Genomic DNA, 72,089 nt, shown 5'->3' with positions numbered 1-72,089 from the left:
TGCATATAAAAATTCCTATATTTAAATTTTAAAATAAAATTCAAGACCCTTATATTTATAGCCATGCAGCTAAATATAAAAATGATAAGGAGTAAAGTGTTAAGATGGTAGGACTGTAGGTAAATTCTTGATGTTTTATTTGTATATTATTCTACAATAATATTATTTATAAAAGAAAGAAAATTGGCAGTACACCTCCATAAAGAGAGTTTGAATATCTTTTCTCTTATGGGAAAGCATTAAGTATAAATATTCTTTTTTCTATAGAAAAGTGAAACAATAAGTAATTTGTTACATATTTGAACAGAAAAATCAAAACAGTATTTAGCTCGGATAAAAACAAAGCAATAAACTAAAGCTAAACCATGAGCTATCAGTGTAGAAAATCACAGATAGAAAATGAAGGGTATTATTTATGATTTTCTGTTTTAGCATTTCTAATTTGTGATTTGTTTTTAATATCATTATTAATGCTTTACTGATGAATTTTTTCTTCTAGATGTAAGATTTTATGAGGTTAGTAATTTTCTTTTGTATATGTTCATATCTAATGCTGCAAAAAGTATTTTCTGTTGGAATGTATCTCCAATTTTATAATGGACGTCAACAGAAAAATATGATTTGATATATATAGTCTTTGAAATAAGTAATTTTTAGAGAATATTAATACGTGCTTTGAGTATTTATTCATTCACTAAATGCTCATTTATTTTTTTACTAAGAAATTTGTGATAACTGATACTTAAATCAGATCTTAACAAAATGTTTTATGTTTCTGAAATGTTATTTAATATTTCTCAATTTGTCAAACTGTAAAAATTATGAAAGAGCTCTCATTCCCTTTGTGATATCAACTATTCTATGAGGATAAATGAGATCGTATGAAACCACCACATACAAAGCAACTTTTAAATGAAGAATTTATTGTGAAGCAAACTGCTGGATAAAAAGATAGAGGAAAGGAGGGGAGAAAACGGTGGGGAGGGTGTGCTGTGGGGAGAGAGAGAGAGAGAAAGCAGAGTTGTGGACCACTTGGAAGTGAAGCCACAGAAAACAGAAGAGGAAGGGATTGCTCCCATCAGGCCCTGCTATACTTAGACAGCCTTTCCCATCATTTGCTCATGCTCTGGCTTGGATTGAGTTTCCGACTTTCTGATTGATTAGCTGTGGGTTCTGGAACACGTTATTTCACTTCTCTCTATGGCTCCGTGTCTATACATGAAAAATGGAGATTTAAAAACCTCTATCTCAAAAAGTAAATTATTATAAATGGAATAATACATTTAAAGCACATACATAGTGTCCAGTGCATTATGTGGAAACAAAATGAAAGTTCCTGCGCCACCTCCTCAAATCAACATGAATTTCTTTCTAACTTGTTTCCTGTACTTGAAAAACCATAGGCACTTTAAGGGAATGGTAGAAAATACTAATTCTTATTCTCTACAAAATCAAACACAGTTTTTAACATGTGATAGGTATTTGATATGTATTTATTGATTAACACAGGCACTCAATAAACACTTTTTGATCGATCAACATTTCAGCAGAGAATATATGGTTTTAAAATGCTTTCCTGATTTATTGTGAGAAGTCTGAGGAACCAGGTGAAGAGAAGCTATGGAGTCAGCTTCTACACTAATATTTAAGAATAGGGAAAGGTTTTTTCATGAAGTTGTTGTAATAATTACAATTATTTATGCTGATGCACTTCAATATGCCTTACAAAGCATTATCACCTGTAATATGACCCTCAAAACTATTATGTAAGAAAGGTAAAAAGGCAGAAATTATTATTTTCATTTTAAGATGAAGCTCAGATTGAGTGATGTGACTTTCCCAGAGGGCAAATACATATAGCAATTGTATTCAGCCATGGAAGCTGAATCCAGGAGTGCCACACTAGGTTCTCTTCACGATGTTGCTTCAGTGTAGTCCTGTTCTGTCACAAGCCTGCACGTAGTCTTGCAGTTTTGACTTTGTTATTTGCTTATATCCATGTAATCCAGAGATAGTCAGTATCTTTATTACTAGACTTCGAAATGTTAACTCTGAGCCTGTACCTAATATTGCATTAAGGTTTAATTAGACAAGTTGACTTCCCCTCAAGAAAGACACAAAAAGACAATTTTATTTAAATTACCATGATCATTTTTTCAAGTAGGTTATGCCACTAATGCTTTTCATACTCCATTTATATTAAATAATCAACACTTTTTAAAGCTAGTTACCTTTGAAGACCCTCAACTCAGAGCTGAGGCTTTGAAAAAGAGCCTCGGTGTATAAAACGATTGGGTGAAATTGCCTTGTCTGAAAGCTAATTAAATGAAGTTGGCATCTCAAGAGGGAGGAGACTGCCAGCATCTTTCACAGGAATGTTGATAGCAGCTGCCTGACACGAGCATGAACACCATATGATTTGGTTCCATCAAGCCAGCCCTGCTAATACAATGAGCCAATATCTTGTCACCTAAGAAGTTCTTATGCATTTGGCAACATTAACTCATGTGACTGTCTTTCTCAATCCATTGGCATGTCTTACTTTAAGAACATGGGACAAAATGGATTCTCTGAAACTGACTTGACAACACTATGCAGGGATACAGAAACCACACACTATAAATCCATATACCCGTAAAAACATGTGTATACATAATTAATATATAAAACATAATGTGTCTTGCATCCTTTGCCATGCCTGCAGCCAAGCAATCCTCACTTACCGGGCACCTACTATGTATAAAGTGCTGTGGAAAGCATTATGAAGAAGAACGTTCTGAATCAGACCCACTGCCTGCGATCAATTTTTGAAATCTCATAGGAGGTAAGAGCTCACAAACAAATATCACAGAAGGAAGAAGGCATGAGAGCTATTGACAGAGTGCAAAGAAGTTTAGAGAAGTTTTAAAAAACATCACTCTATTGGTTCAATCTGGCAAATTGTCTTCTCCATCTCTACTCCTTGGTTCTAAACAATTCTGTTAAAAACTAACATACCACACTGTTCTTTTGTATCCTATGTTGGTTCTTTTAAAAAAAAATAAAGGTCTCTTTTTGACTCTTCCATCCATCTTCTTTGCTTTAGGGAGAAGGAGCCTAGTCCTGCTTATTAAGTTACTTTAAGTAATGCTATTTTAAGTTATGTTTTATTTTTTCCTTATGGAAGTCTTGCATGAGTACAGCTAAATTTGCAAAGGGGATTTTAAAAAGAAGTAATTGTCCAATTGTCTGGATATAAGCTCATGACTTCTGACTTGGGACCATTTCTTACAAAGGACATTGGAGGAGAGACAACATCTGACAGAAAAACGTGCAGCCCATTTCTGAGACTTTTAAAGGTCAGACTGCAAGTGACCTGCTTTTATATGTGAATTTCACAATGACTAAAGAGCAAATGTTCTGAAGAGATTAGCTGGATAAATTGACTATTACAAACTCACCGTTTATGTATGTCAGGACAAATGGAGCACTGTAATAGCATTTTTTTCTGAATTTCTTTGAGGTATGACAGAGAAAATTAATCTGAGACTAGAGAATAGGAAGGGAGAGTTATAAATTTGGAATTTGACAAATAAGGCATGCTCATACAATGTGCCAAGTCTGAAATAAAAAATGAACGTGTTAGAAAATCTCAAGTCTTTGTGAGAAAGTCTCTTCTTTTAAAAATTTTGCCAGTAAAGCCTTTATTTATTTTTTGTTGTTGTTGTTCCTTCTGTTTCTATTGTGTTTCCAAAATCTTGAGCCATGTTTAGATTATTGCCACTATCATCATCATGAGAAATATATATATATATATAAAGCATGTATAATTTTTTTGAGTTATGTACAAGCAGACTATAAACACTTTAAACCTCACAGTCGCAGGGGATAAAATTTAAGGAAACTACTAAAATTACACAATAGCATTTATATGCATGTATTTACATATACATGATATGCATATAGGAGAACTATAAATTTATGGTGCTGATTTTTCATATGCATACACACACAGCAGTCAGTACTCTTACTATATACAAACACACATGTACAACACTTTATAAAGCACTTTGTCCATCTGTTTAAGAAGTTGTCATTATATTCCCTTCAATTAGAGTTAAATCTGAGTGTATGTTTCCCATTTAGGATACAAATGAATCTATCTTTTTACTTCTGCCCAGCACATAGGATTTAGTGCCCCAAACACACTAGGAAGTTAATAAATATTGTTTGAGTTAAATTGGATTGAATGAAGAACACTACGAATAATTAATTAAATCAACACAATGTTGATAGGATGTGTAACAAGCACAAAATGAAACTTGATTTAAAATCTACAAGCAGAATTGTTCAAGACCTGGAGTTTTCAAATACTGTAGAGTAGTAAAGACAACCTATCCAGGCGTGGGAGTCATAGAGCCTATGAGAAAACTTCTGGCCTGTCACTAAATAGCTGTGTGACAGGGGCCAGGGTGGGGGATGGCAGGGGGCAGGGATTTGTTTCACATCTCAAAACTCATCTAGTTTTAAAACCTTAAGCTAATAACATGTAAGTGCAGCTTGTACATTGCAAGTACTTGATATGCGTTGTTTTTTTCCCCTGTTCTGATTAAATGTTAGCTGTTTATTATTTTGAAATAATAGCTTTGTCTTTTATAGATTTTAAATATACAGTTCCTCTTCCACTTAAAAGAATATGAAATGCTTTAAAATTATTCAACCTTTGAATTAGTTATGTTACAGTATCCATTCTTTTATTCAACAAACATATTTTTCCACATGAAAGTTAACTGTGAAGTGTCCATTTGTATGCAAATGTGTTAATGTTAATGCAGCCTTGTTGGTGGATGGCAGTGAGACTGACATCTAAACTTAGTCCTGTGTGACCATGAACAGATAATGTGTCTACTCCTTGGGCCACAATCTCTCCATCTTTAAAATGAAGGAATTAAACCATACTTAAGGAATATTTTAAGAGTTTTGTCATTCTGCATTCAGAAGGAGATTGCTGTTTACTAGAATTTATGGAAAACAACAGAAATAAGTGGGGGAGAAAAGGTAGTTATTTAGCATTAGTTGAAGAATGAATTCATTTTTGAGAATTTTTTCTGTCTCTTAAGTGTTCAAAATTGAAGCACACTCTTTTTCAGGCAATTGTTGTATAGTTAAAAAGCTTAGATCTATCCCAGCACTTTGGGAGGCCGAGGCAGGCAGATCACGAGGTCAGGAGATCAAGACCATCCTGGCTAACATGGTGAAACCCTATCTCTACTAAAAATACAAAAAATCAGCTGGGCGTTGTGGCGGACGCCTGTAGTCCCAGCTACTCGGGAGGCTGAGGCAGGAGAATGGCGTGAACCAGGGAGGTGGAGCTTGCAGTGAGCCGAGATAGCACCACTGCACTTCAGCCTGGGTGACAGAGGGAGACCCCGTCTCAAAAAAAAAAAAAAAAAAAAAACTTAGATCTTTGAGTATGCTTGCAGTGGAATTTGAATTATTATTGCCTCAATGATAGTTAATATTATTCTCATATTTGCTCTTTGTGCACCTCGTCATTTTAGCCACTTGCTGAGAGCTTCCTGTGTGTCAGTTCCCTTGGTGCTTTGGACACTAAACAAAATAAGACATTATTCTTTTCAAGCTATTCAAAGCCTAATGAGAGACAGCAAGAGGCAGACAACTAAGGATTAAAAGAAAAAATACATACTGAATTAGGGAATGAGAAAGTGGGAAGTATTGAGTGGAGGGTGATTGATTCTGACTAAACAGGCAAAGCTTATCATTTTAAAATAAACAAATTATGAGTTTTCATACACTTTTCTCAGGATGATTGCTTCCCAAATAGTCACATTTGAGAGGGAAGCAAATTCAGGTCCTGCCATAGTGCCCATGAAAGGTTTTATCCTAAAGTACTGGATCCCACTTGCCATGATGAGCGGAAACTCAGATATGGGGAGGGACTTTTGACACTAACTGCCCTATCCATTACCCTTGCTTCCAATTTATTAATTTATCCATTCAACAAATATTTATGGAATAACCCTGTTATGCCAGGTAATGTTCTAGGTGCTGGAGAGAAAGAAATAATTTCATTGACAAAGATTCACTGCTACCTTAGAAAAATGGCTGATTTTAGGACTGGGGCCGGAAATACAATGAGCCTGGAACATTTTGCAACACCAGAAAGTTAGAAAATACTAAAAAAAAAAAAGAACGAAAGAAAAGAAAAATTATTGGAGATATATTAAATGGGTATAAGGGCAACTGAAAGGGCTCCTAATGGTCACAGTTGGAACCATTGGAGCCACAAAATATACTAGTATTGGATTATTACCAAAGTAAATACCCATGAGTTTATACTGATAAAAAATTGAATAAATTGACAAATAGGTGAGAAGAGACAAATCTCCATGGAGGAGAATTTCCAATAACTTACATAGATACTGTTCCTTCAAGGAATTAGAGCTTCTTAAGTGGGAGCTGTGCATAGTGACTTCCTCTTCCTAAGAACACAGTAAGAAAAAGAGAGGGGAGAGGAACACTGCGGTGGAGAAATCTGACAAACACTATCTCAGCCAGGTGATTATAGTCAGCATCATCAGTCATAATTTATCCTGATAGTGAGACTCTTGATATAACAAAAATGGCACTTTCCCTCTGTGAACTTCCTCTCCCAAACCTATAATCTCAGTCTAATCGCAAGAAAAACATCAGAAAATGTCCAATAGAGCAGCATCCTACAATACCTCTGACAAGTGCTCCTCCAGGTTGTCAAGGTCATTAAAAACAGAAAAAGTCAGAGAAATTGTCACAGCCAAGAGAAGCCTAAAGGAGACATGACAACTTAATTGAATGAATATTCTGGATGGAATCCTGGAAAAGAAAAGGGACATTAGACAAAAACTAAATAAATCTGAATAAACAATGGATTTTGGCGTGTAATAATGTATCAATATGGGTTCCTTGATTATGACAAACGTATCATACTAAAGTAAAACATTAATAATAAGCGAAACTGGGTGTCAGGTGTGGAGGAATGCTCTGTGCCATCTCCTCCATTTTTCTGAAAATATCAAGCTGTTCTAAAAATTAAAGTGCATTTAAATAATTTCACCATTCAGGGGAGCTTACTAAAACTTTGTTTTCCACATTTATGTAAAATAAATTATAGAATATTTAGTATGTCAGATGCAATAAGTTTTATTGAGAAGAATAAGGCAGGAAAAAAAAGAGAGAGAGGAGTGCTGGGGATAGTGCAATTTCATATATGTGATCAGACAAGGACTACTTCAGACGGTGACATTTGAACAAAGACTTAAATTAGGCAAGACAGTAAATCATGCAGTTAACTGAAGAAAGAGATTCCAGAAAGATAAAACAGCAACTGCGAGTGTCCTGAGGTAGGAGCAAACTCATCGTGTTTGAGGAACAGCAAAGACGCCAGTGTGGCTGAAACCGAGTGGACAACGGGAGGAGGAGGAGTCGGTGAAGTGAGAGATACAGCAGTTGGCCAGAGATACAAAAGGCTGGCCTTTCAGTTATGGTAAAGGTGTTTCTTCTCATGCCTAAAGTGGGGTAGAAAAGTGCTGGAGGAATTTGGGCAGGGGATTACCATGATCTGATCTATTTTTAGTGGGTCTCTTTGAGTGTTTGGGGAATCATTGGCTGCAGGCGGAAAGGCAAAGCAGGGGACCAGTCACGAAGCCATTGCAACAATCTGGGTGAGAAATGACAGTGGCTTGGGCTAAGGATTTAGAAGTAAAGTTTGCGAGAAGCTGTTGACACTGCATGTATTTTAATTGTAGAGGCAATGGACTGCCCACCTATTACTTCTCACAGCTCCTATACTCACCCCAGTCTCACCCAAACATTTTCAGGAACTGATGCTTCTGCCTGACTCCTTCCAGGTCTTTGCATGTAGGTCTCAGAAACTCTTCCTCTTTGTAACCTACTTAAAACAAACTCCCTTTCTCTTTGCTATTCTTTCTTAGCAACATGTTTATTTCTTATCATGATTCGTCATTTTGGTGCTTCTGTTTTTTTGTCTGTCTTTCCATCTACTCTACAGGCACTGTGAAATCAGGGACCAAATCTGTTTAGTCCAATCATGCATTCCAATTGCCTAATGCAGTACCTTAAGCAGAGTAGGTGCTCAACCAATACTTGATGTCTGTATTTTTGAGTTTTTCCAATCATTATATCAATATCTACCTTGGCCAGGTCCCTTGGTCATAAGTTTCACTCCTGCCTTGCTATGGATTCCATAGAGAAACACTGATAAATTTTTAACCTGCAGTAACTGTTTCATCACTAGTCTCAATGACAGAAGCTCATTGAGTGGGTCTCTATTCTGCTCAAGTGGAGTAAAAATAGGCACTGCTTAGCAACCAGCATTTTGTACTGAGCTTTCTCCTGTGAGAAAGGCAGAGCAATGCTAGGAAATTCAGAGCAATGCTAGGACTCAAACAGCGAGGGGATTTAGGAACTGGTAAGTATATTAAGCAACTGGATAAAAGTGCTTTTGAGAAAAAGTCTCCAAATGGTTGCTCTAGAAAGAGTAAGAACATAACATGCTAATGATTCCCTCAGATCCCCTCTGACAGAAAACCTTTGCATTTCCCAAATTAGATAGTGCACTCAGGTCATAGCACGGATAGCACGGAAGGTTCTTAACATAAACCGAGACGGACTAATTGCACACAAATGATTGAGCTTGATTCATTGTTCTTATAACTATACTCACCAGTTGTGGAAAAAAGTTAAAACAAAACTAGAGAGTGGTTTTGTGTGTGAGTCTGTGGCTTTGGTTTTGATTTTTAATCCGAACCTCCCAGCCATTGTATCCAAACCTCAATTATGTTTCTGCCACTACACCTTTGTACAAATGTGGGAAAATTCCTTTGCTCAAGACTCACTTTTCTCAACTGTCAAGGAAGGTGATTCAGTGACCTCCAAAGCCACTTACAGATCTAAAAATAACTACCTGTCCAGACTGTCTGGATAAGCCCAAGTGGCCAGTAGCCTGGAGAGCCATGTACCCAGCATGGCTTCATCTGGAAGCTTGTTCCCATCCTCTGTTAGTACCAGCACTCTGAATACACGGTCTCAACACAGGCTGCCAATCACCTACAGCTCACCTGCTCCCTAGAGACTTGCCTATTGTTTTCCCTATAACTGCAGACCAGCTCTGGCCATCCCTGCTAACCTGTGGCAGAGGTCTGAATGCCTTCCAATTTTATCCCTTCTTGGGTACTCCCGCCACTCTAGAGTACCATACTTTCCTTATATCTGATAGTTACTCTTTTGTCATCATTAGTAATTCTTTATATTCAGCTTCCTCTGTTTAACCAACTAAGTGTTTCCTATCTGTCTTCTGATTAAACCTAGACTACTGGACCATTTGAATTAAGTTTGTAATACATTTCAGCAGAGTTATTTATTAGAGAAAGGGTGAATCTCTCAATCATGGGGAAAAAGGGGAAAAAAATCATGGGGATACTTTGGAGAAGATAATTTTTAATAAACATTGATCTCAGACTCCTCCTAATTGACTTAAAAAAGCAAGAAAGGCAAACTGGCAAAGGCATAGCAACTAACTTTAAGGAGGAATTAAGGAGCAACTTGGGTCGCTGAAAAGTGTGTATTCAAGTTTGGTTTGAAATTCTGTCCATTCTCCCCCTATTTTGAATATTATGAATCCATTTGGAATTAAAAGAGAAGAGTAGGAAATGTCAATACAATAGAGAGTAAAACTGTCCTCTTATGATCCTTAGGAAGTGATTGTCTGGATAGGTCTATCCCTTATGAGCTTGCATATTATGCATCTCAACTCAGAGGGAAGTCTCTGACGGGTGAGACAGGAATTTGTTTTATGCATAATTTGATTCAATGTTTTTGCTACTGGGTAAAAACAAATGAGATGATTTATAGCTACACAGTAAAGAACCACAAGATCTGTATAGGGTTGAAGCTAAAGGTTGTGGTTTAACAGAACCAAATGAAAGTTGGATCTTCAATAGATTTATATTTCAAGACAAGTTCCTAAAATGTTACAGCTCTCCCCAAAGGAGAGAAGGTTTACTATTTTCTCAACAAAAGTTATGTGTATTGCTTGTCTCTGCTGATTTCTCTTGGTGAAAGTAGAATCCTTAATGAATTTTCAGCAAGATTAATAAATACAGAGGATTTGTTTTCTTAATCTTGCTTTTTCCTAACAGTGCCTAAGGATCTGCCATGAGCTGTGCCTACAAAAAGCCATAAATCTGGTGAATTCATCTTGAAAAGAAAAGCAAGTCAAGTGAGTGAGAAATAAATTAAAAAGGATATTAGCTATAAAACGGCTCCTTACATGATTCAATGTATCAGTTTGCAAATGTCAATAAGTGTCTTATACAGTATTATAAATAACCAGAAAATATGACATGAGTTTACAAAAGCTATAAGCATATATTATTATCAACACATAATCAAAAATAAGCTACCATGTTAATATATATACACATATAGACATATGTGTCTTAAATTTACTTTAAAAGATTTATGATAAACAATTATAGTATAATAGTAAAAGTATCTAATAATTACTGAGAGCATTCTACTTGCCATGTACTGTTGTGAATATTTTACTTGTATTAGAGATTAAGTAACTTGCTTCAAGTCATACAGTTAAGAAAATTGGAATTGTTAGTTTTGAATCCTGCTGTGTCTGACTCCAGAACCATTTTTATGCACAACCAAGGTTGAAAGGAGACTGGAGATCATTTAGTGTACACCCTGTGTTGTCGGGTAAAAATGACTGAGAACAGAAATGACTTGTAAAAAATGGACTCACACAATCAAAACTCAAACCTATACTTCCTGGCTCCTTGTCAGTTGTTTTCCATTGTGTGAAGCTCATAGGAATATTAAATTCTACCTGGTGCTGTGAGTATGTTTCTGACTCTGACTGTGTGAAAGGAGGTGGAAGGGGCAGTAGTTTAATTAGTTTAAGGCTGAGGGTATGGGATTTGCAACATTCCAGTGTAGACAATCAGTTCAATACATATTTATTGATGCTTGCTGTGTAAGAGTTACTATACCAGGTTACGGGAGAACAATGAATCAATCACACATAATTCTTTCCTTCAAAAACTTATAGTATAGTTGGTGAAATGTATAAGTTTGAAAAGTAGTTTAATACATAGCAGCCCTGTTTAGATCCACATAAGATTTTTTTTAAAGGCTTGGGTAATTACTGTGTCTTCACCAGATTATAATTTCCAAGGTAAATTGGTTAAGAGCTCAGTCTTTGAATTTACACTCCCTCTTGAGTCTGAATCTGAGATACATTGTTAGTTAATTGGATGACATTAGGCAGGTTTCTAATTTGCCTGAGCTTCATTCAACCTGTATTTAAATGGGCATGGGACCATAAAAGTAGTCACCTGCTAGGATAAGATCAAATTAGATCAGAGGGAAGGAAGGAAGAAAAGAAGGAAAGAAGGAAGGAAGGAAGGAAGAGAGGAAGGAAGGAAGGGAGGAAGGGAGGGAGGGGGGAGGGAAGGAAGGAAGGGAGGAAGGAAGGGAGAGAGGGAACGCTGTCAGATATAGAGGAGATATCAATTAATTTCATTAAGTGAAGTAGTTTTTGGCTCCATGAAAGTCACAGAAGGTATCTGAGCTAAGCTTTGAAGACTTTGTGGAGTTTCAGTATGGAATAGGATAATTTATCCAACTTCAAATTTTGTCTTATTTTCAGAGTTGTAAGAATTTATAAAAATGAAAACCTATTTTAAAACATTCCTCTTTACCTCCCTTTTCACCATTCTTGGTGGATAAGCAAGACTTTGTATCCTAAAGTCTAAGAAAGAGGTAGCGAACTTGCAGACTGTGAGCCAAATTTAGCCATAGACATGTTTTGACTCATCCATGAATGTTTTCTTAGACATTTAATATTGTTTACCAACCTTTAAGAAAATTGTATAAAAGTGGCATTTCCTTTATTTTTAGGACTGGTAGGAGCAGCCATGAAGAAGTAAGATTGAGAAACTATTTTCCAAGGTTTCTGGACTCTGCAAGCCCTCCAGTTTCCTGCAGGACTCAGAAGGAGCGGGGAGACCCCTTTTCCTCTTCATGATGACTGAGATCAGGCAAATCTACATATATTTGATTCGGGGTAACAACAAATGTGAGTTTTTTGCATATAAACAAAATGTGTCATTTTCACAAATATAGTTAAATGGGGGAAAAATGGCATTCCAGGTTGAGAGAAAAGGCAAAAAACAAAGTGTGCTCAGGGAAGGTAGAATGTGAAGAAATAGTTGTGTGGGGTGGAGTGAGGTGGTAATGAAGAGAGGAATAAAGTAGGAAATGTAAAAAGAGAGATGTAGTCAGATCATAGAAAGTCTTGAATGCCAAACTAGGGAGTACCTTGTAAGCTCTTTCCCCATTCCTATTCCCCTTTGAAAAGGTTTCAAAACTATTAAACACATATACCAACCTCAGTAAAAATTAAAATGAAAGAAAAAATAGTCAACCATAATTCCATTCAATGGCAATAGCTTTTTTCCCCATATTCTTCTTGAGTTCTTGTTAATTATTTATTACATTCCTTAAATATTTTCTAAAACATATTTGTAAGAGGGATGCAATGTGAAAAAAATTATTTGGTCCCATACCACCTCTCAGTCCAATAGCGCCTTAACGCTTGGCTTTACCATGTGCTTCCATACATATTATTATGCAAATCCCACAACAACTCTTAAAGTGGCTGAAATGATATTGAATTATGTTGAACAACCCTAGATGTGGTCACTTCAGTAGCAGATGGTCTGAATATCAAGTCACAACACCAACAGGTGAAGCTAAAACAGCAAGCTCGGGCACATTAGCTGCCAGGGCCCACAGAGTTGCCTTAGATGAAGATCCATTCTTAAAACACTAAGTTCCAGCTAGCAGATGGGGATCACCAACCTCTACTATTTAGAATAGGAGACTGAGAGAGCATAGCTTGACCTACCTCCCCAGGCACTGTTTGATGATGCTTGTGATGAAGAAGACTCCCAATTCAGCAAGCCAGAACTCCTCAGAGATCCACAAGCATGCAGAACCATTCTGAAGTAATAATTTCATAGACCTCTACTTTCCAATCAGGCTCTCAAATCTTTGCAGAAAATTTGAAGTCCATCGTTTTAGACCCTGCCTGGGTCAGTGGGAAATAATAACTACTAGATTTTTATTGTTTAAAAACTGGCAGTAAATTTGGAAGCAGAGCTCAGCTTCTGTAGCCTGCCCAAGAGAGCTGAAAATAGGACTTGCTGGCAGAGAATGTCATCTGCTGTGTTAGAGATTAAAACAAAAGCCAGATGGGCTCCAAAGACAGAAGAAGAGATGGGGCAGATGGGAAATGCCCACCATGGGCTATATAAAGTACAGAATGAAAAACTGCTTTGCTTTTTACCCTTTTGAACCAAAAAGATGTTAGGGAAGAATTCACCTGGAGATGAAGCTGCAAGTTGTCTAAGAAGCATGATATTGAGGCTGCCGAGAAGTTCCTGAATGGCTCCACTTCTGAGAAATTCTGGAGCTTAAAACATATGCTTACAGAGTTAGCTCTTTGATATGATGCAATCATAGCATGAAGGGTATTATTTAAAAGAAAAACACATAATCAGCTTTTATCGTAAGAGTGGAGTAAACCCCTAAAAGAGTAATCCTGAAAGGACTTAAAGAGTTAATCCAGACAGCCTCATCACCACCATTCCCATCTCAGGCCCATTTCATGAATGTGAGAAAGCAATTAAAGAAAGATAAGGTAAGTGTCTTTCCCAAGCGAGACATGCTAAAAGTTAAGGAAAGGGTAAGATATGTTTCAGTCAAAAAAACAAACAGAAAACAGTTGCTAAAGCAATGTGGGATTTGAATTTACAAATGCTGGGATTCTCCTATCCTAAACAGAGTGGCTTCAAAAGTCTCCCACACCCACATCCATGCGTATTCTCATGCAGCATCCATATAGGCTCAGGTGTAGTGGGAGGCAGTGAGTCCCCAATGCCATCTGTGCTGCTAGGATGCCCTGTTATTTACACCCTCCACCCCCCACATCTTATCTCTACCCCTATGTTTGTTTGTTTGTTTCCTTTAGAAAAATCTGTAATAGATGATGAGAACTGTTTGATCTCATACTTCTCCCTCTTTCCACTGCCCCCACCTCCGCCCCCTCCACACATAAATACACATTTCTCCCTTGAGTCAGTTTGTCAAACCTTTTGTTATTTACCCTTTAGCATTACAAATAAGTCTGGTCTTGCCAACATTAACCACATTGCAGTGTTATTTATATACCAGCAATTGCTTCCTGCATCTGTGATTATAACCTAGGGAAAGAACTAGAGCACTGGCTGGTCTCTCAAGTGTTTCCTTTCTGCTGAAGTCATTAACGTTCCAACATTTGGTGCAGGTTTTCTGCCACGGCTTTTAGCCACTAAACTAATGTTACATTAAAGTGATAAATGATGCTATAAAAATGAGGAACCCCAGCTGAGGGATTAATGTGAGGTGCCCTTTAAAAAGGATTTAGATTGTGTGTTTTGAATGTATTTGTTATGGGATTCCTCGAGCATTGTAGTAATACACCAGCATTAAACCCCTGCATTCTGATGTTGCCTGTTTAAACAATGTCAGATCATCTCGCTCTACATGGGCAGCAAAGATAAATCTTCTCATTAAATGAAGCTTCTTTGGTCCTATCCAGATAGAAGCTCGTGGTAGACAAGCGATTCAGCAGCTCCTCTGAACGCATTACCATTCATTTGGTCCACTACCTTCTTCCTCCTGATCCCTTCCTTTCTTTGCACCTTCACAAGAATCACTCTGCTTTTTCACACCAAATGGGTGAAGACCTGCTCTGACATCCTACCATACAAAGGCTGTTTGGCAGTGGATAAGATCTTCATTACTAAAAACTGTGCTACTGAGTCTTCTCCCTAAAACAAGGATGGTTTTATGTTATCATTCGGTTGTTCCAGGCCACTTAGGAATACATTAAGGAAAAGCTCAAACATTTTCCCAGTTGTATAAATGTAGATTTAGTTTATTTTAATTTTTACTTTTGTGGGAAGCTTTACAACTGAAACTCTTTCTCAACCATTCTTGCAAGTACCAGCTTTTAAAAGTCATTGCCTCATAAGACATATGTGCTAATATTTGCTACGAAGATAATTACATTTCAATTGACTAGAATACTGACAGTAAAGTATTCCTTAATGTTACCTTTAGTGACTAGGTATTTTTTTCCATCATGTCTTTAATCTCATGTCCCTATTCTATCTCCTTTACTAACAGAAAAACACTTTTGATAAAGGACAGTGTAAGTTTAAGAGGTGTCATAGGCAAAGAGAAGAAGCTATAATTATTATGCGTGCTATCAAGATAGCAGCTTGGCTTTGCCGGCAGTTATGTTCTTTTTTCTTTTTCTTTTCTTTCTTTCTTCTTACTTTTTTTTTTAAGAGTGTACTTCCTTTTCAAGTTAAAGCAATTAGAAGTCTGGGCAGATTGGCCATTACGTGGTGCCTTCAAAAGCACATCTGAGCACAGTTATTCAGCTTCTTATTTGCAACAGAAATAATACAGATTGGAGTAAAGAAAAGTGGGAAACTAAGGGAATTATATTGCTAATTCAAACCAAAATGCTTTGGGGGATTCCTCTGTGCCTTTTATCATTAAATTCCTGACTAAATAACTGGAAGTCTTCTTAAACTTATCAAGTGTTCTTATTTTTGTCGTTCTCTTTCTTCACTTTTCGAGAATTAATTCACAACTTGATAGATTATGTATCTTTGGGCACATTCAGAGACACAGAGAAATGGTTTCTGGTTCTTAAAATCAAAACCCCAAAGTAAATCATAGTGATAATTCAAATATCACTTTCTGTTGATGGCTAATAAGTAAAATCAGTTTCCTGTTTTAAAAGCCCCAAACCGAAAACACATTTAAAAAGTAAGAATGCAGTAGAAATACTGGCGTCTGGGCTTTACTTCACCCAGGCCACCATTTTTAACTCCCCGTCACTCATAAGTTGCCAAAATCGTGTGTTAGTTTCTTGCTATTTAAAATAAAAAAGATTTCTATTATAGGTAAATCTTCATTATAAAATTACTTGTGCCTGGTTTGTACATTTCTTATTGCATCTTTTTTTAGGGTTCATTTATGAGAAACTTGTAGGGTGCCTTTATGAATATCTATGTGGCACATCCAATATAGATGATACGATGGGTGAAAATTTTGTGTATTGCTCACTATTTTTATAACTCCAAGGGTATTTGTTCTAATAGGGGTATTATCAATATTTTGAATGTTTGCACAGATGCAAATATTTAACAAATACATCTTTGTTTATTATATACAAGTTTAAAATATATGTATTACCACCTCCATTTTACCCTCCTTGTCTAATTTCTACCACGTAACAGTTTTAAGTCACACTTAATGATATAAATGATTTCTTAGCTTAAGATACATCCTTCTATATTATCGTATCTTCTTCATTCTGGCTAAACCTATATAGTCTTTCAGGAGTTTCTTAGCAATCTCCTGAACTAATTTTGGTCAAATGAACTAATTCTGAGATCCATCATGAGAAATATGCTCAATTACATTGGAATAGACAAGCCACAGATAGAAAATAATGGAGAAAGGTAAGCAAATATAGATGAGAAACTAAGACGGTATACATAGTTTTAATCGTAATAGAGAAATATTATTAAAGTTTATTTGTTTTATCAACAGATAGTTTTTTCCCCACAATTACTTATCTCCCATCTACAATATTTTAATAAGTTACTTCTTGGTCTCTCTCCTTCTTTACATCATTGCCCTGATTCTATCTTACAGTTTTTCTCCATATATTCTCTTCTAGTTTTATCTTCCACTGAAACATTGTACATCGAAGTTTAAACAATCAAGAGTGTGATTAACATTTTTTGCCAAGCCAAAATACAGGTTTTAGGCCAGACTGTGAAGTAGCTGACTTCTAATCCAATGAAGGGCACATGGTCATAATCATGTCTATCTAAGAGAAGGCCGTGAGTGAGGGCTGGATGCGTGAGTGGTCTCAAAGAAGAGACTGTATACAGGGAAAGCACTGCAATCAGTAAGCCAACTGCACCTCCACCTTCCCCCTCACACTAAATATACACAGCCGGCATAATTGTCTTTCCTAAAAACCATGCTAGACTTTCCCATTTCTCTGCCTTTGTGTGTATATTTCAATCTGCAATGGCCTACTTTCCTCATCTATGTTTGAAGTCTTATGATTCCTTCAAGATCCTTTTTCAGTTTCATGAGATTTTCTGAGCTACCTAAATAGAATTAAATTCTTTCGATCTATTTTCTCAATGCCTCTTTTAAAAGGTCTTCATTTATATGTATGTATGTTTTTTCCTGTAAAGTCTATAATGTTTGCCTATACCCAATGTCCCTTTGACAGTGGAATCACCAGAGGTTGGAAATCTTGTTAAATTCATTTTATTGGTCCTCTAGAGGGGTAGGCACAGTACCTATAAGAATTAAGCATCAAAACAGTGTTTTTGAATTTTATTTAATGATGTGACTAATCTAAAATTATAAATTTCAAATCGTTATTTTTGGATGTAATTTGGGGTAGTATTCAATCATATTTAGTATGATTGAATCTTATATAATGTTGAAATTTAGATGTTAGTGGAAAGGAAAGAGTACATAAAACTATACTGTATTAGGCTATTCTCATGCAGCTATGAAGAACTACCAGAGACTGGGTAATTTATAAAGAAAAGAGGTTTATTGACTCACAGTTTCACATGGCTGGGGAGGCCTTAGGAAACTTCCAATCATGACAGCCATGAAAGCACCTCTTCACAGGATGGCAGGAGAGAGAATGAGTGCAAGCAGGGGAAAAGCCAGACGCTTATAAAACCATCATATCTGGTGAGAACTCACTCACTATGACAAGAACAGCATAGCGGAAACCAGCACCGTGATCCAATCACTTCCCACCAAGTCCCTCCCATGACACGTGGGGATTATAGAAACTGCAATTCAAGATGAGATTCGGGTGGGGACACAGCCCAACCCTATCAATACCTATGTGTTCCTTCGTAAAACATGGAGATTCCAAGATGTATTATATGTCTTATGGTTTATCTGATGATAAATAAATTAACATTAAAAATATCAAGGCTTATTACACTAGCTTCTCTGGGCCTTACTTTCTCATGATAAAATAAAAGAGTTGGTCTAAATGGTCTGGATGCTCTATAAAATAACTTTCACTTCTAACATCCTGTAATTTTAGGGGATTTTTGTGCCATTACCAATATCATTCACCACCCCTCCCCCCCGTCATTCTTCTCTTTATTTTCCATGAAAAAGTTTTGCCCTATTTTTCTTCCTCATCTTTAAAGATATACATTAGGCTTTTAAATTGATTGAATTTGCATTCGTCAGGCTTAACTTGCTTACCACCTTGGGTTTATAGTGGGCTTTTCACACTGACCCTATTTCTTCTATTTGAAGCTGTATTGAAAGAAATCCTCTACATCTCCTATCTTTTGTAATTGAATTTCCTGGAATCTAATTTAATTAAGATGTTTAGAATATTTTGTGTAACTACACAACCTAATTGTCATTACAAAATACATAGGGAGTTCCAGGAAGTTTGTTGGAGCACATGTGTTGGGGATTCTCTCTGCTCCTGCCTCTGCTCAGGGAGCCCTCACTGGTGAGTCAGGGCTATGCTGGCAGAACTCGTGGAAGATCCTGGAAAATAAGATGCTATAGAAAAGCAGATTATTCTTCTCTGTGGAAAATGCCAGGTTGTAAAAACAGAGGCTGAATGACTTAATTTACAGCGATAATTATCTCAGAATGATAATTAACTTTTTTTCTTCAAGTTTTCAGAGATGTAAATGCCACCTACATTACTGTAACTGTATCTATTTTAGTATGAGTGTGTTTGTATCTTCTTTTTGGATTACAAAGAAGGATTGCTAACTTGTTTTTATTTTCCCTTTTAGGGTATTTTGCACTCATCCCCCACTTAGTCTCATAGTCTATGATAAAAATTGCTTTGGTGTAGATATTTCTTTCCAATTAAAATGATCATGAATGAATATACAAACTTTTAGATATTAACATCAACATATTTTTAACATATTGCAATAGTTAACATCTCAACCTACTTGGCAATAGATTATTTTGGGTCTAGTTTGGTTTTTAGTGTTGTACAAAGGATGGGATGGTGGGAGAAGTGTACCCCAGGTACAAGCAATAAGAAGGTACACTGTTGGTCGATAATTCATGAACAAGAATAAAACTAACTAAAAATCTGATTTTTATTATCCTTGTGTGTAGGCACTTCTAAGAAATATCAGTAATAAAATGTTCCTTCTTGAAAAAAATTTTTTTTGGTCTACGTTCTAAACCAGTGGTTTTCAAAATCTGACCTCCAGACCACTGGGAGTCTTAGAGACCCTTTCACAGGGGCCATGAAGTCAAAACTATTTTTATAATAGTACTAAATGTGATTTATCCTTTTAAAAATATTCTCTCATGAGTGTATGATGAAGTTCCAAATCTGAATGAAGCGATAGTATGACACTTTGGATACGGAAGCAAATAGACGTATTCTATATTAGTCAAAATATAAAGCAATACTTCATGCTAATTTTACATGCAGTGCAGTTTTTTATTAGAAATAAATTTAACACGTAATATGCTCATTATTGTTATTATAAAATTTATGATAAATGTTTTATTTTAATTTCTAATATGATAAATATCACCAGATATAAGGCACAAAAACAAAAGATGTAGATTCTCAATGACTTTTAATACTTTATGGGGTCCTGAAACTAGAAAGTTTAAAAACCACTCTTCTAACAATTGCTGGGGTTAATTTTCTTTTTAATTGTTGCATAGTATTTCTCTGAAAGGATGGACTAAAATATGTTTAACAAATTAATCTACTGATGGGCATTATTTCTAATCTTTCCTATTATAAGCAGTGCCACAATTAATATCCTCACATAGAATTACTTTCATCGTTACTTATAAAGTGTCTATATAATATATCATCTAAATGAGGGCATCCGGTGAGACGAAAGTGTAGAAGTATTAGTAATTATGTTAGACAGACAAGTGTAAACAAGGACTATTTCCCAAGACAAAGGGGATGCACGATCACTCTACTTCTATAGCACTTATTATGTGCTAAGCATTTTACATATGATATCTTGTTTAATATTTATGGTAACCTTGTGAGATAGTTACTATTATTATGTCTGTCTTATGGATTAGAAAACTCTGGAATAAGGGATGTTAAATTACTTTTCCCAGTACCACACCATTAGTAAATGCAGAATGAGAATTCAAACTTCTACGTGTGGCTCCAGCATCTATGGTTTTAAAAATACATTATATTTCATTTTTAATCATTTTTAAAAATGCCATTCTGACATATGAAAATAATATCTCTATGTACTTACGTTCTCCTATTATGACTGTAATTGAATATATTTTTATATGTTTGAGAGTTACATATACTTCCATTTCTATTTGTAATTGTTACACTTTTTCAGTTGTGTTGTTTATCTTTGGCTTATTGATTTGTGGAAACACTTTATGTATAATGGAAATCAGGCATATTGTCCACTGTGTTAGTATTACTTTGTCATGAAGATTTTTTTTAATTATAGAATGGAATTCAGCAATTTTTTATTTCATGCCTTCTGAATTTTCTTATTGATTCATAACAGATGTACATAGGTCCAGGGCACAAGTGATAATTTAATACGTTTACATGAGTTGTTAAGATCAATCCGTGTACTTGGAATATCTATTAAATTAAATACTTGTTTTCTTATTAATGCTAGAACCATTCAAATTCTTATCTTCCAGCCATTATGAAATATACAATAGATTATTGTAAAATATAGTTACCCTACTGATCTAACACTGAATCTTAATTCTTTAATGAAATTCTTTAATGAAATTTTTATCCATTAATCAACTTCTCTTCATCCTACCTGCTACCCTTCCAGGCCTCTTGTAACCACCATTCTACCTTCTATAGTCATGAGATCCACTTTTTTAGCTCCCACATATGAGTAAGAATATGCAATAATTGTCTTTAGTGCTTGGCTTACTTCTCTTAATATAATGACCTCCAGTTCCATCCACGTTGCTACAAATAACAGGATTTTATCCTTTTTAAAAGATGAATCACATTCCATTATGTGTATATATCACATTTGCTTTATCCATTCATTCATAAATGGGAACTTAGGTTGATCCCATATTTGGGCTATTGTGAATAGTGCTGCAATAAACATGGGAGTGCAAATGTCTTTTTCATATATTGATTTACTTCCTTTTGGGTATATGCCCAGAAGTAAAATTGCTAGACCACATGGCAGTTCTACTTCCAGTTTTTTGAGAAATCTCCGTTCAGTTTTCCATAGTGGTTGTACTGATTTACATTCTCACCAGCAATGTATGAGTGTTCTTTATTTCCGCATCCTTGCTAGATCTGTTATCACCTATCTTTTTTATAAAAGCCATTTTAACTGTCATGAGACACCTCATTGTAGTTTTGATTTGCATTTCTCTGAGGATTAGTCAGATCTTTTTAGTCACAATTTGTCTCTGCTCTGATATTTATTATTTATTTTCTTCTACTAATTTTGTGTTTAATTTGTTCTTGCTTTTCTAGTTCCTTGAGGCACATTATTAAGTTGCTTATTTGAAGTCTTTCTACTTTTCAATTTAGATATTTCTCACTATAAACTTCTCTTTTAGTACTGCTTTTGGTGCATCCCATAGATTTTGGTATGTTGTACTTCCCTTTTTATTTTTCTCAAAAAAGTTTAAAATTGTATTCATAGCTTCATCATTTACTCATTAGTTATTCAGAATCTTATTGTTTAATTTCCAAGTGCTTGTGAAATTTGCAAGGTTTCTCTTGTTATTGATTTCTACTTTTCTTCTGTTGTGGCCAAAACAGGTACTTGATATAATTTCTAGTTTTTAAATTTCTTTAAACTTTTTGTGGACTAATTTGTGTTTTACTCTAGAAAGCATTCCACATGCTAATAAAAAGAATGTGTATTTGGATTAAATATTCTGCAAATATTAGTTAGGCCTCTTAGGCCTAATGTGTAGTTTAACACCAATGTTTCTCAGTCTTTTTTTCTGTATGGATGATCTGCCCATTATTGAGAGTCGAGTGTTAAAATTCTCTATGATTATCATATTGTTGTATATCTTACCCTTTAAATTTTATTAAAGTTTGCTTTATATACTTGGGAGCAATGATGTTAGGCACATAGATATTTAAAATTGTTATATTCTTTTGCTGATTTAACACCTTTATCATTATATAGTTACCTTCTTTATCTCTTTTTACAGTCTTTGATTTACAGACTATTTTATCTAATATAAATATAGTTATACCTACTTTATTTTGGTTTCCAGTTACATGGAATATCATTTGACATCCTTTTGCTAACACTCTATATGTACTTTTATACGTGAAGGTCATTTCTTGTAGGCAGTGTGAAGTTGGGTCTTGATTCTTTAACCATTCTGCCACTCTATGCCTTTTAATTGAATAACTGAGTTAATTTATAGCCGTTATTACTACTGACAAGTAGAGACTTATACTGCCAATTTGTTGATTTTAAAAAATTTGTTTTACAACTCTTCCTTTCTTCCTGTCTTCCCTGTGGCTAAGTAATTTTCCCTAGTAGTGTGTTTTACTTTGTTGCTTTTTATTGTTAGTAAATTCATTATAGATTTTTGTGTTATGGTTACTATGAGGCTTATAAAAACACTTCATGGATATTACAAGTTATTTTAAAGAGATAACAACTAATCTTAGATCACAAAGAATAGAAACAATTGAAAAGAAAAAGAAAAACCTCTACACTGTAACTCTGACCTCCACTACTTTTGACTTTTAGTTTTCTCGATTCATTATTTTTATATTGCCCATCTCATATCACGTTGCTGTGTCTATTATCATTGTTGATAGATTTGTCTTTAGCACTTCACACTACATCTATGAAGAGATTGTGCACCATTGTTCAATTGTTAGAGTATTGTGGGATTGTCTATGTATTTAATTTTACCAGTGGGTTTTATACTTTCTTTATACCTTCAAATTTTTGTTGTTGTTGTTTATTTCAGATTGAAGAATTTCCTTTAGCATTTCTCGTAATACGTGTCTGCTTGTGGTGAATTCTCTCAATTTTTGCTTAAGAAAAGATTTATCTCTCATTCATATGTGAGAGATAACTTTACTGGATACGATTTTCTTGGATAGCAGTTTTTTCTTTCAGCACTTTGAAAATATAAAGTCATTGAACTCTAGCCTAGCCTGCATGGTTTCTGTTGAGAAGTCTGTTGCCAGAGGAATTGGAGCTCCTTTACATGTTATTTGATTCTTTTCTCTTTCTGCTTTTAGGATTCTCTCCTTGTTCTTGACCTTTGAAAGTTTGATTATTATATGTCTTGGGGTAATCTTCATTGGTCAGATCTGTTTGGTGTTCTTTGAGCTATCTGTACCTGGATTTTTATATCTTTCTCAAGTTTTGGAAAGTTTTCTGTTATTATTTCTTTGAAATAATCTTTCCACCACTTGCTCTTGCTAAATTCCCATTTGAACATCAGTAATTCATAGCGTTGGCATTTTGAGGTGATCTTCTATATCTTCCAGAAAATCTGCATTGCATTTCATTCTTCTTTCTTTTTTTCTTCTCTGTGCATTTTTTAAGTAGCTTGTCTTTGAGCTCACTGGTTATTTTCTTTGCTTGATCCTTTCTGCAGTTGAGAGCCTCTAATTAATTTTTCAGTTCTGCAAATGTATTTCTTAGTTTCAAAATTTCAGCTTTTTATTGTTTATATCTCTTTGTTAAATTTCTCTGATAAATTTCTAATTTATTTTTATTTGTTATCTCGTAGATCATTGAGTTTCATTAAAATTACCATTTTGAATTCTTAGAGAACTCACATATTGCCATCTCTTTAGCGTCAGTGTCTGGTTTCTTGCTTTGTTCATTTAGGGAGATCATGGTTCTCTTTTTCTATTGTTTATTGTGGATGAATGCCTATGTCTTCGCATTGAAGGATTATTTATTTATTCCAGTCTCCTCTGCCTGGTTTGTTTTGGTTTTTATTGAATACATTTGTTTAGAATAACCCATATATTAAGTTTTTTACCACTAAGTCACTGCCTCCTTTTCAGTTGTAGGTGATGCCTTAAGCCAGGTTTGTCTTAGCTCTTGTAAATGATGAAACTGCTGTCCTTCTTGAGTAAAAAAATGAAAGAGGCTCCAAAGAAGGTATCCTAGCAGTGTGGGAAGGCTAGCCAAAGGGTTTATGCCCCGGAGACTTGTGGGATATACCTCTGACCCTGTGGTGCTGCTGAATAGCTATTTTGATTTGATGTCTCCTTTGGCCAATTACAGAGCAGAGTTCTCCGGGCTGGGGATGGTGGTCCCACCTCCCGGCTTTGTCTCTGCCAGTTTTCAAGGATATTGTTTTCTTTGGTTGTTAGCAATGCTTCCCATAGGTTAAGGCAGAAAGAGCTCTTTTGCCAAGAAGCCTAAGATGGTGAAGAAGCTGGTTGTCCACCTCCATCTTAATTTTTCTAGTGTAGAAACAGTGATTTAGGGGAAAAACTTTCCATGTGTTTGGGGCCAGGCAGATTTGGGGGTGGGGTGCTGCAGATATGGAAGTCCAATTCTCTAGCCATCTGTTTGAGGCTTTTTCAGTTCTCCATAGTCCCAGGAACCACTGTCTCATCTTCGTAGTTGAGTTCTGAGATATTTCTGATGATTATCTTGGTGCTGTAATTTTGTTTGTTCATTCTTTGGGAAGATAGAGAGTGAAGCCAGCTTGCTTCTATACCACCATTTTGGAGCCATAAATTCGCCCTTGTTTCTGAGTTTTGTTTCTGAGTTTCTGAGAAAAAACAGCCTCACTCCATTTGTGAATGTCTGTGTTTCTGCATGTGCATGTGTATAACTCTAATAATAATCTTTTTGGTTCTTTTGTGGCTTGATTTTTATATTCTAACTCTAAATAACTTTTTTTAAATATAGAAAGTAGGGTAGGTAGTCACTGTAATTTTATTTTCTAATATGTATTTTTAGATTATTATATTGTCATAATAGGCTTTATATTTGGTAGTGCTAGTCATCTCTTATTTCTCTACTTTTTCAAAGTCTCCTGAATATTCTTTCTCATATAATTTTCTATATGAAAGTTAGAATCAGTTAATCTAGTTGTTAAACCAAAATTGTATTCCTATCTTTTAAAATAAAGGAGTAAAATAAAATAAATAGGCAAAGTGTATTAGCCTGTTTTCACACTGCTGTAAAGATACCACCTGAGACTGGGTAATTTATAAAGGAAAGAGGCTTAATTGACTCACAGCTCTGCATGACTGGAGAGGCCTCAGGAAACTTACAATCATGGTGGAAAGTCAAGGGGAAGTAAGCACCTTCTTTACAAGGTGGCAGGAGAGAGAAGAGAAAGCGAAGGGACAAGAGCCTCTTGTAAAACCATCAGATCTCATGAGAACTCACTCACTATCATGAGAACAGCATGGGGGAAACCACCCCAATGATTCAGTCTCCATCTACCATGTCCCTCCCTGACATGTGGGGGTTAGGAAGATTACAATTCAAGATGATATTTGAATGGGTAAACAGCCAAGCCATATCACAAAGGTTACGTCCAGAGGCAGGCAAACACTAATGTTCCAAATCAAGGCAGTCAAGCAAGAGGAGCTAACACTGATAATTAAAAATAAAGCTAAAGAAAACTTAACAGAAAAACAATACTCTAATCAAAGCCCTCAGAGAGATTAGAGAAAATATTTCATAAATAAAATAAAAACAAAATGCTATGGAAAACGTAAATTGAGTACAAGAAAGAGTTCCTGGGATTTAAAAATAATTGCTGAAATATACAATTCAAGGCAAGTTTCAAAAGATAAATTTAAAAATCTTCTATTTTATGCAAATCTAATATGATTCTTCATTTTGGAAGGAAATAATTTTGTTAGCATTAATGTAGGCACTACAGTTTTAGTGTGTTTTGATTTACTTTATGAAATCTCCTTAGTTCCTCCAGACCAAATAAAACACACTTCAAAGTACTTTGTTATGTGTAAAAAGAGGGTGTTCATTGTTTGTTTTTTAGTGATTCTGAGAGTTAACTTTATGTGTCAACTTGACTGAATCACAGGGTGACCAGACATTTCGTCAAACAATATTCTGAGGGTGACCATGAGGGCATTTCTGGATGAGATTAACATTTGAATCCCCAGAATAAAGAAAGCAGAATGCCCTCACTGATGTGGATGGGCCTCATTCAATCAACTGAAGACATGAGTAGCCCAAAAGTCTAAGCAAAAGCGAACTCCTCCTGCTTGACTGTCTTGAGTTGGAACCTTAGTCTTTACCTGCTCTGAATGTAAACTCAAACATTAGCTCTTACTGCGCCTTGAGTCTGCACATATTTAGACCAGATCTACACCATTGGCTCTCTTGCATCTATGGCTTACTGACTACAGATCTCAGGACTTTTGGCCTACACAATTACATAAGCCAACTTCTTATAATAATGCTCTGTATACACACACACAGACACACACACACAAATACACAAAATATTGGTTCTGTTTCTCTGGAGAACAGAATTTGGTAAAACATACACAATTTGGTAAAAACATGCTGACCCTTGAACAATGAAGGTTGAAGAAGGGCAACGAGTTATAATGGAAATTAATAGACAGAAAACTGAGTTCCAGTTTAGGCTCTGCTAGGAACTCTCTGAGACACTGTCAATCACTTTACCTATCTAGAAATTCAATTTCCATTGTCTATAAAATTTGGAGTTTAAGTAGATGAACCCCAAGGTAATTTTCTCCTTTACATTTCTATGACTTCTTGAATTATTTTTCTTTCTTCAAATTCTAACTCACTGCCATTTCTTAGGCAAAGCTTTCTCCTTTAAGCCAAATTAGTCTCCATTTATTTTGGCTTCTTTTTGCATAATTTTCCTCTCCTATTTTTGTTTAAGTATGTACTGTATTGTACTATAAATTATCCATTTATACATTTCTCTCACTCTTACACTAGACATTTATAGAAGATAAAGACTATCTGTTTATACTTTTAACACAAATGCTAAGGAAAGTACATAGTACACAAGACACAGTGGTCACTAAGGATTGCTGTTGAATGAAAATTCAGTTAAACAAATGCTGATTTACTGTGTAGCAAACACGATGCTGCATATTCTACATATGGAATCCAAGATGAGTAAGACACAATCCAAGATGCTTATAACTAAAAGGAAAGAAGCTAAAAATTCCAAAGAAAACACATTATACACAAAAGCAGAATTTCTCATTCTTAACCACATCACTGTTGTTATTTTGGGCCAGATAGTTCTTTGTTGTGGAGACTCTCCTGTGCATTGTAGGGTATTCAGCATCATCTCTGGCCTCCCCTTATCATAAAATCCTCCAAGTTGTGACAACCAAAAATATCTCCAGATGCTAACAAATGTCTCCTGGTGGGCATAATCATCCCTGGTTGAGACCTCTGAGTTAAAGTAAGGAGATCACTATTATATAAAATAGAAAAAGAAAGCAATTTAGGGGTTCAAAACAGGGAGAGACACACCTAAGTGAAAAGACGAAGAAAGTTTTTGTGCAAGAGTTGTTTGGGAGGGGCCATCCTTAGCACTATGTCTAAAGCACATTTGAAATTCCGGCTGAAATATTTATCTCTGGCACTCCAAGCAAGCTTAATTTGTCAGTGTTGAGCATGAGTGTCAGCAAAAGAAATTTATAAAGCTAGAGAAAAATTCTGCTGTTAATATTTTCTAGTATATAAATATGAACAAGAGAATACTATTATTTGGTAAGTTCTTTTTATATTTTCCTAATAAGTCTTTTGATTTATAAATTTTTGCTATCATTTTGAAAATACAATTTGCTAGCCTTAATGATATTCTTAATAATAAATTATTCCAATTTTCAACATTTAATAACCCTATTTATTCTTAATAATACATTTTGCCTTAATGTCTTTTGCCTGTTATTAATATAGATAAACTAAGCATTCCTTCGGTTAGAAGTTTTGTATTTTTTCCTGCTTCTCTACTTATATAATTATTTTTATTATTATTTCTTTTTCTTGTAAATAGCATATTTTATTGCTACTTTTTAAAAGTTCATTCAGAAAGTGTTTTTAAAAGATAATTTTATACTTTTATATTTAATAGGCAAATTTAGATGTTTTATATTTATTATTATCGCTGATATAGTCAGACTTACTTCATCATGTTAATTTTGTATATAGAAAATTTACAGTGGTAAAAGATAGGACTCTAAGGCCAGACTCACTGAATTTACTACTTACCAGATGTGTGAATTTGAGCAAACTCTTTAATCATTTGCATGTCAATTTTCTCATCTTAAAAATTAAATAATTATATTTCTTATTTGACATCATTATAAAAATTCAATGAGAGCACACCTAACACAATTATCATACTGCCTAATTTTACTGTATGCGCTCAATAACTTTATAGCATAGAAACTACGATGCAGGCCCCCAGGGCACCTGAGGCTGCCCTGTAAGCAGACCTGACCGGGCTAGGGCCCTTGAAGAGGCCAGCAGACCAAGGGGTGGTCAGGTCAGAGTGGCTCTGTCTGATTGGCAAAACTGTTCTACAGAGTTCCGATCCGACAGTTCCCCTAGGACTAAAGGCTCCAATGGGAGCAAGTTGAGTTTAGGGGGAAGGCTGTCCCTGGCCATGCTCCACTACAGACACACCTGCACCAAACCCTCTGGGTTCCATATCAGCTGGCTTGCTGCCCCTACCACTTCTCTAAGTAGCTCCTCCTGCCAATTCCAATGTCCATGGTGGTTGAGGGGTCTCCTCCTGCTGTGATTCCAGAGGTCTATGGCCAGAGCAAGTTGCTCCTTGCTTGTTCAACTCACCTATTCTTCCAGAGACACTGGGGGCCAGGAACAAGTCCCAGTGCACACTAGCCCTGTGCAGCGTTTCCAGATTCCTCCCCTGGGAGTCCAGCTTCCATGTCTTCCCTCCATCCACTCTCTATCCTTCCCTCTGAAGATCTGTTAGGGGTGTACCAGTCATCTAGTCCCTTGGTGGTAGCTGTTTCACCAGTCTGTGTCTAGTTGGCCATTTTGCCCCATATATATTTATTTAATTTTCTCATACCATTCTTTCTCCTTTGCTATTTTTCTATACTTCCATTAGATTAACTTTAGTGTAACAGAATGTATCTCCTTTTTTTTTGAAAAAGTATACTTTACTTTTTTTGACACTATCTAGGTAAGTTTTCAAAACTGACAAGTTTTCACTACAGGGACAGATACTTATACTTCCTCTTGGATTTGTATCTAAGAGGAATGTATCTCCTTTTTTTGCCACTACTAATTTGAAACTTTTACATTTTCATTTACATATTTTTTTGCTTAAATTTAACTTCAGATTTGATGTAAACTTCACTCAATAACTTTACCTTTCAAACAAAGAACATGAAAATAATAAGAATACTTCATTGTTTATATTTTCTCACACATTTCTTAATATTTTGCTCACCATTGCTTCTTATATTCCATTTATTTCAGGATGTAAAACCCTTCTTCCTGAATAAAAGCCCTACTGGGGAAAATCCTCTCAGTCTTTATCTGAAATTTTCTTTAGAACCCTTACTCTCGATTGATTAGCTGGGTAGAGAATTATAGGTTAGCAGTTATTTTGTCTTCAAACTGAAGGTGTTTCAAAACCTTGACCTTCATTGTTTTCATTGCACTATCTATAGTCTAACTGTAGTACTTTAAATACATAATCTATATTTTCTATTTAGTTGTATTTTGCATATCTCTTTGATTTGACATTCTGAAGTTTCACTAAAATGTGTCTAAGTGTAGAATTATTTATTCTTTATATAACTGTTAAATGTTATATAAAAAGTATGTAGAATTTTAATTTGAATATGTAGCTTTTGAATACATAGAATTTTAATTCTGAAAAATTTCAACCATGATCTCTTCAACTGTAGACTCCCTCATTTTCTATTTTGTGTTCTGGAACTCTTCTCAAATATATATTGGGCATTCTCATTCTATCCTCCCATTTCAGAACCTGTCTTCCACGTTTTTATCTCATTGTCTCTGCTGAATTATAGATAATGTCATTTAATTTATTTTTAATTCTCTAATTCATCTTTTAGTTCTTACTAATTTCTCATAATCTACTTTTATTGTGATATTTTTCAAAAGGCCTTCTTCTGTGAGATTTCCTTGTGACCTGAATTGTAGAATTTCTCTCGAGAGTTACTTTTGATTTGTTTTTGTTAGGCACACACTGGTTTGTGATCAATTTTTATCTTAATGATTGAGACAAGGATTTCTATATCTTGCAGTTTTGGGCAATTTAGACTCTAATGTTTGGACTTGACTTCAGATTTACAAATTCTTCTATTTTTTTTTGTTTCAATACAGAATCTAGATGGATAGAAACTTCATTCTTTTCTGTCTGCTTCCAATGTCAACGTGTAGATTTTATTTGTTTACCCTTTCACTGAGGTTTCAACCCTCTCAGGGGCCAAGGCCTAGGCAACAGCCACTTTTACCACTTTTTACTTGAGCAAGCTAAATTTATGTCATTAAAATCCAAGTACTAGATAGACTGAACCTGCTGCTCAACTGTTCTGTTTACTCTATTCCATAGTTTCCAGAGATTCAGCCCATGAATATATTACTCTTCATTTCTAGCACTTAAGAGATTCTTTTCCATTATGTTAGTTCAGCTACACCCTTTCTGTAGTCTATTAAATCAAGCATCTTTAGTTGTCCATATGGGGAGGAATTTTATGCTGCTTAGCTTACCATTTTACCCAAATCAGATATGGTGTAACTGTTAATCAACATCAATAATTTATATAGTGAAATATCAGCTTGCACAAGACATCATGGGAGAATGAGATGACACTTTTCAAAGAGTTTTATTTCAAACTTCTGTTGTGGTAATGGAACAAGATTTCTCCATTTAGAAGTGGTTGGAAAGCAAGGGGTTACTTGGTTTATCAAAAACTCATTCAACAAAACTCAGAGAAAAACTCAGAGAAGACAACCAGAGACTTCTTCTAGCTTTACTTCTAGGGTCTTCCTACATATCACACAATTTGAAAGAGCAGAAACAAATATTCAGGACATCGTAACACAACAAATCATTATCATAGTTCCAGAGATTTTACTTATGAAAGAATTATAGGAAAAAATAAAGATACTGAAATTATGTTAAAGTGAGAATTATGGACAAGTTCTTTGAAAATCTAAAATGAAAAAAGAAAATAAATTATTCACAGTCATTAAAATTCTGAGGTTCTCAACAATCGTTTTTGGTATTTATCAGCCTGCATTCAAATATACCATCCAAATGTAAAATTTCAAATACAGTATTCATGAACTAGCTGATAAAATACCTTTAAGCAGAATATAGTTCAGTATTCATTGCTAAATGGCTTTGCCAAGGAAATTGACTTGATAATGCTTCATGAAAAGTGCTGGTTATTATCATATAATTTCAAAGTCCAGTCTAAAACGATGTCAGTCTATCAAAAGGGAATAACAATTACAACTCTTATATTTTAAAAAAAAGTCATTTGCTTTCCTTCTGTCCTTTCCTTAATAGGATTAAATGAAATTTAAGACTTGAAGTCTCAAATAACTTATTTTTGTCAGAGGTGTTTTATCTGTATGCCAGTTACAAGTAACATCTGGATACAAATTCTAGTAAACAAATGGGTACGCTATGGAAGGCAGAAATAAAAGTAACTGGATGAAGGATCAAATGTAATTTAAAAATTATTCCTTATTCCTTTACTGAATACCAAAAAGCTTATAAAGATAAAAATTATAGTCACGGTGGTTTTCATCTTAAATCTTTAAATTTCAGTTGTATTTTATTGCATAGCTATTCTTCTAAGTGATGAAGACCATAAAGAGCTTTCAAACAGTCTATTTTTCTGGGTTCATCATATTTTTAATTGCCTTCATTAAAAAATGAAACAGACCTATAAGTTAATAATCAGATAAGATAATTTCTAATTTAGATAGTTAATTCCAAGCCTGCCTGAAATCTTGGCAAAGAAAAATATGCTTAGGGCGTGATAGATCATCAGATGATGATTACTTTAGCTTTAACTGTGGGGGTGGCAACAATGTAGATAAAAAACTCATCCCTGTGGGCTTCTTAGTTTCCTCTTTTAGCTTTTCAAAATGGATGCATTAATGCTACAGTGCTTCTTAATAATCACAGATAGTAAGGAAAATTATCTGTTGAGATAGGTGTTCAGGATTGTGAGTGTAATAACCCCATATTTTCTATAAAAGTCTAGAATTCATCAAGATTTGCCACAGGAGGTCTGATAATATAACCCCAAGTAAATTGAGGTTCTTAGAAGCAACATCCCTTTTCCAAGTACAAACAACTAAATAACTTCAACTTTGACTGAAACTCAGACTTTCCTTCCCCTGTACTTTGAACCTCGTCATTTACTAGAAGTGTAGGATAAATAATTGAATACAAATTCTTTTGTCACAATTCTTCCTCCTTTCCTATAATCCAAAATGTAATATCCTGTAGAACATATGACCAAAAAATAAAATAGAACACATTCCAAAGAAAGCAATGCAAGTTCCAGCTCTAGTATTGTGTGAGCTCCTAATAGTCCCACGATCCTCCTGATAACAACTATAAATGCTACACAAAATAAGAAAACTACCTTTTGCTTAGTCGGGATAGTAAACCAAAATTAATAGACTATAGAATGGAGTCAAAATGTGGAGAAGAAACAAGAATGGGGACGGGTCATCAGATTTTGTTTTTCCTTTGGTGGTACTTGAAAATGAACCACAGCTACAGAGTGGCACCACGTTGTCGCCAAGGCTCCAACAACCCAGGGTTTTGTGTGTGTGTGTGGTCACAGGAAACAAGGAAAGGAACTGAGATGGAGTAGGATTGTGGCTGGAGGGAAGACAGCAATAGCAATAGCAATAACCCTTAATTATGGGAACAAACCCATAGAAGTCTGAGTCTAACTGCCTATACCTGACTGACCCAGAATTATAGCCAGAACCCAAAGTATAGAACAAAAAGTTGGAGAAAGGGTGAATTATGTCTTTCTTTTGGAGCTGGGACTTTCATCTCCTCTCCTTTTACACTGGCGCTTTCCTGGTTCTCATGCCTTTGGACTCTGGAGCTTATACCAGCATCCTCCTACCTCCTTCCCAGGCTCTCAGGCCTTTGGGGTCAGATTAAGAAATACATCATTGGCTCCCTTAGTTCTCAGTCCTTCTGGCACCGACTGAATTACACTACTGGCTTTCTTAGTTCTCCAATTTGCAGATGGCATACTGTGGGACTTCTCAGTCTCTATAATTGCATGAACTAATTCCCATAAGAAATTCTCTCTTATATATCTATGTACAGATGGTCCCTGACTTACAATGGTTCAATTTACAATTTTTCAGTTTTATCATAGTGTGAAAGTAATATGCATTCAGTAGAAACTGTATTTTGAGTATCTTTGTGATTATCTGGTTTTTCACTTTCTGTATGGCATTCAACAAATTATGTGAGGTATTCAGCATTTTGTTATAAAATAGGTTTTGTTTTGTGTTAGATGATTTTGGCCAGCTATAGGCTAATGTTAGTTTTTAAAGTGTGTTTGAGGTAGACTAGGCTAAGCTCTGATGTTGTAGAGCTTGCGTGTATGGAGTGTATTTTCAACTATTCATATTTTCAACTTACAATTGGTTTATCAAGAAGTAACCACATTATAAGTCATGGAGCATCTGTATATCCTATTCATTCTGTTTCTCTGGAGAAGCATAACTAATATACCACCAAATGTAATACAGACATTAAAAAAGGATAATGAGAAAATATTAAGAACATCTTGATGCCAACAAATTGGACAATTAGACAAAATTTGTAGGAAAAAATACAATAACAAAACCTAAAAAAACAAACAAACAAACAAAAAATAACAAAACCTGACCCAAAAGAACAAAAAATAAATATCTTTATATCACTTTTATAAATTAAACTCATAGTTAAAACATTTTCTTAAAAGAATCCCAGGCCCATGAGGCTCATATAATTTGAGGTTTTATTGGTAAATTCTGTCAAATCTTCAAGTCAGACTTATCATGAGTTTTACACATAGTTTTGCAAAAAAAGTAAATATCCAAAGAAGATATATGAATGGCCAATAAGAACAAGAAAAGTTGCTAAGATCATTAGTTGTCAGGAACATGTTAATCAAAACCACAATAAGATTCAACTTTATACCTACACCTAGATTGGCTTTCATTTTAGAATGTCAATAATAAGTATTAACAATGATGTGCAGAAGTCAGAACCCTCATATGCTCCTGGTGGGGGTGTAAGTTGGTACAGTTGCTTTGGACCGGAGTCTGGAATTTCCTCAAAAAAACTAAATACAGAGTTACCATTTGACCCAGCAATTTGAATTATCTATATACATATATGAGATATGTAATTGTTTCATAAATAAACATATTTATTTCTTTGACTCTACATATCTATATGAGATATATAGAAAGAAACATTGTCCACGCAAGAACTTGTACAAATAACATTATTCATAAAAGTTAAAAGGTGAAAACAACCCGAATGTCCGTCAACTGATGAACACAGAAACATAATGTGGCAAATCCATACAATGGAATATTATTTAACCACAAAAAGGAGTGAAGTAATAATACATGACACAGAATGGATGAACCTTGAAAACATCATGTGAAGCAAAAGAAGGTTTTAAGTAGAATATATTTCAGTATTCATTGCTAAATGGTTTTGCAAAGATTTTCCTGTTTTGCATATATAACGTAAATGAAATCATACAATATGCGATCCCAGAGATCACATATTTTATGAATTCATTTGCGTTATATATGCAAAACAGGAAAATCTATGGTGATAGGAAGTAGCTTAGTAGCGTTTAGGGATGGGGAGGATAGAGAGTTGGGAGGGCGGATGATAGCTAAAGGGTACAGGGTTTCTTTGGAGGATGATAAAAATATTCTGAAATGATGATGTAGCACAGCTCTGAGAATATATTAAAATCATTGAATTGTACACTTTAAATGGTAACTAGTATGATACCTGAATTATATATATCTTAGTAAAGTTGTTACTAGAAAGCAAGGAGGTAGAATTTGTGTGTTGTGGTGGGGTTGGGAGCAGACAATGAGAATGATGGTGTAACAGGGGTAACTATGTTTCTTCTTTGAGTGATGGGGTGGATAGAGATGATGTATTCAAGTTGAGGACAGATTTAGCTGGAAGGATAGGTGAAACTTCCAAGTAGCTATGTTTGTGAGACAGTTAAATACGCAGGTCTGCAGTTCAAAACTTTTTTTATCTAGAGATATAAATCTGGAAACATTTAGCATACAAATGGTAGCTGAAGATAAAGGGCAGAATGAAGTCATCTAGTGTATCTTTAGAGAAAATGGCAAAAGGATAAGCTACTGGGAACATTGATGGTGAAGGAGTTGGTTAGTAATAGAAAAAGAATCAAGAGAAAATGAAAGAAAATCTGAGATGCAGGAAGAAAACCAGAAGAGAGAAATGTCTCAGAAATTGGAAGAGGAGAAAATTGAAAAGATGAAATGGTCAACATTTTCATATGTCGATCTGGGATGGTCACATTTTAGGTGTAGTAACTGAAGTGTTTAATCCAGAGAAGTGAACACGATCAAATAGAAGCAGAAATAAGTGCAAAGTTAGTCACCTGATATCTGAAGACTAATCATATATAAACTGGAATAGATTTGTCTCTTTGTGGCTCTAAATGCCAGAGACAACATATCCATTTCCTCAGTCGCTTGTTGTTTCTTTGTGGTGAAAATATTTAAAATCCATTATTTTAAGGCCGGACGTGGTGGCTCACGCCTGTAATCCCAGCACTTTGGGAGGCTGAGGCGGGTGGATCGCGAGGTCAGGAGATTGAGACCATCCTGGTTAACGCGGTGAAACCCTGTCTCTACTAAAAATACAAAAACTAGCCAGGCGCGGTGGCAGCGCCTGTAGTCCCAGCTACTGGGGAGGCTGAGGCAGGAGAATGGTGTGAACCTGGGAGGCGGAGCTTGCAGTGAGCCGAGATCTCACTACTGCACTCCAGGCTGGGCAACAGAGCGAGACTCCGTCTCAAAAAAAAGAGAAAAAAAAATCCATTATTTTAGCTATTTTGAAATATGCAGTACATGATCAGCTACACACCCCATATTGTGTAACAAATTACTAGAGCCCATTCCTCGTTTGTACCCTTGGCCAACCTCTGGCCAACCTCTCCCCTTTCTTCATCCATGTCCCCATCTGCAATTTCATTTGATAATTACAAATTAAATAAGACAACATTTATTAAAAAGACTTTAAAAATCCAGAATTAAAATCAATGTGTGGAAAAAAAATCAGTTCCATCAAGGAAGAAAAGTTATGTATTTTGTGAGAATTATCCAAAGATAAAATAGACTGCTCCAGTGGGTTTTTCATACTAGAGTGATAAAAGTGTCCATGTTCAGAGATATCATATATCTATCATCATCACCTAGACGTTCTTACTAAATAGTAGGTTGAATCATATCTAATTGAGAGTATTAAATCATTTCAACCAACAAAATATAATTTTATATGGTTCAATCTAATTATTATTGAATGAATAGAGAAATAAATGAATATTAGAGTAGGAAGTCCTTTTAATTTTCAGTAGATAAAAATATAACTCCTCTCAAAAACAGTTTTAGCAGTATGAAAAAAATAAAAACACAAATTTACTACAGAACTTGCCAGAAAAAGTAATCTTTTCTTTGCCTGTGTGGTAAACATTTTTGAATAGGTCTAAAGCAGTGCCTTAGTTAAGTATTGCGTGTATATTTATTTACTGGAGTAGATTTACTCAGAAACATTACATTGAAAATCCATTGTGCATTTTATATACTGATAAGCAAAATTATTATTTTACTATTTATTATTATTATGAATAATGCCCAAAAATGAAAAAAGCTACCTAAAAAACTATGTGAGTCAGAAAATGTAATAGCAAGGTATTTTTTTCATTTAAAAGGAAAAGACCTTATCCTTTAATTCAGCTTATATAACTTATATGATTCAATATTTGTTGGTTTATGTCATCTTTGCACAAGAATCTTAAGCTTCACAGAAAGAAAGAAGTTGCTAGCTTAAAATGTTTTTTTTCAAGATTCTAAGTTACCCTGAATATAATTTTCTTATGTTGTTGCCAGGGAGTCATGAATGTCACAAGTGCAATTTTTTGTTCTTATGTTGATTTCCATTAACTAAGCCTTTCCCTTTTCAGCCACTTAGTGTCACCCTATCGCAACCCAAATTGCAGTCTAAATTACAGACACAAAGTGCTCCTGTCCTCAGTCATAGAGAAATGCAGACTCCATGGAGCAGAAATTCTCCCTAGGGCATTCACTAGTCAATCTTTCCTTTTCTTTCACATTCCTCATTCAAGGGAATTTCTGTCAAAATTATGTGATGGGAAAATGAATATTTGATTTCCTTGATATTTTGGTACATTTATAGCCTAAATTACTTTCATCATTCTATTAAAAATCGGATCAACTATTAACATGTTTAACACCTGAATAAAAACTAAGTAAAGACATGATTAATTATTAATAATATGCTGAAGTATGTGCAACCATTTTGTGGTTTAGATGTTAATAGTAGCAAGTACTTCACTTGACATTTTCTCCAGCCAGAAGGATCTCTAAATGAGATACTAATCATGGTATCACCTTGCTTAAAAATCCTCGAAGCAATTTCATTTCCTAAGAGAAAGACTTGTTCAGTCTTCTTATTCTGATAATCAAAGCCTCCACAGTATATTCCTGCATTCCTGTTTCTAGCCTCATTGAAGTCCCTTGTTGCCATTCCCCAAGTATGTCTTACACACTCTTGACTCTGTACCTTTGCTCATCTGTTGTCTTCCACCTGAGATGCTCATAACACTCACTTTTCTTTATGCATACTTAATGATTCATCTCTGATAATGTCTCCTCCATGAAACTTGCTATGAAATAGACACAAGGTTTTAAACAGAAAGAATTCAGAGTCAGAAAGTTTCATCATCCTCCAGTTAATATTTTATAAGTGTGGAGAAATGTTTCTATAATCCAAATTCCCCATAGTATATTTCTTCTCGTGTCTCATTATCTAACACTGGACACACCTAAACTAATACTATGCCTAAACCAATTGTTAATAAGGTGAATGAATGTATACCACAAATGGTTGAACCTTCCATGGAGATAAAACCTAAGCTACATGGAAGAGGAGTAAATAGTTCAATAAAACCATTGCTATATGAAAAAGAGGAATCTATTTTGATTAGGCAGTCATTATTGTTTTTAGCCCTTTCCAATGCAAAAACTAATTGCTATCTCTTTAAATCCAAATTGCATTTTCTTTACACAGTTATTAAAGAAAACATATTCCAGTCCTCTGTGTGTTTGACATAAGAAACAGACTTGAGACTTCATCTCTGTATCCCCAATGTCGAGCACACAGTGAGTATCAACAAAGGTCTGTGGAAGCAAATGCCATCAAGTGTATTCGTGAATAACAGAATGATGACTCTGTATGTACTTCATGTCTAGACAGCAATACATTGAAGTTAAAGAGAGAAGAGGAGCATTTGTGTACACATGCTGCTGGCAGACATGGTCGTTTCTTTTTCCAATTCCTCTTCTCTCACTTGCTGGCTATTTGAATGTTGGCAAGGTGCACAAGTTCTATTGTTTTACCATCTCCATCTGTAAAATGGAATGACTTTACATGAAAGTAAGTTACGGTAAGGCTTAAGCAATCACTAATTGCAAATAGCTTATCCAGTGTCAGAGACTTGGTAAATAGTAGTGACAGTTAGTACGATCTGCTTAGATCAGAAAGTTGTGGCTATTTTGGTCAGCATGATATGTGAAAATAAAAGAAGCTTCCAGGAGCTTGTATTCTCTCCACAAACCAAACAGAGCCAATTTTCATAGTGAGGGACAGGCCTAACAAGTCACATTTGTCCTTAACTAACTGTCATGGAAACAGCAAAACTGATAAATTCTGAATTCTCTCATCACCTCTTCTGGATTTAAAACAACAAAACAAACAGCTTAAAAAGTATTCTTTATTATTTTTAAGATAACCCTGACTCTAATATTTATGTGCAAAGTGAGAAAATCTGGCAGCCAAAATGAAAGTAGGAAGGGAGGTATGTCAAATGAGATATAAAAGAAGAACTAAGAGTATTTATTCTTCATACATTCACAAAAGTTTGGGTAATACTTTGCATAACCAATTTTGAAAGTTAGAATTCTAAACTTTTAATATTTTACAATGAAGAAAATTCCAGTAAAATGTGTGAAAGGAATCATGAAATAGAGTTTAATATCTGCCATATTGTATTTAGTAGACCAGTAAACTCACCTATTAAACAACGGCAATGTTGATTCAATGATTTTAAAAACAAACCAGAATTTGCAATTTATCAGGAATTCGATAATGTGGTCAGTTAATGAAACAACTCCTACCCTTAAACACATCTAACCTAAGCACGATTTGTCAATGATTACCATAAACAGTGCCACTTATAGCAAATGTTTAACTCCAAGTTATGTCAAAGCACTTTTCAGAGTGATATAATTTGTGTTAAATTTGCAAAGGACTACATTTAATGGTCCATTTCAGACACGGCCTCTTAGTTGCTGGTACAATCTAGTAATGAATGTCGGACAAACCAATGTCAAGTTTTTCTATTCGAAAAGCTGTAGAGATACTATTTCCCCAACCTGGCCTTAGATTCATCTACCGACTGTGCCTTTGTGGCAACATTGATTCTCTTCTTTCCTCTTCGTAATTTTCTGGTTAACGGTTTCTTATATTCACATGACATTAGCTTAATCAGTAAAATTCTAGCAAAAGTGACCTAAGCAGTTTCCTTTCTAGTTAGCCAACTGTTATGATGATTTTTAACCAGCCTCTAGGCCAGGTCACTTAAACATTACTTAGTTAATCAACTAGTTCATCTATTTATCAAATATTTATTGAGGACATAGTATGTGAAAGGTTCTATTTTAGGTACTGGAGATACACAGTGAATAAAAGAGGCAAAATTCCCTTTCTTCATGAAGTTTATATTCCAAATGATGGGGAAAAATAATAAATAAATACTGTATATATAGTATTACAAATGAGCATTTTCCAAAATTTTTTTGAAAACATAAATGACAAACATAGGATAGAGAGTGTTGGCTGGGGAGGAGATGGTTGTGATGTCGATTATAGCAGTTGAGGGAAACGTCAATGAGAATGTGGCATTTCAGCAAAGACCTTAAGGAAGTGAGGAGGGAAGCCATATGGAAAGTGTGAGAGGTGCATTTCAGACAAAGGGAAGACCATAGAAAGCCCCCGGGGCAGGAAAATGCCTGGGAAGTTTGTAAAAAGGCAAGAAGGCCAGGGTGCCTAGAACAGACTGAATTGAGAGAAGATTAGTAGGCCAGAAAGAGAAGGGAGAACAGACCTTGTGAGGCCTTCTAAGCCATTATAAAAAGCATCTTCATTTCACTTTGTGGTAATTAAGAAGTTACTTGAGAGTTTTGTGTGGAGAAGTGACAGGATCTGACATAGTTAAGAACATCATGACCGGGCGCGGTGGCTCATGCCTGTAATCCCAGTGCTTTGGGAGACTGAGGCGGGTGGATCACCTGAGGTCAGGAGTTCGAGACCAGCCTGGCCAATTTGGTGAAATCCCGTCTCTACTAATAATACAAAAATTAACCAGGCATGGTTGTGGGCACCTGTAATCCCAGCTACTTGGGAGACTGAGGCAGGAGAATCGCTTGAACCTGTGAGGTGGAGGTTGCAATGAAACAAGATTGTGCCACTGCACTCTCTAGCCTGGGTAGAAGAGGGAGATTCTGTCAAAACAAAAACAAAAACAAAAACAAAAACACCATCATTCTTGTTGCTATATTGTAGATAGGCAAATGGAAAAACAGAAGTACTTGCTAAGAACCTATTGATGGTAATTTTGGTAACATATGAAGGTGGTTGGTGAGTAAGTTAGTTAAAAGTTGCTAGTCAAGGTAGTAAAAAGTGTTGAGGGTCTGTATATATTTTGAAATTTTAGACTACAGGATTTACTGATACATTAGACATGGCATATGAAGCAGAGAACTAAAAAATATTTGTAAGATTTTTGGCCTGAGAAAATACAAAAGACAGAGAAGAGATAAGAAAAGTGAGAAGCTAGGTTTGGGTTAAGTTTATTTGCAGAAGTCTAATATGTCCAATGATGACATGGATGTGATGTGACATGTGATGTTTCCTCAGCTGCTACCACAACAATCTCCTCCCCAGCCAACTGACAGTCTCTGCTCAACTCCGTTTGTTCTAGGCACTCTGCCTTCTTGCTTTTCCACACGTTTCCCAGGCATTTTTCTGTCTCGGGGGCTTTGCATTTGATCTTTCCTTTGTCTGAAATGCACCTCTCCCATTTTTCCATGTGGCTTACTTCATCACTTCCTTAAGGTCCTTGCTGAAATGCCACATTCTCAGTAATGTTTTCCTCAGCTGCTATATTAAATATCACGACAATCTCCTCCCTGGCCAACTGATATGGAGTTGATTACATGAGTTCAGGGGAAATATCTGGATTGAAGATACAAATCTCAGAGTTGTCATTTTATGGATGATAATCTGTAAGACTGACTGAGATTCTTGAATGAGTGGATGTATATAGAAGAGAAAGAGGTCTGAGAACTGAGTCTTAAGGCATCCCTAACATGTCAGGTCTAGAGAGTTGAATAGAAATGGTCAGTAAACTGGGAGGCAAATCAAAACGCTATTGTTCTGGAAGCCAAGTGAGGAAGGTAAAGGAGCAAGAAGTGATTAACTGTGTCAAATGTTGTCCATTACTTAAAGTAAGATGACTAAAAGTTGATCATTGATTTGGCAATGTAATCAATATTTCCTTTCACCGCGGGAAGAAGCAAGTGGAGAAACTAGAGACTCCGACAGCTTGCTGCCTCATTTTATGTCCTCCTTGTATTACCTCAACTCCTATTGTTTCCATGGATCTCTGAATTAATTTTGAAATTCTCCTTTACTTTATTTTATTTTGTTGTGTTTTATGTGCTAGTAATCAACATCTTACATCTGTGCAATATCTGATTTCATGTTGATAGTTTCAATGTGATCTTTAATGAAATTATTTGAGAAAGATAATTCAATATTATTATCATTATTTTAGAAAATGCAGCTTTTATAAATAACTGTTTATTGTCATACTGCTGCTTATTAGTGACCAAGGCTTCCTAACTCCTAGAACCTTAACTTGTACTTTTAATTTTGATAAAGAGAGTAGCTGGTGCTCCCTTGCTTGCTCTTTGGACCTTCCTTTATGCATGCCCACTTTTATTCATACCTTTTATTTATTCTCACTTAATTCCTTGAATTTTGGTCCTCAATCCTTTCGAACAGCTGCCTGCCATGACCTTTAAAGACAAATATTGATATGACTTCAGAGCTTCAGGGAATTTTGACTTATGTCAGGCTCCAAATCCACAGGATAGTTTTCATATTTCCTGAACTCTGGCCATTTCAGAAGGATTAATTCCTTCCCACAAAGAAAAGAGATAGGTGAATAACCAGAGCTGTGAATTGAACATATGTGTGCCCATTCTCTTGTAACAAAGACGTAGATGAAAGGTCCGCCATCCAAGTACTGGGCGAATTTTATACACTATCACAGTGCATGTCCTTTCCTCTTGTACAGATTCAAGTTTTGCTTACTTCTACTCTTATAATCAAACATAAACAGTCCCTAGAATCTTAGTGATCTAAGAGACCATACTGCTATGTATAGCACTCATCCATCTTCAGCTTGACTTTCCAGTGATGATAATTCACTACCACAAGTTCATGCACATAAGGATGTAGTTGGACTTACAAAATGAATCACACATGTTAAGTGATAAAATATCACATGTGCCCCATACATATGAACGACTGCTATGTACTTTTTTTTTTTTTAAATCATACAGATGGTGGATTTTCTCCATGTCAATTTTATGGTTGTGATACTGTATAACAGTTATGTAAGATGCTACCACTGGGGTAAACTAAATGAAGAGTATATGGGATCTCTGTAGTAGTTCTTAAGACTGCATGTGAATTTAAATTTATCACAAAATAAGTTATTTTAATTGTAAGTATCTATTTAAAAAACTTTGCAGGTAAAATTGCGCTCATGGTCAGATTTGCTATTCCGTGACCACCACACTGTCATGATGCTAGGAAGGAAATGTAATAGAGAAACTACTATCTTAGAAAATATTATACTGGACTTTGGAAGTGGCGTGGGGAAGTCACAGATGTAAATGGATAAATGGCAATTTGGAAATAGAAAGGTGGAAATGAATGTAAAATTTGATTTTAGCACCAAATATAATAGCTGTGTTTGCGTTACTATTGTGACTATAGACTCCACCTCCATTCAGCTGCCATACTCCTAGTCAGGCAGCTGCTGCAGAATCATGTTTTTTTTTTTTTTTTTTTTGGGGGGGGGACAAGAATTATTTAATCCATGTATCTAGTTGGTCATTATTGCAGTTTCTGAAGCAAAATCAAGTATGCTGCCCTTATTTCCATTCTCTTTTCCAGTCATCTGGCCTCTTCCTTTCCCAGAAATTCTTAAGATCATTGACTCCACTGACGGAAGTCAGGCTTCTGACTGCCTAATAAATAAGTTCACCAGTGAAAAGCCTATTTTTCATTCGGTTTAATTACAGGCTTCAGAGACACTCAAAATGGAGAGTGTCTTAGGGATAAATAATACTATAGATTTGGTTTACTTTTCTCCTATTGGCATTGGCACCAAGCCCTTCCTCTGCTTTGAAATTCATGGCTGTGACTGTGGCTGCATACTAAACAGACCATGGTCACCACACAGTCGGCTTCACCCATCCAGATGCAGCTCACCTAGTCCGTATACTGCGATGGCCAACTCTGTGCAGTAGTTTAGATAACACTGCTGGTTTGTGTCTAGAGTAATCTATGTGTGTGATCATAAATGGGTTCATATATTACAATTTGAATTGGATTTGGTGAACTACACTGGAGCTTGAATTACAATATTCTCATTCTGCATTGCAGATGATTGCCTTCAAAATTGGCTCTTAGAAGTGAATGTATGTATAAAATAATTACATGACATATAGACATTGTGAAAATATCAAAAATACAAGGAAGTAACAGTGAAAAGTAAATTTCCTTCCCACTCTCGTTTTCTTACTTTCCAATTTCCCTTTTACAGAGCAACCACTGTGAGCAGTTTCATGCAGAGACATCCTATGCATATATAAGTATATATGCCTAAGCTTTGTGTATGGAGAGAATACTATAGCTCTACCTTCCTATTTTTGCATACAAAGGTAACATGATGTACACAATATTCTGTGATTTTTGTTCCTTTTATTCAGTAACTATTAGAGACCTCTCTATATCAGCATCTGTAATCTGTCTCCACATTTTAAAGCAGATTCCTAGTATTCTGTTGAATTTATATAACCATTTTGTACTTAGTCTGTCACATTTTCACGAATATTTGCTGTTTCCAATATTTTGTTAACACCAACAATGTTTTGATGAACATCATTGCATATAATAATTTGTGCCATGTGTAAGGGGTACGTTCATGTATCTTGCGAGGAGAATTCTTGCTCTAAGGGCATATTTATTTTTTATGTTGATGTATATTGCCTACTTGCTTTCCAGATAAGCTGTACAGTTTTCCCAAACATATAAGAGAGTATTTGTTTCCCCATATTTATCCCTCCTCCCTATAGTATCAATTTTTTGAATTTGCCAATCTGATTATAATTCTAAGGTATGTTTATCTAATTATGACTGAAGTTAAGCATCTTAACAATCATTCATTACATTCTTTCCACATAACCATTTAGTTCTTCATTGTACCCTGAAAGATATCCATCTTCTCTCCACCAGTTTAAAATGGAAGCTTAAATAAATTGGCTTATTTGAGTCTAAACTCTCCATTTCTACACTCTCTATTCTTTTACACTTACCTTATTATTTACATGTATCAGTATTAATTTTTGTAAAATGCATAGATTAAGACATCTTAATATACAATAGGTTAGTGCCTCTTCTTTCTTTCAGAATTTCCCTAGATAGTCTCGCTTTATTTTTCAGTGGTAGTGATGGAGTTGTTTCATAAAATAAACACTGAAACAAACCTTGTTTAAAAGAGGGATATTATCACAATAAAACAGGGAAAGCTTTATGCCTAAGGTTGGGTTAGACCTGGAACTGAAAATGGTGTGTAGGAGAACAAAGAGTACCAACAAAGGGAAGAAAATTGAATAAATGTTCCAAATATGAGATACTATTAAAAACTCAGAAGTTCCCTGGAATAAAACATGCACTTGGATGTGGAAAGTTATTAAGTAGCCAGCTAGCTCTGTAGGTCAGCATTTATAACCCCTGCTTTTAAAGGCCTTGACAAACAGTGCTAAAGTTCTGACCTTAAACTGAAATTCCTTGGGCTCTTAGTACCTGTAAACATGTACCCAGCATTCCTTCCCCTAGCACGCACTTTGCCAGTCACAAGGAGCCATTATTAATGCATGTCCTCGTAGGAAGCGTAACTTACAGGGAAGCTAGTAAGTTCTGAAAAGAAGGAAATAAACACAGGCACCAAACCACGATCCTAAGCTGATTGTCCTTTAAATATGTCAAGATCCAGACATTTCAGTGTCACTTCAGTGATCTCAACAATAGGGATCTTGTGTATGCCACTATTCCAGGTAACTCACTCTCTTTCTGGGTTAACGTTTCCAGAGGTACTCTGAGGACTTGATTTGCTATAGGTTTATATGTGAGCAACTTAACTGTTCTACATTGGAAAGATTTCTTTCAAGCGTTACTAGCATCTTATGATTTCTTGTATTCATTGGTCAGAGGGACAAAACAAAATGTCCATGGCATTAGTCTTATGTCTCCTTTAATTAGTTCTATTGCTACTGAAATAATGTGATTGCAAATTTAACCTTTGTTTAACTTTGCTATGCTGTATATATTTTTTTTAATTCAAAATGCTATTGACACAGAACAAAACGCTATGGCTGGATTAATTTAAGACATGTTTACTATTGCCTGCAACCATACTGGATGCTTGACAGTTTTTCAATGCTGACTGATGTAGACAGAACCATTTTAGGATTTATTTCAGTTCCTCTGCTCCAGCATCCCTTTCTGACTAATATGTGCATCTCTATATTTGTGCTACTTCAATGTAAGGTATCTGAAATATTTAGATCTAAAGTAAATCATGGCTTTTCTTACCTCTTCATAATAACTGGAAGTTTGAAAGGTAATATGTTGGCAGTGAGGTGCTAATAATTTAATACTGTGTACTATTGCTAGGTTACAACACACACGAAAGACATGGAAGTGACCAGAAAGTGAAATGATGGCTTCATTTATCTGTTAAGCTGGATCCCAGATGATTTCATCTACTCATAAATAAACTTTCTTTATGGACAAAATGTGAATGTTCACTTTCCTTTCACTTACTATGCAAATCTATTTGCAGCATTCTAGCAAAAAAGAATGCAACTCATTTTCTGTGCTTATAAATTGTTCATTACCATGCTCTCTGATGGCCAATTCATGGCTCCATCTGCAACTCCACAAATCTCTTTGCCCAGATAAACTTGGTGGAGTAAATACAAGGTGCTGAAGAAGATGTATTTGGGATTAAAGGGGGGAAAGACACATCTCACATAGAAATCCCAAGTCTATCACTTTAAATTTTGTAACTTCTTTTACTTTTATTTGCATGTCATAGTCCAGGAAAATAAATACTTCAACTGACCTCATCAACTAAGTGTTTAGAGCTACATATAAATGCCATTTAAAGACTTTCTCACTGTGCAAGGAAGGAGTCCTGGTTCAAAGGGTCAAGCAAGCAAACAGATAATAAAACCTTTAGAAAGAAGTGCCTTTTTCCTTGTGATTTGGTGTATGAGATGTTGTAACCTATGACACTCAGTACAGAGAACTAAGAGCATTATTTTAGAATGCTTATAGTATTGGTCATTTCAAACAAAGCAAGCAAGATGATTACTTTTTTCCTCTTCTCTGATAAAGAGAAGACTGTAAACCTCAACTGGAATGTCATGTGATCTTAAATGGACCTTACCCTTAGAGCAGGTTAAAGTCACCCTTTCATGAATATATATTTAATACCCATTAATGCTGATAGGATTGACTTCTGTTTCCATGTATGTACCTGGAACTTTTTTTTGCGTGAAAATAATACTCACTAATAATGAACCGCTGTCCTCTAGCTAAAACATGAAAACAAAAAATGCAAGGTGCACAAAAGCTCTTTAGAGCAAGCAAAATCTGAGTATAGAAAAAACAAAAATTGTCGTAAAATCCATTTATATTGGTATGTAGAAATGGAATCTGGTTCAAAATATGTATCTTCTGCCACTGCTGAGCTTAAGAATCCACCCAAAGATTTTTTTCAATTAAAATTCTGTGTACCAACAATAAAGTCTGCTACAGAGCTTTTAATTAAAAAAGCAAACGAAATGAAATAAACCCACATTGTCTCTAGGTGCTGCTTGTATTAAAGGATTAGATTGATGAGATGTTTGGATTTTATTGTTCTAAACATGTGTTTCAGTTGGTGCTCTCAGACCTACCATGTGAAGAAGATGAAATGTAAGTAAACACCAAAAAACTCCATGTTTTTATTTAGCATTAAAAAAATTCAAAGTATAAAAAAGGCTCAAGTCATTAGAAAAAGCCCAGCTGAGTTACAAATGATCATTATAATCAGAAGAAAAGTAAATAGTTTGTAAATGCAGATTGTTCAATTTTTTTTAAACAAGAAAGGTAATTTTCATTACGATCAGCTTTGTTAAATAGATAAGAGGTCTAGCTGATTTCTAGATATTTTTGCACACTGAATTTCTCTTCCACAAGGTTTCAAGGGTATTTTAAGTTCATAAAAGAATCACGATGTTATCTATGGCTGCCTCCACACTCAAAAATCACAGTGACCAAGGGAGGCAGTTTTCTGTATAACTCAGTGTAAAATATAAGCAAACTAATCAAAATTCTAACCTGTACTGTGTGTATATTTCAAAGTGCTCGTGATATGAATTATGTGAACAATTGACTCAGTTTTTTCACTTTTTGTGCTATAGACTTAATGGTTCTCAGAATTCTATTCAGGAGATGAAGAGAAAGTGCCATTCATAATGGTACCGATAATTAATATCTGTAATTCATTGTGATTTAGTGTCAGCAAAGCACTTCCACCCAGCACTGTCTTCTCCCGGTTGCAGCCCTTACTGTTAGTCAGCTGTTTTCATTGCCTGCTACCCTCAAAGCCATGCTCTGTGTATAGCAGGAGGCTTATGCTTGTATTGCACAGCAGGGATTGGGACCATTCACCTGTTTCTGGTAGATCATCTTAGGGTTAACAATCTGCTTATTAAATTTGTGCTGCTCTTTCAGCTTTTGCGTGGCTCTCGATTGCTATTTCTTTACGTTGCTTTTGGAAACTGCTTTTTCCCTCTGTCTTATGCTGTTTGTGATGTAACAGAGGATTTGATTGTTTGCGTGCTTATCTGACTCCGGATTTCCTGGCTGCCCTTATCTTATCTCCTCATCTTCTGCCTTTGACCCACACTAACCAAATACAGAAGTTCAGAATTGGAAAGGATCTTAAATGTTGAATCTAACTCTAATCAACGTGACAGAAAAAATATGGTATTAAGAAAGTTTTTATGCTGACTTTAGAGCTACTGAGGCTACTGCTCTCCCTTTTAGGTGAAGGAATTGAAACCTAAGAGAAATAGTAAATTAGTAGTAGGGCTTCAACTGGTACTTAGGTATCACATTCTTTGGCTACATCATTTTGCATCTAAGTGCCTGTAATGTTTGTCATTATTTAGTACAATCGCTTTTGAGTAAAAACAAAACAAAACCCTCAAATGAAATGTAAATTGGCAGAAAATAAAAACAAAAAAGAGAGTGGCTGGGAATGTAGGGTGGTTGTATAAGGTAAGAAAATGTATTGAAGATGGGCACAATATCTCAAATCTTTTGTTATCACAAGACAGTGTCAGTGGAATGAATCTATAAGGAAAGTCAGGCTGTTTTCTGCGGGAGTAAAAAGTCCCCTCCAATAAAATCCTCTTTCTCTAACTATATTTATACAAGAGACTTCAGTTTAGAATCACTTCTTTGATCTGGGACATTATCTCCTGTTAACATACACTACCCAGCCAAGAGACCATATTCATCCATTTACCAGCACTGCTATTAGACAGTAATAACACACAAACATGGCAGATTACAGTGAAAAGGACCATAAAGATGGCCTACTCCAAATGTCTTTCAGAAATAAGAAACACAAAAGGACAGTAACTTGTCCAAAGTTCACATGCAAAATGGACACCGGAAAGGGAGACTTGGATTGGAATGCAAGGGAGTATCAAAGTAAAAACATGAAACATGGGTCGCCTAGGTAGAGGCCATGGTGGAGGAGGAACTGATTAGCTAGAAATAAAAACATTGTATTAGTCAACTTCCATGTTCCAAGAATTGTGCAAAACAATTTGCATATATTTTCCATTAAAAAAAAAAAAAACTGGTCGATCGACCGGGTGCAGTGGCTAACCCTGTAATCCTAGCACTTTGGGAGGCCAAGGTGGGTGGATGACCTGAGGTGGGGAGTTCGAGACCAGCCTGGCCAACATGGTGAATCCCCATCTCTACTGAAAATACAAAAATTAGCCAGGTGTGGTGTCACACACCTGTCATCCCAGCTGATCAAGAGGCTGAGGCAGGAGTATCACCTCAACCTGGGAGGTGGAGCTTGTAGCGAGCCAAGATCGCAACACTGCACTGCAGCCTGGGTAACAGAGCGAGACTCCGTCTCAAATAACAACAACAACAACAAAACTGGTCTATTTTATTATTACCTATTTAAATTTGTTTTCAAACACCAGGGTATGTTTTTCTGATCCAATCCAATTATTTTACTTTTATAACTCTATTTTTAACATGAACAAAGCATTGCTGTGCTGTCTTTGTATAAAATTTAAATGCTAACAGTAATTTATTTTATGAAATAAAACATGACAGCGCCCCTCTTATCATACTTCTGACTTAGTCCTCTTCTGATAAATAGCCAAGGACACTGATGTGCATGAATCTACAAAAATAGATTGATTTATGAAACATAAATATGACTATACATGTAAAAGATTCTGTAAATTAATTGCATTGATAGATTTTCTAATGACATACCACATCTTGCTTGGCTTCGATAAAGAGAAATAGTTTACTTAGGAGTAGGAAAGCAAGTTAAAAGGCAGAGCTTGGACTTGGACCTGGGACTGACTCCTGAGGCCAGAATTTCAACCACAAAGTTATATTGTATATCCAACATTTAATCAATTACACATCTGGTGAAATACCTGAGAGATACACAGTCCATTCATTCTTTGAGATACTGTACAATTTACTACCAGTTTCCGGGTGATATTATTGTGACTTATCTGTCCCTCAAATTACTGTAGCTGAATTGCACTTTGGCCTACGTTGAGAAATGATTTTTTAAAAATAACAAAAAAAATCATGAAATTTATTGTTGAATTTATTCTGAGAATACTATGGAAAACATTGTTCTTATGTTAACAGTGCTGTCTTTGTGAGGCCTCATAGCTTGAATTTTTCTCTCGGTTCTAGGCCAGGAATAGTTGTACATCTGGTGAGTAATGCTGTTCATTTTGTTAATTTTAGAGGACACTATATAACCAATATTCTCTCTCATTATGTTAGCTGCTAGGAAGCTTAAGTCAGATCTACAGTTCAATTCAAATTTTATATATGGTATTTACTATATTCTGTTTACAAACTGATCTCACTATTGGCCTGTTCTCTTTGTCTGATCCTCACCAGGCTCTCATTTCCATTTTTGTAAAATTTTCAGTATTTCCTTAAAGCATTTGGAACACGGGATATTGGATTCACTCAGGCAATACTCCACACAGTAATATGAGGTTAGAACTGGCTATTACTGTTCCCAGTGGCACCACTACATGGTGCTAAGAGACATGGCCTCTGCAGCCAGAACATTTGAGTTTAAAACCTAGTTCTACCACTTCCAGCTATGCTAACTTGGGCAAGTTACTTAATGTCTCTGTGACTGAGTTTTCTCAGTTGCAAAAGGAGAATTATAATAGTATGACCCAAACGTATACTGATGGAAGTTTGAGAGTTCGTTATTTCACATATAGTTACACATCTGATTTTAGAAGAGTGTCTGCCCTAGAAAATGCTGAATGATGTAACAGAGAAACCAATGGAGCAACTCTGCATATTTCTTCCTGAATTTATCAAATTCCTAAATGTATAGTTAATCTAAGGTCCACGGATTCTCAGCACCAAGAAGAAGAATAAAGATACTCATCTAAACATCCGTGTAGCACGGAAATAATCTCCATGACATCAAAGTAACAAAAGGAAATCATTCTGATAGGGACAGAAATTATCTCCTTCAACAACTAATTCTAGATAATTCTTATTCCAAATGTCTTTCTCACACGTTATAGTCAGCTCTCACTGCCCCCTGATGATTATATTTCTTTTTAGCATAATCATACCAATTTGACCAATCTCTGAGGAATAATTTCATTTTCAAAAATATAATGTTTCCCATACTGACTATCTTGGAAGTAATATTTGAGTAATTAGAATACTCTTGCCTTTTTAGGAACTCAAAAAGTATCTGTTTAAAACTTGAATTTAAGAGAGAAATGGAAATAATGTTTAGGGAGGGGAGCATATGCAGCCAGAAGACACATGTGTAATTCTCTGACTAGGCAGTGGCCTCCCCACTTCCTTTCTCCACCTTAAGTCTTAGTGGTACACTGTGCAAAATCCTAAAGGTGAATAAACGATCTCAAAGGTGCCTGCAATTTGGAACTTACATGATTACTGCATTTCTCCAGCTAACTGCTTCCTAGTCGTGTTACTGCTTCTCAGAAGCTCCACCAGAGGGTGCACCAGCTCAGAAAGAAAAAGTGAAACAAGTCGGTTTGGAAAATTGTTAGCCCAGAAAGAAAAAAAAAACAGAGGGCCTTAAAAATTAGATTTAAGAAACAAACATCCTGGTTAACCCAGTGAAACCCCGTCTCTACTAAAAAATACAAAAAACTAGCCGGGCGAGGTGGCGGGCCCCTGTAGTCCCAGCTACTCGGGAGGCTGAGGCAGGAGAATGGCGTAAACCCGGGAGGCGGAGCTTGCAGTGAGCTGAGATCCGGCCACTGCACTCCCGCCTGGGCCACAGAGCGAGACTCCGTCTCAAAAAAAAAAAAAAGAAACAAAATGAGGTGGTTAATATTTAGAATTGAGTTCAACTATAAGTAAAGGGGCTATTTTAAAATAGAAAAAAAGAAAAGGAAGAGGAGGGAGATGGAATAATCCGTACTCCTGGTCATGAGCTTAGATATCACAATTCAAAACAAAACAAGCAAAACAAAACAAAAAAAACCCTTCTGCTGTATTCACTGAATCAGGACACCAAGAGAATTTCCCCACTTCTGCCTCTTAAAAAATCTGTATTTTTAATGTTTTAATTTTTTAATGTAATATTTTAAAGTTCTTTTTACTACAAAGTGATTCATGTACATTACAATAATTCAAACAATAGTGAAGGGATAGCGTTCTTCATAATGCCATCTTCAAGAGAAGTGGGCACTTTAGTAGTTTGGTGTATATTTATGTCTGGTAGTAATTTTGGTGAAATCACTGTGCTTGTGAAAAATAATATATTCAAAGTAAGATTGAAGTCTCTATACTACTTAGCAAGACTTATTTATAAGCATGTCTACATTATTTTTGATGATTTAATAATATTCCTTTGTAAGTATATCCCATTAATTATTTTTCACATCTTTTATTGATGGTCATTTGTCTTAGAATGCTTTTTAAAGTCTCACTTCAGTTGCCATTTTTTTTTCCAGCCATACCTGTGGATTTGTTTCTTTTTTTTGAGATGGAGTCTCGCTCTGTTGCCCAGGCTGGAATGTGGTGGTGCTATCTTGGCTCACTGCAAGCTCCGCCTCCCAGGTTCACACCCTTCTCCTGCCTCAGCCTCCTGAGTAGCTGAGACTACAGGCGTACCTGTGAATTTTGCTAAACACTCTGTGTGCTCAGAACAAAGAGCAAACAAACAAAAAACAGATAAAAAAAAAAAAAGCAGCAGAGATTTATACATGGAGGGGGACAAAATCATCTGTAGGCTGGGTGATTGGTTTTTGTCTTAAACGTTTGTGATAAAATTTTTAAATGGACACTTCACATACGTTAAAAGTCATTTCTGACTGATGTGATGATGGGATGACACCCTGCCTCCTCAGGGAAGAGGACGCAATAAATTAACTGACATTTATGAATGTCTTCAAACTGAAGTGAACTGAGTTATTTTAACAACGGCTGAAGAAGATATGATTAAGTATAGTGTCTTCTCAGAAGCGTATCTGACGGTGAATAACAGATTTCCACTGCTGAAGCACAGAATACCTTAAAAGTAGTTCGTACATTGATGTATGAGAAAAGTCCATCAGCACATTTACATTTAGTGTGCCATGTTAGGCATAGTGAGGGACTCTACACTTGCCGAGTTATACCTTCCAAAAATGACTCTGTGAACTTTGTCTGTCTGTGAGCTTTTAAAACTTGTCTCAAGAATGATTGAGTTGTGGCTAGACACACACAGGAGGGTCAGCTTCCTGACTGAAGGAATCGACTTCTAACTCCTTGGTAAATGGTAGGTATGGCCACATTCATTCATTTTCCTCCTAGCCTAATTTCTTTCCTCACCGATTGTATAACAAGAGTGCAAAGAGTTGTCCGATGCCTCCTATTCTCTACCAAGATGTTCTTCCCTGGAGAATTTGAGTTTTATGTGACTGTGGGTTTCCAGATGAACAGTATATAGCTATAGTGGTTATCTGCCTAACACGCAACACCTGTGGTTTGTTGTCCCTGAAGAGTTAGTCACTGCCTTCTCAATGCATAATAGTATTTGTAACTCTAGAATCAAACCCATTATAATGCAATTATCTGTTTATATATCAGTCTGATAATTTCACATTTACTTGTATTCTCAGTGCCTTGAATTGAGTGGACATAAACATTTGCATAATTGTGCTGGGTGCGGGGAGGTATGGGCTGGTATGGGAATAGGTAGGTGATTGCTCTGGAGAAACAAGTGTGATCAATACCAATTTTATTGGGTAAAAGAAATAGGCTTTGGCTCTCCAGAGTTCCAAGACTAACCCTCTTCCTTTATCACCAGGTGTGTAAATTATAATGATCAACACCCTAAAGACTGGTATATCTGGTAAGGATATCTTCCATTTGTTTTACATGACAGTTGGTGGTATATACACACTCTTTCTCCTAAATAATTCGAGATGGTACATGAAATCATACAGCTTAAGGAAAGATTGGGGTCATGCAAATGAATATAGAGATACCACTTTCAGATTGTTGGCCAATGTTTCCTTAAACACTTCTTGTGACAAAGGGACTCACTATTTTTAAAAATAAGTTTATTCTAGACTTGAAAATCTTTAACGGCAAAATAAGTGTTATTTTTGAAAATATAGTAGAAAAAAACATTGTTATTGAAATCTCCCTAAATGACCCTCCACTGATTTTAGTTCTGGCCTTAAAAGCCATTCCAAATGACCACTATCTCTTCTATGAGACAATCCTACAGATTTTTTTTTTTTTTTTTTTTTTTTGAGAGATTTCAACTCTTGTTGCCTAGACTGTAGTGCAATGGTGTGATCTCGGCTCACTGCAACCTCCGCCTCCTGGGTTCAAGCAATTCTTCTGCCTCAGCCTCCCAAGTAGCTGGGACTACAGGCGTGCACCACCACATCCAGCTAATTTTTTGTATTTTAGTAGAGACAGGGTTTCACCATGTTGGCCAGGATGGTCTCGATCTCCTGACCTCATGATCTGCCCGCCTCGGACTCCCAAAGTGTTGGGATTACAGGCATGAGCCACTGCACCCGGCCCCTTCAGAAATTTTAACCTCTTAAATCTTGACATTTGTATATTCTAAACTTAACATTGTCAGTTCACTCAATTAGCTGGTTATCTCCTTAAAGGCAAAGACCCTCTCTGCCTACTTTTGAATTCCTAATCCCAATATCTAAAGTGTGTGCAGTTGCTTAAATACTAACTGGATGGATGAATGGATGGATGGATGGATGGATGGATGAAAAGATGGATGGATACATGGATGGATGGATGGGTGGATGGATGGATGGATGAAGGGATGAATGAATGAATGAACGGATGCATGGATGGATGGATGGATGTCTGAAAGGAAGAATGGATGAATGAATTAAGACACTGCCTTTTAGAATAAGCCTCCAATTTCTAAGGAGAAAATGATTATTACCACCTGGAAAGATTCACCCTTTCTGAGGCCAAAGAATATTTCCAGTTCAGTGGAAATGTATGGGTGGTGGTAGGAAATTGTTTAAGGAACTCGGTGTCCCACATCGCTTGTGGCCAGTCTAGCTGAGTCCTCACCCCACTTCTAGGTAGTAATGGAAGCTCTTAACTTCCCCGCATGCTCTACCTCATTCTTTTCTCGGTTACTTTTGGAGTCAGGATCCTGCTGCTGGTTTTGGTGGCAGCTCTTCTCTGTGGAGCAGTGGTTCTCTGCTTCCAGTGCTGGCTGAGGAGACCCCGAACTGATTCTCACAGGCGCACCATGGCCGTTTTTGCTGTTGGAGACTTGGACTCCATTTATGGTAAGTTGTCTATACACTTCTGGACTCTTTTTTGATCCTTTGTGGTTTTGTGGTGAATTGAAAAACTGTTCTCCCAAAAGCAGATGTGTGAACTTAGAAAAAGATGTGGCTTATTGGTGACACCAATGACTGCATTGAGGAGACTTTAAAGGAGAAAATGTCATAAGAAAGGCAATCCCAGAAGAAAGAAAATGTGTCTGGGGAACTGACCCACAGTTAAGTATAAGGAAAGCAACTAAATAGTTTGTTGTTCAGCAAGCAGAAGAGAAGAAGTATGCAGGGCTGGGCAGTCCAGGTGAATGGTAGGGTTTAGGGTACCGAAAAGCATCTCTGAGCTTTCATTATCAACCTATCTTAACTTGTATTTATAATCTCATTTACTGAGTTTTCTATGCTTTACTGAACTCATCTGAATTAACATTGAACAACACTTTCCAGACTGTCTGTGGTCAAGGCAGAATCTGAAATTCTGTGAAGTGGTCAGGGGAATGTCAATTTTCATCCCCTTTCATCTCAGCATTCTGATCCTGTCAGCTTCCGAGCCCCTCCCAAAACCATGCCCTTCCCTTCATTTTCCAGTTTGCATAAGGAAGTAAACACTGCAGGAAATTAAGGGCTTAGAGTTATTTGTAGCTGCCAGCCTTAGCTGTGAGCAGAAAAAAAAAACGACTTACTGATTTCTGGGAGGCCATAACTGATAGCTATTTCCTTATCTTAAGTATTGTCTCCACCAGGACTGTTGTGAGACTTTATTCTAAGGTGCTGCATTACACACCACAGTTACCTCGAGAGTACTTAACAGAGATCATAGCCAAAGCCGTGTTTCAGAAACTTGGGCCACCATGAAATTTGCAACAGATGGAGAAGGGTGTTCCCTGAGGAAAACTAACAGCAAGATGAAAAGTGGGGTAAAAATAAACAAAAATGTGTTAACATCAAACTTAATTTTCTAAGATAATGATTATATTCACCTCCAGCTTTTTTTTTCTTTCAAAAGTTATTATTTGACAGAGGCAACACATTATCAGTTTGGGAAGTGGTTATTTTAGGAAGGATAATTAAAGTCTCCAAAACAATAGTTCTTCCTCCTACAATCAAAAGCACCTTCCACGGGGCATAGAGGGAAATAGGGTTACTGATCTTTTAACAAAATATGTTAGTCAAAGGAGTCAACATGGTAACATTGGACTATTTTTCTTTATTTACCTAGAGGTATTTAATAAGTCAATGCAATCATGCTTCTTTTATCTGAGCTTAAGTTTCTAAAAAGAAAAATACAGCCTAGTATTTTCAGCTCTTCTCTCACTTTGAGAAATACCTTTTCCTCAACTATCTTGAATCTTAAAAGAATTTTGTTTTTAATTTTAAGTGTATTATTAAGCTAGACAGTTGTACTGTTAAAATTTTTAGAGCAGTTTATGTGCCATGGTTTTATACCTCTTTATCTAATGTTTTTCTATTTCTTGCATGGTAGTTTCCAGATATGCTCTTGAACTTGGCTGAACAGTCATGAGTGTGAGAGAAGGTGTCGAGGCTGAGGTGCTGCTTTAGCACACTGCATGTGCTAGCACTGAGTGATGGACGATAGACTCACATTCTCTATTACTCTGAAATCATTCAGAACAGGCATGAAAAAAAAAAAAACCCTTGGGGGTAAATTGCTTTTTTAAAAAAATATGGTCACAATTTTTTTAACGTCTGTCAAATGCTAAGCAGTAATTTGAGGATTTTCAGATATTATCTCTAACTCCTAAATATCAACTTGGAAAAGTGACTATTATTTATCTTAGAGGATGTTATTTACTTCTCACTCTCAAGGGGAAGCATGCATGCATAGATGTTTACTGCAAGTCAACGAATCGAGCTTAAACTGTCCAGAAGTCGGAATAGGGAACCTATGAAAACATAGGCTGGTCACTGACAGCCCAGCCCATCCCTGGACACTAAGTACAGCCTCACTATTTGAACACCTACGCTTTTCGATAGAGCAGCTTTTCAGTGGTAGGGCTTGTGCTCCAGGATCTTCATGCCCATCCTCACTCTGTTCTTTCCTCCCAATTCCACTGGCTTAACTTCCGGATATCATTTTGCTCAAGAAACATTTAAACTCTTCCATCCTGAGATGCACTGCAAATCTCTCTACTACTGATTCCCATTACTTACTCTGTCCTATTTATCTTTTCTTGTGCCTATGCTGAATTGATTGTTAGGTTGTTCCACCCACTGCCCATGTTCCATCGTGTCCCAAGGATGCTCAGGATGGCAGGACAGGCAGGGAACAGCCATTCATACAGTCTTTGATGTGGATACGGTGCCCAGAGCTGAGCTTTGTGGCATTCCTATTTCTCTTCTCCAAAACAAAATACAAAAGAGTAATTTAGGAAGTGGTGATCTCCCATCTCTAGCGACTTCTTACCTAGTAATTTCTGGAAGTAAATTTCAGGCAGTCAATATTTTAAGACAGTTTGAAACCTGGACCCATGCTAAATTTATGTTCCTCACTGGATCTTCATGATACCTTCACTTCTCCATACAAATGATTCTTCCTACCTAATATCTCTACAAAAAGAAGCTGCTTTCCAAAAGGGAAGTTAGAGAACCACTTGCTTTTGTGGCTACAAAGCAGGTGAGGGTCAAAACCGCAGCATCTACCTCCGCAGCTCCCACAGAGTATGTGCTCACAGCTAAGAATTGAGTCCAGCTGCCTCAGGATTCATACACCCACACTGAGGTTATAGGACTGTGCTTCTGTATTTCCCTCACAGTCCCTGTTCAGAAGAGAAAGAGAAAAATGAGAAATCTCTGGAATGACACAGGTGACATGTTAGAATATAAAATAAGGTTTCTGAACTCCCTGCCATTTCTTGAGCACAAAGGAGAAGATGGGATGTTCCCCGCTGAATACAGAATGTGGGAAATGGGTCATTTGAAACATTTTAATGGAGAGACTAGATTTGATATATTAATGTTGGGCTCTTCCCAGAACTTAATTTTTAAAATTTTTATCCAAACTTATTTTACTTAATTATCACCAATTATTGAATACATTAATTGAAATAGCTCGGCTCTTCTGACCTGTGGAGCAAACGGTTTGGCCCTCAGGATCTCCTGGAAGCTGCCCTCAACTAAGCAGAACTCAGAGGAAACTTTTGACTGAGAAACTGAGGTGGTCAAATTGTGCTAATGTTAAAATACATAAAATAGAAAATTTCTTTCAATCAGAACTACTGATACTATTACATGGCACAGGTTGCCAGTTATTCTGATCAGAAATACTAAACAGAAAAAAGAAAACACTTGGCTTGGATCCTTATAAGAGGTATTTAAGGAAGGTGTTGCCAACACAGCCCATCCCAATGTCTGGTGAGATTTCCTGTCTGGGAGAGGTCTGTGGGATCTCACCCAAACACCACAGACCGCAGTAGCATTTCCTGGACTAATGTTCCTGTCTTTTCACAGTGCTCTGCTGATTCGGTCTTTAGATAACTGGTCTTCCTTTCTCTTCATAGGATCTATACCCCTGAAGTGTGGGTCCTTAGACTCAGGGGCTTCTCAAAAGTCTTTGGATTCGGTAGAAAAGATCTTGGCACTTACTTTGCTCAATGAACACTCTCCGTGTCCACAATATGTCAGGAAGCTCTTTACTCTTTAGAAAGGGAAAAATATTCCCTCTGATGCCCCCTGTTGTGGGCTGAGGTATGTCCCACCCAATTTCATATGTTCAAATTCTAACCCCAGTTTCTCAGAATATGACTACATTTGAAGATAGGGCCTTTAAAAAGACAAAGACAACGAAATTAAAATGAGGCAATTGGGATGAACCTTAATTCAATATGGCCAGCATTCTTATAAGAAGATATTAGCACACAGACAGACAGGCACAAAGTAAAGACCATGCAGAGACACAAGGAGAAGGGTGGCAATCTGCAATCCAAGGAGACAGGCCTCAGAAGAAACCTACCCTGCTGACACCTTGGTCATGGACGTCTAGACTCCAAAATTGTGAGAAAATAAATCTCTGTTATTTAAGTGATCCAGTCTGTGGAACTTTGTTATGACAGCCCTAGTAAACTAATACAACTCCTCTCTTGGGGAGTGAGGAGGAAGAAGAGGGGCTGTCAGAGAAAGAAGAAGAGGAGAAGATCGGAAGAAAGTCAACAAGGCAGAGAAGGAGAAGATGCAGAGCAAGAGAAAGAGGAAGAGGGAGAAGAGAAGAAACAGTTTAAAATCAGAGATATTTTAAGGACTAAAATTCAAACCTACTTATTTTATACAGACTCTAAATTCTTCTTTTTCTCTTCAGCCCCATTTCCTCTTCCTGGTCACAGCTGCAGAATCTCCTCCTCTTTCTTCTCCCCTTGTTATGCTCCCCTGAACTTAACTCATCTTCTGGATCTGGTTCTCCTTCACCATCTCTGCTATAAGCCAGAGAGCATCCACTCAATGCCCTCATGTCTTCTCAAATGGCATCATCCATGCCGTAGCTTCTGAGACCTTCTTAGTTCCTTCTCTGAACCGTCAAAGATGAATAATTCTAGTATTACGTGGGTGTGTTGTTCAGCATCCATGTTTAGGTAATTTTTTTTCATTCATTTCAATGTTTTCTTATCTTAGTGTATCAGTCCATTTTCATGCTGCTGATAAAGACATACCCGAGACTAAGCAATTTACAAAAGAAATAGGTTTAATTGGACTTACAGTTTCATGTGGCTGGGGAATCCTCACAATCATGGTAGAAAGCAAGGAGAAGCAAGTGACATCTTACATGGATGGCAGCAGACAAAGATAGAATAAGGAAAATGCAAAAGCAGAAACCCCTGATAAAACCATCAGATCTCATGAGACCTATTCACTACCACAAGAACAGTATGGGGGAAGCCACCCTGCCATTCAATTGTCTTCCACCAAATCCCTCCCACAACACATGGGAATTATGGGAGTACAAATCAAGATGAGATTTGGGTGGGGACACAGCCAAACCATATCACTCACTATCTTACCTAATTTAATAATGCCTTCAGAATATCTCCTAAGTGATAATACAACTGAAAACACAGAAGACTTCCTGTATTAGTCCATTCTCACATTACTATAAATAAATAGCTGAGATTGGGTAATTTATGAAAAAAAAGTTTAAAATTGGCTCATGGTTCTGCAGGCTGTACAGGAAGTATGATGCTGGCATCTGCTTGGCTTCTGGGGAGGCCCCAGGAAACTTTATTCATGGCAGAAGGCAAAGAGGGAGCAAACACTTCACATGGCTGGGCCAGGAGGAAGAGAGAGGGAGTGGGGAGGTGTTACACACTTTTAAACAACCAGATCTCATGGGAACTCACTATCGCGAGAACAGCACCAAGGGTATGGTGCTAAATCATTCATGAGAAACCATTCCCATGACCCAGTCAACTCCTAGCGGGCCCCACCTACATTAGGGATTACAATTCAACACTGGATTTGCCAAATCATATCAATGTACAACCAGTTTTTCCTCCTCTCTAAAATGTGGAAATGGGAAGTGAAAACACACATTGAGCCACAGACAGTGATTTTTTAAAAGGATTGTATGCAAATTTTTAGTAAAGATTGGGGGAAAAAAAGAGAAAAATCATTTAAAATTCTCACATGACTGTCTGCATCCCAAATCTCTATTGTTTGTGATCATTGCTCAGCAGTTGATAAATCCAAGGACTATAATTATGATAGGGTAAAACAGATATTAAAAATAGTTTTTTAAAAAAGATAAGGATTTTGGTTTTATTGATTAGGTTAATTGTTTTGTTTTATTTCTTAAATTTGTATATTAAAAGTAGGCAGTGTCAAAGGAATTTTGGAATTTATTAAAAATGAAAGGTTATTTTTAATTACTAAAAATGAGGATGACAGTAATGTTTTATTAAAAATAAAGTTGTGATGCTGAATAAAAACCCATATTAATGAGGAAGCAAGACATTTAAAGATAATGGAAAATGTTTGGAGTTTTGGAGGTGAGAAAAGGACAAATAGAGCTTGAGGCAGAAAAACAATTGACTATGCATTAGAAAAGAGAGAATTGGAGAGCACAGGAGAGGGACCCCACAACTGTTTGTCCGTGTTTTTAATAAAACATAATCAATCACAGAACATTTAAATAAGAGTCCCTTTGCCTGTATGCCATGAGGTCTGTGGATTGGGGCTGGGTTCCCTCAGGCTTGACAAGGCTTCCCGATGAGTTTCCCTGCCTTTCCTGAGCTGATTGCAAGATGAAGCCCAAGGGGACACCCGTCCTAGGGACACTTATCTTGGCTTAGCTTCTCATTGGGGCAGATTGCTTGATAATGCAACTATACAATCTCTCTGACCCCATTTCTTCTGCAGTTTCAGGGATAATCTTCCCTCTTTTTTATTTCTGGGAAAACAGAAATACCAGCATTCCAGCAGTGATTATATATGAGTGCTCTGAGCTGGGGAGAAAAAAGAGGGCTCCAGAGAGGGGAACAAGAAGCAAGGTCTTACAGGCTCTGCTCTCTTCTCCCTCCAAGTCTTCCAGGATTCTTTTATTTTATGATTTTTCAGAAATGTCATTTCCCTATGTTTCATGTTGTATGTGTAAATATTCTGTGACTTATTTTCAGTAATAAAAAAGGAAGTATTTCATTCACAGATTTTCATGGAAAGACATGATAATAGTAATGACTCATTCATTGAGCATTTCCCAGGAGCCATGCCCTGTGCTAACACTTGACATCCCGAATCTCATTTATTCTTCCTTACCACTCTATGAAAGTTCACTATCATTCTGACTACTCTACGAATGAAGGAAAAAAGGCACTTAGAGATTAAGCAACATGGTAAGTAGATGGCAGAACTGTGACTCAAATTCAGTCCTTCTGGCCACTCCTGTAGAAGAGAAAGGAATGAGGTAAAGGAAAGAGAAGAAATAGGTAGAAAGAACATGTAGAAAGAGGTGAAGTCTATTTGAGTGATTCTTAAAAACATAGGAAATCTCAACTCTGGCTATAAAAACTAAGCAGTAAGTGTATTGGTTTTACAAAATTAAACAATAAACTCTGATATCTTAGACAGCAGTTCTGTAAAAACTATAGGATTTTTGCTGGCATTTTTTATTCAGTTCTCTCAGTTTCTTAATTTGTCAAAAGATAAAAATGCCTGCCCTCCCCAGTATCCAATCACTTGATATTATATGTAAACATGCTTTGAAAAAAAATTGAAAACTGATATAACCTATATTTGGTTTTCAAAACTTCCTGAACACATTGGCTTAATTATGTTTACCCAATGCCTAATGGTTTTAATAACAAGTTTAAGATCAACAGCAAACTTTGTAGTAAGAAGATAATGAAAGTTTTCTACGAAAGCAACTATGGAGACTCTATCACTGGGAGCACAATATTGACAGTGGCAATCGTAGACATAAATTGGAGCTAGTACAAATATTAGATGTGTCAAGTAGTTTGGTTGACCATTTCTAGGCAGAAAGAGAGTTACCTTTGACTTTGTACTGAACACACTAGGTGCAGTTCACCAAGGAAATAGCCATCATTCATTGCAAGTATTCACAATGGAGGAAATTACTGGGACAACTGTATTTTACCAGTCAGTGTTAACTCTGATTGATCAAGTCCCACAGACTTATCTGACATCAACCCAAACTTACAAACTGCAAAGGGCTCTAACTCCATGATACTTTTTATTTAATAACTTCTATATTATAATTAATAATGATAATGTCTAAATCATTATTTAACTATGAAAAGAGGATGGACTGAAAAATAATATTGTAAATAAAAGAAGATGCATGCACGCTCCTAGCATTAGTACAGTTCTTGACATATTGTAATAATAATAGTAAACCCTGATGCATAATTACTGTGCCAGGCCTTATTTTAAGTACTTTATGCTCATTTAGCCTTGCTTTTATAGAGGTAGACACTAGTATTATACCTTTATTGCCTAAGAGAAAACTGAGGTAAAAAAATACTATGTAATAACTCAGAAGTAGACTATTTAATCAAATAGATAACTCTGAGAAAAGTGCTAAACCAGAAGGTGAGACATATATTCTAAATACGCCCCACCCTTTATATACTTGAATTATTAGTCTTTGCTCTGGTACCTGTGAGATAAGAAATAAGACAAACGCAACTGTATGAAAATCCATCATTCTAAATTAACATTATCCGCTTCAAAGTAATCATTTTGAGTAATCTCCATATGGATCCTAGTGAAGCAGCTAATGTCTAATAATCAACTACTCTTTGAATTCTTTTGATCATTGTGTCATGTTGTTTGGAATATTCCTAATGGCATCAAATCTTACTCCTTTAAGGAAGGTCAGCAAACTTTTTCCATTAACAGACAGATAGAAATTATTTTTGGCTTTGCAAAATATATGGTCTAGGTGGGGACTACTTATCCCTGCCATGGTAGTACAACAGGAGCCATAGACAATATGTAAATGTATGAATAAGATTGTGTTTCGTAAATTCAATATACAAAAACAGCTGGAGGCCAGATTCAGTTCAAGGGACTAGTTTCTTTTTAAAGATGAATTTTTGGTGGTTGCTATTGTTTTGGCAAAAGGCAGTCAAAATCATTTAAAGGTGGGTAAAGATCCAGGTGAATATATCCAGGTGAATACCTATTCTTTATATATAAGCATTTATATATATGTGTGTATGTATGTGTGTGTGCGTGTGTGTGTGTATATATAAACCATCTTTATATATACAGCCATATATTAATATAAAGATGGTTATAAAATAGCACTATTTTTTTTGTGTTACCCAAACACCATCTTTCAAGGAAATACTAACAGTCAATTTCCAAAAGAGCCATTAGAGTAAGCATATTGTCTTTTTTAAGTTACCAGTTAGTGAAAGAAAAGGCCAGTTTGTAATAGTTAATGTCCTGTATTATGCCTAATCTAGAAGTCACGAGGTTTGATTTCAAAGTATTTTTTTAAATTTTAGAATATATTCCTTTATTGTGTGTGTATACCTTAAATACATGCTTTTCATCACTGAGCTTAACATTTTTACTATTTACTAAAGAGGAATAATTAATTATTTGTATTAGTTGAAGTTTGCAACCATAAATGTAAAATAATACAATTTTAAAAGTGATTATTTTAATTTTTCTAATGCAACTTACATTTCCCATGTTGGGAGCATTAGCTGAAATGCTATTAGTGTTGAGGAATCCTGTTTTGTGATGTACAAAAGAGAATATTCCTTCTAGTTTCAGCTGCTAAATTGTAAATGCTTCTTGATGGATTAGACAATGATGATTTCATTGGTTCAGGTAAGCAATTTTTTTTTTGCTATGGTGACTAAACCTTCCCTGCAAAGAGCAAGATAGTTGTAATTTTTTCTCATAGATACAAATAATTTTCTGTTGCTTCAGAAATGCCCGATTTTATTGGGCAGTTCCTGTACCTATGTTTTATGCTCACTAGAAATATTACAAGTCTTCATCTTTCTCTTTCCAGGGACAGAAGCAGCTGCGAGTCCACCTGTTGGAATTCACGTTCAAACTCAAACCCCTGACCTATATCCTGTTCCTGCTCCATGTTTTGACACTTTAGGCTCCCCACCTCCATATGAAGAAATTCTAAAAACAAGCTGATTTTACGTGTGGATTATCAATTTAAAGCATTAACGACATCTGTAATTCCAAAACATCAAATTTAGGAATAGTTATTTCAGTTATTGGAAATGTCCAGAGATCTATTCATATAGTCTGAGGAAAGACAATTCGACAAAAGAATGGATGTTGGAAAAAATCTAGGTCATGGAAATGTTTAAATAGTAAATTAGTGGGCTCTTGATGTGTCACTGCTGTGTCATACTTTTATGCTACACAACTAAATTAATGCTTTCCCACTCGTACCCAAATAGGCAAAGATTAGGTGCTGAAAGTTGTTTCCATCACATTTAGGACTCCACTGCAGTATACATCACACCATTTTCTGCTTTAAACTCTTTCCTAGTGTGGAGTCCATAAAAATTATTATAATGTAACAATAGCCCAAGCCAAGAATCCAACATGTCCGGAACCAGAACCAGAACCAGAACCAGAAAGATAATATTTGAATGAAGGTGAGGGGAGACAGTAGGAAAAAGAAACATTTGGAGTTGAAGGGTAAAGGATAAATGAAGAGGAAAAGGAAAAGATTACAAGTCTCAGTCTAAGAGGTTTTATGCCTCAGCCTGAGGAGGAAGAAATTGTAGATAGAAGGTGAAGGAGATTGCTGAAGATTTGGAGCACGTTTAATGCCAATATGGGGAGAAAAGACAAGTTCCCCTTTTATAGGAATGAATGTGGACTCCATAGTCCATAGTGGTTCCCTGGAGCCTCAAGGCTTGGCATTTATTGCAGCACCATGCTAAAAACCTTTGGCATAGATATCTGTTCTCATGAGGACTGCAGAAGTAGCAATGAGACATCTTCAAGTGGCATTTTGGCAGTGGCCATCAGCAGGGGGACAGAAAAAAACATCCATTGCAGATGCCATATGATCTTCAGCTGACAAATTTGTTGAACAAAACAATAAACATCAATAGATATCTAAAATTTAACTTGACCAAACTTATTTCCTAATCTTATTTTTCCAAATCTGTTTTATCCAAACCTTCCCCATCTCAGTTAACTGCAACTGTTGCTCAGGCCAAAAAATACTTGGAGACATAGAAGCTAGGGTAATCCTTTGAAATAAACTGTCTTAAGAGCAGTTTTAGGTCCAAAGGAATATTGAGCAGAAGGCAGAGAGATTTCTTATATACACCCGGCTTTGACACTTACATAACCTCCCCCATTACCAACATCTTTTGCCAGAATGATACACTTCTTACAACTGACGTGCCTATACTGACATCATTATCATCCAAAGTCCATAGTTTATATTATGACTTACTCTTGGTGTTGTACATTCTCTAGGTCTGGCAAATTCAGAATGACACGTACCTACCATTACAGTGCCCCACAAAGTAATTTCACTGCCCCTGAAAGTCCTCTGTGCTCTGCCTATCTATCCTTTCTTCCCTCCCTTCTAAATCCAAACAACCACTGATCTTTTTATTTTCTCCATAGCTTTGCATTTTTAGAATGCCCTATAGTTGGAATCATACAGTATGTAGCCTTTTCAGGTTAGTTTCTTTAACCTAGTAATAAGCACGTAAGTTTCCTCTATGTCTTTTCATGGCTTGATAGCTCATTTCTTTTCAGGGTTAAATAAAATCCATTGTCTGCTTACCAGAGTTTATGTATGCCTTTACCTGCTGAAGGATATCTTGTTTGCTTCCAAGTTTTGGCAATTATGCATAAAGCTACTGTCAATATCCATATGCAAGATTTTGTGGAGATATAAGTTTTTAACTCCTTTGGGTAAATACCAAGAGCATGTTTGTTGGATTGTATGTTTAGTTTTGCAACAAAACCACTAACCTATCTTTCAAAGTGTCTGTACCATTTTGAAATTCTAGTGGCAATGAATGAGTGTTCCCGTTGCTCCACATCCTCACCAGCATTTGATGTTGTCAGTCTTCTGAATGTTGGCCATTCTAATAGGTATGCAGTAGTATTCCATTGTTGTTTTAATTTGCAATTCCCTAATGACACATGATGTAAAGAAACTTTTAATACGTGGAGTAATCTTTTTATAATATAAGGAGCATCATGTACTTTTCTACTGGTAGTCTGGTATGTTTCTTCCAGGGCTATAATGTAAATCTTCAAGTGAAGGAAATCATTGCTTGTACTGAAACTAAGTTTTAAAGTAATGTTTCCTAGCTCTGGAAATCCCCGAAAAACTGGAAGAGGATTTAATGGGGGTAAGGCCTTATGAAAGTGAGGGTGAGTAAAAGCCAGAGACGGCTGACTTAGTGCTGTTAACATAATCTCACTTGTATCCGCTGATGAAAAAGATCTGAAGAAGCTTGTGTTTATGTACTGCAGTAGTCCCTGGTGTGTGTGTAGGGCTATATGGTGAACAAACTGCTTTCATATATGCTATCAGATTTTATTCTAATGACAGTTTTGTGACCTGGCTATTCCTAACTTCAAGTTAAACATGGTAGAATGAAGACGTCTACTCTCTTCAGAAACCTACTAAGATTATAGGAAAGAAATTAAAATGTTTTTAATTCACAGAGACAGAGATAAGAAGATGACAGTAAGAAGAAAGTTAATTATAAGATTTTAGTACTTGGAAAGATGAATGAGATGGACACAGATGGTTGTCATGATTGACTGAGACTTTGAGTTTCTCTACTTTGCTAAGTGTCATGGAAGAAATAGAATGATTAAGCTAATATTTGCTACGGCAATCCAGAAATGTCCAAGAATTAGAGGCAAAAGAAGTGAAGAGAATTCTGAAAATGATAATGAAGTTAATCTACAGGAAGACAGCATTGCAGCAGCCCGAAGAAGAGCCAGTTCCAATCAGAACATAACAGCAATGAGCTACAGAAAATAAGAGGAATGATTAAAGAAAAATATATATGTAACTTTAATGTTAAATTAGTAGTAAGTAGAAAACAGAGGAAGTGAAAAAAGGCATTTATTAAATCCATGAAAAACAAAAATTAGATTAACTATAAAATGGTTAAGCTATGAAAATTACAAATAATTAGTACTGTTAAAAATGGTTAAGTGATGAATAATGCAAATAATATTTAAATTAATCAAAATTGTTAAATTAATATTTTAAAATATGTATTATTTATATTAACAAGATAGGCAAAGGGAAAAGGTTTGCGAAGGAAGGGGGCAGGATACAGTAAGAAACATAAATGCTAATCTCAGATTGTGGAAATTTAATTAATTAAAGGAAAAACCAAATGGTGCTAAAGCACATCATTTTAAAATTAGATCATAAATATTTGTAACAAAATACTAAAAGAGTTGAAAATTGTCGTCTCAAGAAATTGGACTCGGAGATAATGTGTGGGATTAGGTATGGCAGAAAAGCACTGATTTCTATTACGATTCTATAGCACTACTTGACTTTTAAAATGAAGTTCATTTATTTCTTAAATAGAAAGAAATATAAAATTAAACAAGTACATGATTTGGCAGTGTTATAGCTTGTGATTCCAAGCCAACAAAGGAAGTCATACTATAAAGAAGTAAAAAATGTAAAACATATCTTCAGATAATGGGGCTACAGGTTATTTTATTTGTTATGTTTCTTGATTTTCTAATTTTTCAATAATGTATATATATATACTTTTATAGTTGAAAAGCTCACAGATTCTACTATAAAAAATAGACACAAAAGATATCTCTATCTCTCTCTCTCTCAATCTATCTATCTTTCTATCTATCTATCTACCTATGCATGTGTGTCTGCTTTCATTTAACAGATGAGAAAGTGTGGACCGTGGAAGAGGATTTGACTTGCCCAAGTTGTATAGCTAATTAGTGTAAGAAGCAAAACTAGAGACTAGGTATTGTCATCTTCCAGTTCCTATTTCAGGTATTTTTCCACTATGATCTTCTAACTTTAAAAGTGACTATAATAAGTAAACATCAGAGAATGATCAATATAACTACATTGACCTCAAATGACTGACTCTAAGAAGAAGTTTTTGTTTGTATCCTATGAGCTGCATATGTTAGATCCCATTCTGTTTACAGAGCAGGCAGTGGTTATAATTAACCCTTAGAAAAGTGTAAGCATATCTAGAAACAGGGCTAATGATTTAGCAGCTAATTTGCCTAAGACAGTAGTGAAAGTCAGAGTTGAAGTAATCGGAATTTATTTTAAAGTTACTTGCATTTATGGGTCAGTGCACTTCAAACAAAAGTACCTGTTTGGTGTTGGTTGGTTGATTGGTTTATTTCTGTGTTTGTAATAGGACTGAATTTTTTTTTCTTCCCATGTTAAAGAAAGTTATTTATTTATTTATTTATTTTTGGAGACAGAGTCTCACTGTCACCCAGGCTGCGGTGCAGTGGTGCGATCTCGGCTCGCTGCAACCTCCATCTTCCAGGTTCAAGCGATTCTCCTCCCTCAGCCTCCCGAGTAGCAGCCCCCCACAATGGATGGCTAACTTTTTTTTGTTTGTATTTTTAGAGGAGATGGGTTTTGCCATGTTGGCCAGGCTGGTCTCGAACTCCTGACCTCAGGTCATCTGCCCACATCGGCCTCCTGTTATTACAGGCGAAGCCACAGCGCCAGGCCAAGAATGTTCATTTTTCTAAAATGAGGGTTTTTTGGGTTTTTTTTTTTTTTTTTCCATTTTTACTAATGAGTGTAGCAGTTTCTTTGAGCATCCACCAGAGGGCATGAAAGTCAATCTATGATTCCAGCCCATTAGCTAGATTCGACTTAATGGCTAGATGGAACTATGAAGCTGAATTACTACTGATATCAAATTTTTGACGAACCCTACCAGAATGGAATAATAATGAGGTTCACATTTGCAAAAAGGTATCTGGTTTCTTTCACAAGATAGCTGAGCATCAGGTGAGATGCCTGGCATCAGAATGTAGAAAATTTGAAATAGAAACCATCTTTCTAAGGATGAGGCCTATGAGTTTCAGGTGTCTACAAAGGTAGGCTAATTTGTGCATATAATGCCCACGTGGTATGCAATATCTACGACACAAGCTTTATGGGTCTAGCCTATATCATTTTTACCTGACTGGAAGTTACTTTTTTATTTTCAGTTTCGTAGTTCCAAATTTGTTTCATTTACGTTAAGATCACAACTGTATAAGAGACAACTTTAAAATTCAGTATCTTTCACAAAAATGAAATAGAGCTGGGATAGAGTTAAAATAGCATTCATGTGGACAATAAAATGAAACTCACTCAGAATATTATATTTAAGGCAAAATGTGAAATTCTTCAGAATTGTGTAAGAGAAAATGAAATAATGAAAATGTGTTGGCTATAAAACCACTCTGTTGAGAGTGATTAAAAAAAAGAAGAAAGAAAAGAAATATAGTATACATTCCAAGGGAATCTTTTACTTTCAAATTCATTTTGCTTTGTGATTTTGTACAAAATAATCCTATGCAGGCATTTTTGAATGATTGATTAGTATTAGATGATGATAAAAAGTACCATTTTTGTTATTAACAGAACTAGCTACAGTTCTGTGAAAATGAAATAAATGTAATGCCCCTTTACAAAATGGAATAGGTTGATAATAAACGAAATGAAATTTGTATTTGTGCATTTGGAAAATAGTTATTTTTTCTCTGAAATTATGCCAATTTATGCCTGTGATCTAACTCATGAAGAAAATAATCTGTATCAATCAAAATGCTAGATTTTTATGTTATTAAGATAAAAAGGCATTGCTCAGAATTACTGACACTGTTGATGAACGCAGGTTGCTTAATTTTACTATTATGTTTGTTGGGGAGAATTTCCTCTTTGGAAAATCTGTTTTGAGACATGATAAGCAAAAGTCATACGAGTTTCCTTTTTCTAATAATTAATGTAATAATGGGTCTCTTTATATTTAATAAATAGCCAATTTTTTCCCATAATACAGAAAAGCTGGCCATACAAAATGAAGTCATATCAATTTATAGATTATTCTCTCTTTTATATACCTACACCTAGGTAAACTTATAATGTTAGAAGAATCTTGGGTACTACTAATTGTCTTCTACATTTAGAAGGGCTAGAGCTATTATCTTATTTTGAAGAGTATTGAGAGGTGCAAAATATTTTTTTAAAAGCCTAAATATTTGTTAGAAATAATCAGTGTACAATTTCATGCTTATCTAATATTCTGTGGACTGCTTTGCCACCTGTGACATGGTCAAAAACTATATTGATGCTATATGAAGACAGTTGGAGTAAGAGATGTAATGCCAATCTCTTAAGAGTGGCAAGGCATTGCTAGAATGTTAAGTATCCCCAATAATGCAAAATTTCTTCCATCTTTATTTTTTCTGCTTTTAGCAAGGTTTATTGACTGCTTCAGTTTCTGCTATATTAACTAAATTAACTTATATGGTTCCTATTTACAAAATTTGAAGATTTCTCTTTCTGCTATAGAGATCCCCCTCTAATACCCT

The 72,089-nt window shown here is 35.8% G+C and overlaps 1 protein-coding gene across 1 annotated transcript; it reads left to right on the top strand.

Moving 5' to 3' along the window:
* Positions 1–45,848: 45,848 nt before the first annotated feature.
* On the top strand, positions 45,849–66,623 carry TMEM207 (transmembrane protein 207). Its single transcript, XM_011961616.1, has 5 exons — positions 45,849–45,989; positions 47,879–47,916; positions 54,575–54,619; positions 55,909–56,051; positions 65,539–66,623. The coding sequence occupies exons 1-5, from the start codon at positions 45,915–45,917 to the stop codon at positions 65,673–65,675; spliced, it is 438 nt and encodes a 145-aa protein (XP_011817006.1). The 5' UTR covers positions 45,849–45,914; the 3' UTR covers positions 65,676–66,623.
* Positions 66,624–72,089: the final 5,466 nt, after the last annotated feature.

Source organism: Colobus angolensis, unplaced genomic scaffold, assembly GCF_000951035.1.
Source record: "Colobus angolensis palliatus isolate OR3802 unplaced genomic scaffold, Cang.pa_1.0 Scaffold56, whole genome shotgun sequence".
Lineage (NCBI taxonomy): Eukaryota > Metazoa > Chordata > Mammalia > Primates > Cercopithecidae > Colobus > Colobus angolensis.
This window is presented reverse-complemented; position numbering and strand designations above follow the sequence as displayed.

Excerpts from the sequence above, each read along its gene's own strand:
- TMEM207 (XM_011961616.1), top strand. The coding sequence starts at position 45,915 with ATGTCAAGATCCAGACATTTCAGTGTCACTTCAGTGATCTCAACAATA. Across the intron at positions 45,990-47,878 it reads TGTGTATGCCACTATTCCAG|TTGGTGCTCTCAGACCTACC; the intron begins GTAACTCACTCT and ends CATGTGTTTCAG. Across the intron at positions 47,917-54,574 it reads CCATGTGAAGAAGATGAAAT|GTGTGTAAATTATAATGATC; the intron begins GTAAGTAAACAC and ends CTTTATCACCAG.